The sequence below is a fragment of the Pseudoliparis swirei genome, chromosome 22 (assembly GCF_029220125.1).
Source record: "Pseudoliparis swirei isolate HS2019 ecotype Mariana Trench chromosome 22, NWPU_hadal_v1, whole genome shotgun sequence".
NCBI lineage: Eukaryota > Metazoa > Chordata > Actinopteri > Perciformes > Liparidae > Pseudoliparis > Pseudoliparis swirei.
In genome coordinates, this window is record NC_079409.1 from 279,033 (window position 1) to 351,121 (window position 72,089).

General features: G+C 47.6%; 2 protein-coding genes across 2 annotated transcripts; one reads left to right on the top strand and one right to left on the bottom strand.

The window, feature by feature from the left end:
- Positions 1 to 7,690: 7,690 nt before the first annotated feature.
- Positions 7,691 to 16,500, top strand: LOC130213084 (protein asteroid homolog 1-like). The gene is made up of 6 exons (XM_056444506.1): positions 7,691 to 7,835; positions 8,973 to 9,793; positions 13,525 to 13,824; positions 13,895 to 14,099; positions 15,440 to 15,569; positions 15,665 to 16,500. The coding sequence occupies exons 1-6, from the start codon at positions 7,709 to 7,711 to the stop codon at positions 16,053 to 16,055; spliced, it is 1,974 nt and encodes a 657-aa protein (XP_056300481.1). The 5' UTR covers positions 7,691 to 7,708; the 3' UTR covers positions 16,056 to 16,500.
- Positions 16,501 to 20,879: 4,379 nt separating this feature from the next.
- Positions 20,880 to 52,468, bottom strand: LOC130213171 (calcium-transporting ATPase type 2C member 1-like). The gene is given in 25 exon segments (XM_056444638.1): positions 20,880 to 21,877; positions 21,945 to 22,194; positions 24,826 to 24,862; positions 25,058 to 25,172; positions 26,076 to 26,097; positions 28,976 to 29,073; positions 29,515 to 29,685; positions 32,933 to 33,037; positions 33,040 to 33,088; positions 33,171 to 33,275; positions 38,105 to 38,194; positions 38,292 to 38,387; positions 38,704 to 38,801; positions 41,974 to 42,098; positions 42,228 to 42,294; positions 42,369 to 42,444; positions 45,402 to 45,470; positions 45,767 to 45,919; positions 45,993 to 46,101; positions 48,551 to 48,612; positions 48,720 to 48,755; positions 48,890 to 48,979; positions 49,071 to 49,187; positions 49,393 to 49,494; positions 52,389 to 52,468. Coding segments are annotated over 25 exon segments (2,388 nt in total). The 5' UTR covers positions 52,413 to 52,468; the 3' UTR covers positions 20,880 to 21,755.
- Between the last annotated feature and the right edge of the window lie 19,621 nt (positions 52,469 to 72,089).

Genomic DNA, 72,089 nt, shown 5'->3' on the forward strand with positions numbered 1-72,089 from the left:
AAGTAGTGTGTGTGGGGGTGTAAGTAGTGTGTGTGGGGGGTGTAAGTAGTGTGGGGGTGTTAGTAGTGTGTGGGGGTGTAAGTAGTGTGGGGGGTGTAAGTAGTGTGTGTGGGGGTGTAAGTAGTGTGGGGGTGTAAGTAGTGGTGTGTGTGGGGGTGTAAGTAGTGTGTGTGGGGGTGTAAGTAGTGTGTGTGGGGGTGTAAGTAGTGTGTGGGGGGTGTAAGTAGTGTGTGTGGGGGTGTAAGTAGTGTGGGGGGGTGTTAGTGTGTGTGGGGGGGGGTGTAAGTAGTGTGTGTGTGGGGGGGGTGTACATCTCGAGGTAATTGTTGTACATCTAGAGTTACTTGTACTACACCTAGAGGTACTTGTACTACATCTAGAGGTACTTGTACTACACCTAGAGTTACTTGTACTACATCTAGAGGTACTTGTACTACATCTAGAGGTAATTGTTGTACATCTAGAGTTACTTGTACTACACCTAGAGGTACTTGTACTACATCTAGAGGTAATTGTTGTACATCTAGAGTTACTTGTACTACACCTAGAGGTACTTGTACTACATCTAGAGTTACTTGTACTACACCTAGAGGTACTTGTACTACATATAGAGGTAATTGTTGTACATCTAGAGTTACTTGTACTACATCTAGAGGTACTTGTACTACATCTAGAGGTAATTGTTGTACATCTAGAGTTACTTGTACTACACCTAGAGGTACTTGTACTACATCTAGAGGTAATTGTTGTACATCTAGAGTTACTTGTACTACACCTAGAGGTACTTGTACTACATCTAGAGGTAATTGTTGTACATCTAGAGTTACTTGTACTACATCTAGAGGTACTTGTACTACACCTAGAGGTACTTGTACTCCATCTAGAGGTACTTGTTGTACATCTAGAGGTACTTAAGTACTGTACTACACCTAGAGGTACTTGTACTACATCTAGAGGTACTTGTTGTACATCTAGAGTTACTTGTACTACATCTAGAGGTACGTATACTACACCTAGAGGTACTTGTACATCTCGAGGTACTTGTGCATCTAGAGGTACTTGTACTACATCGAGAGGTACTTGTACTACACCTAGTGGTACTTGTACTACATCTAGAGGTAATTGTTGTACATCTAGAGTTACTTGTACTACATCTAGAGGTACTTGTACTACACCTAGAGGTACTTGTACTACATCTAGAGGTACTTGTACATCTAGAGGTACTTGTACATCTAGAGGTACTTAAGTACTGTACTACACCTAGAGGTACTTGTACTACATCTAGAGGTACTTGTACTACATCTAGAGGTAATTGTACATCTAGAGTTACTTGTACTACATCTAGAGGTACTTGTACATCTCGAGGTACGTGTACTACACAGAGAGGTACTTGTACTACACCTAGAGGTACTTGTACATCTCGAGGTACTTGTACCTCTAGAGGTACTTGTACTACATCTAGGTACTTGTACTACATCTAGAGGTACTTGTACATCTAGAGTTACTTGTACTACATCTAGAGGTACTTGTACATCTAGAGGTACGTGTACTACACCGAGAGGTACTTGTACCTTGAGAGGTACTTGTACTACATCTAGGTACTTGTACTACACCTAGAGGTACTTGTACTACACCTAGAGGTACTTGTACTACATATAGAGGTAATTGTTGTACATCTAGAGTTACTTGTACTACATCTAGAGGTACTTGTTGTACATTTAGAACAGTGGTCGCCAACCCGTCGATCGCGATCGACCGGTCGATCTCGGAGACGTTCCCTGTCGATCTCCAAAATAAAATGAAAATAAAATCAGAAACACATTGTTCCTCGTTTTCGAACATTTTCTGAAGTGTCTTCTGAAACGTTTTCTTTCTGACTGGAAGATTGACGTCAGAAAAGATCTCCGCCTGATTTTAATGAACGTCTGAAAACGGATTCTCTGACAGCCGTGTTGTCAGCTGTGCTCCCTGAAAGAGGGGAACGTACCACTACAGGTGGGGCGCAGGGGAAATGCAGAAAGACCTTTATTGATAACTTTACATATTACACAAGTTCAAAGTACAAGGACATACAACTACGTCATCAATAAATACATGTTGTAATGCCTGTACCTTAGTAAAAATGTGTACGTTACGGCATTAACAGGTTACGCCTGCGCATGCGCAACTGCCGAGCTTCTTGGCGACTTGCCAGGTACTACCTCCGTGAGTTGGACTTTTCTGCTGTTGTCCTTCAAAACAAAAGCTCAACATTAAGCTTTTGTTCTTGTCTGATGGAGCAATCTGGTTTACTTGAAAGTGATTGCAATTGCATTTATTCTATTATTTGAAAAAGCTCAGATGCAGGAGTCACAAATTATTATGAGAATGATTTAAATCTGAGGATGTCTGTAGAGCTGATGTGAACGTATTCACCAACGGGCTGACTTCAGAACCAATCCCAGATGAGAAAACGTTCATGAATACCAAATTTGCCCCGAAAAACTCGTCAGTGAAGTAAAAAAAATCACCAAATCAAAGACCAGGAGCTGGATGACTGACAGACAGCTGACAGACGGCCTCAGACTGTCTGTGCTTATGAACTAACTACAAGCTCACAGACAGAGTTCAGTCACAGCCATCACACTGACTGGAGTCACATGACTTGATGGCATTATGATGAGAGCTGAACTTACATGAGTTGCACTGACTGATCATGTTGTCAGTGTCGCGTTGTAATGTAAACAAATATAACATTTATATTGGTAGTTCATCCAGCTGCTCATTGAAATGTGTTTTTTCTTGTTCATATTGTGTGCGGTGAACAAATATCTTACTTTTTATATCGCACTTAATTTCTGTGTTCCTGGTCTCATCAATTTGAACGCTGGACCAAAGTGTTTTGATTTCATTCAATTAGAATTAGGCCAAATAAAAAGCCTCAAGTCATAAGTCCAGTCTGGACCGTCGTTTCCTCTCAACGCCTCAATCGGGAGATCTTGCCGGTCATGAAGGCGGAGGTCAGGGATCTTGGGCTCAAAAAGGTTGGTGACCACTGATCTAGAGGTACATGTAGTACACCTAGAGGTACTTGTACATCTTGAGGTACTTGTACTACACCTAGAGGTACATGTACACCTAGAGGTACTTGTACATCTTTTTTTTATTTTTTAATTTTTTATTTATTTAACCAGGAAATGCCTCATTGAGATTAAAAATCTCCTTTACCAGAGTGTCCTGGCCAAGACAGCAGCAGCAGCACGTCACACAAAGTTCCATACAATACAACATAAAACAGTGACAGACAATATATAAAACGAAAAACAAAATCACAGCATGAATAAAACCAAAACTAAGACTCAAGTCAACACAACCCAGCTCACACAGGAGCACATACCTCCGTCATATAAAACATCTACAGCTAGATGAATTTCCCTCCAATATTTTCAATCTATTTTTAAAAACACCTCAGGAGACCGGCTCCCGGAGACCCAGGTCTGTCTGCAGCACATTCCAAGCCGCAGGAGCAGCAAACTTAAAACCTCTTTTCCCCATTTCCAAACGGACGTGAGGGACGGAGAGCAAGAGGAGGCCTTGAGCAGAGGTCACAGAGCGAAGATGGTAGCTTCCAGGGTTTTCAGCTGAATTAGCGTCCAAAGATACGATGGAAGTACGTGGAGAATAGCCTTATAAATAAGGACATGCCAATGATTTTGTCTCCGGATGGACAGAGGAGTCCAACCAACCCTCGCATACAGGGAGCAATGGTGAGTCAGAGCCTTAAGATTAGTGATGAACCTCAATGCTCCATGGTAGACAGTAAGGAGTGGAGACATTGAGAAGATGCATGCATATATAAGACATCACCATAATCAATCACAGGCATAAAAGTAGCAGCAACAAGTCTCTTTTTAGCATTCAAAGAAAAGCAAGACTTAATTCGGAAATAGAAACCCAGCCTCACTTTCAACTTCTTCACAAGTTGCTGAATATGAGGTTTAAAAGAGAGAGAGTCATCAATCAAGAATCCCAGGTATTTATATGATGATACAGACTCAATCACATTGCCCTGAAATGAAATCATAGCTGGAAGGTTTAATGGCTTTGTTTTTGAGTTTGTAAACATCATCAACTTCGTTTTATCAGGATTCAACAATAATATCAACTCATTAAAAGAGTGTTGCACAGTATCGAAGGCTGTTTGTAAGTGTAAGAGAGCCTGATGCTGTGTAGGAGCAGAGCAGTAAATGACAGGATCGTCTGCATAAAAGTGAAAATTGGCATTTGGCACATTTTGACCGATACTGTTGATATAAATTGTGAATAAAAGTGGTACAAGGACTGAACCCTGTGGCACACCTTTTATTATATCAAGAGAACTCGAGGTGATGCCTTCAGCCTGTACACACTGTGATCGGTTTGATCAATAATTTTCAAACCAACAGACAGTTTGTTTTGACAGTCCAATAGTAAGAAGTCTCTGCTTCATTACTGCATGATCGACAGTGTCGAAAGCCTTGGACAAATCAATAAAAAGGGCTGCACAGTGTTGTTTATTGTCCAAAGATTCAATAAAATCATTTACTACCTTTAACGCTGCTGTGGTTGTACTATGTTTTTTTCTAAAACCTGATTGATAGACAGATAAAATATTGTTTATGATTAAAAACTCCTTAAGTTGCTCACTCACAAGGGATTCTAGTGTCTTAGCTAAAACAGACAGTTTGGAGATAGGCCTGTAATTATTTAAAAGTGTGGGGTCTTCTCCTTTTAACAGGGGGAGAACAAAGGCAGACTTCCATATCAGGGGAATTTCGTTTATAAGTAAGGAAAGATTAAAAATATATGTTGAAGGGGGTGCAATAAAATCAGCAGCTAACTTAAAAAAATATGGTTCTAGGTTATCCGGACCTGCCGGTTTTCTTGTGTCTAAAAGTTTAAGGGCTTTGTGCACTTCAGTAACAGTAACCGGCTTAAAACTGAAAGACTCACCAACAGTTTCCTGGCGACCCAAACAAGCAGAGGATTTCTCATGTGGATGGTTTAGAGTGTCAAACAGGGAACCAGAGGCAATGAAGTGCTCATTAAAACAGTCCAGCATGATGGCTTTGTCAGAGATGTCATTAGAGTCCTTGACAATGCAAGCGGGAAGCTCAATACCATTTCTACTTCCAGATAAAGATTTTATTGTCCTCCAAAACAGTCTTGGATTGTTGAGGTTGTTTGACGTTCACTTAAAAATGCTCAGCTTTAGCTTTTTAATTGCAACTGTACAAGCATTGCGCAGTTGCCTAAAAGCAGCCAATCTGACTCCAGACCAGAACCCCTTGCCTTGGCCCAAGCCACATTCCGCTCATGTAGCATCTTGGATAAATCTGAACTGAACCATGGAGTATCATGGCCTTTTATCCTGCACTTTTTGAAAGGAGCATGCTTGTCAATAATTCCAATAAAACCATCATAAAAGAATTTCCATGCACTTTCAACATCACCAATGAGGTTAATTCGTTCCCAGTCAGAGAAAAAGAGATCATGAAGAAACCCTTGTTCCACAAAATGATTCATATTTCGCTTTATGATGATACGTGGCTTAGTTTGGGGAATTGTTGTACATCTAACTGTGGCAATAACACAATGATCGCTAATGTCATTTGCGAAAATACTGGCAGGAGAATATTTATGGGGGACATTAGTTATAATAAGATCGATCAAAGAAGATTTTTCAGGACATTTAAGATTCGGTCTAGTGGGCATGTCAACAATCTGGAAAAGATTTAGTGAATCACATCACCCCAGTCCTGTCTTCCCTCCATTGGCTTCCTGTCCACTTTAGAGTTCATTTTAAGATTTTATTGTTTGTTTTTAAAGCGCTTAATGGGCTGGCCCCTCAGTACATCTCTGACCTCATACAGGTGTACACCCCCTCAAGGGGTCTGAGATCGGCTGACCAGCTCCTCCTAGTAGTCCCTAAAACTAAGAAAATTACCAGAGGAGACCGGGCCTTCTCAGCAGTAGCCCCCAGGCTCTGGAACGACCTGCCCCCCCAGGTCAAATTGTCGCCCACCCTCCAAACCTTTAAGTCCCGTCTGAAGACCCACCTCTTTTCCCTCGCTTTCGAGTCAGTTTGAGCTATGTTTTGTATTGATTTCTCTCTATTTTGTTTGTATGCCTTTTATCTACTACTGTAATATTATATTTTATTATTATGCTATGCTTACTGTGAAGCACTTCGTTAAACCCTCTGTTTTTAATATGTGCTATATAAATAAATTGGATTGGATTGGATTGAATCACATTGTACCCTAAAATGATCAGACACTGGTTTTAACCAGTTCCAATTGACGTCACCAATCAAAATGATTTCATTAAAATGTAATCCTGATATGAGTTGCATTAAAGAGGGAAGAGCTTCACTGACTGCTGATGGTGTCCTATAGCAACCAACAACAGTAATATGAAGCCTTTTAGATACCTCCAGATCAAGAGCCAACATTTCAAATTGTTTGCTCACTGATTTAGAGAGTAGCACCTTTACATAAAACTTACTTTTTATAAAAATAGCAATTCCACCTCCCCTATTAGGTCGATCAGTTCTATAAACAGTATACCCATCAATATTGACATCCTTGTCCATAACAGATTTACTCAACCAAGATTCAGATATAACAATAACATCTGCATCAGTTGAGCTTGCCCAAATGCGGATAATATCAAGTTTGGCAATTAAGCTGCGTACATTCAAATGAATAAAACCTAGACCAGCCCTTGCTTTAAAATCAGCAGGAGTGTTAAAACACGAAGCTTCCTTGCTATTACATTGTGTAATATCAACATCTAGAGGTACTTGTACTACACCTAGAGGTACTTGTACTACATCAAGAGGTACTTGTACTACACCTAGAGGTACTTGTACTACACCTAGAGGTACTTGTACATCTAGAGGTACTTGTACTACACCTAGAGGTACTTGTACATCTCGAGGTACTTGTACTACACCTAGAGGTACTTGTACTACATCAAGAGGTACTTGTACTACACCTAGAGGTACTTGTACTACACCTAGAGGTACTTGTACATCTAGAGGTACTTGTACTACATCAAGAGGTACTTGTACTACACCTCGAGGTACTTGTACTACACCTCGAGGTACTTGTACATCTAGAGGTACTTGTACTACACCTAGAGGTACTTGTACTACACCTAGAGGTACTTGTACATCTAGAGGTACTTGTACTACATCAAGAGGTACTTGTACTACACCTAGAGGTACTTGTACTACACCTAGAGGTACTTGTACATCTAGAGGTACTTGTACTACACCTAGAGGTACTTGTACATCTCGAGGTACTTGTACTACACCTAGAGGTACTTGTACTACACCTAGAGGTACTTGTACATCTAGAGGTACTTGTACTACACCTAGAGGTACTTGTACTACACCTCGAGGTACTTGTACTACATCAAGAGGTACTTGTACTACACCTCGAGGTACTTGTACTACACCTCGAGGTACTTGTACTACACCTAGAGGTACTTGTACTACACCTCGAGGTACTTGTACATCTAGAGGTACTTGTACTACATCAAGAGGTACTTGTACTACACCTAGAGGTACTGGTTCTCCAACATTCGTTTCCTCGTGTTGGTGACGTCAGGAAAGTGAAAGTTAAGAACCAGACCGGCGGCTCTATAAGAGCCGCGCGGCCGCCGCTCGGCGCCGTTTGACGGGATGGGGGTTCAAGGTATGACCGCTCTGGTGGCGGCTCACCGGAGGATCTACCGGGACGTCCGGTTCAGGGACCGCCGGCTGGTGGTCGACGGCTGCAACCTACTGTACATGCTGTACTTTGACTCCGGTAGGACCACAGCAAGTACTGCAGTACTACAGAGTACTCCGTGTTTTGATTGACTGCTGATCAGTCATCAATATTTATATATCAACATTGAATTTTAACACGTTAAAGTCACTTAATCAGGGACGTGATGATGAAGAAGTCTGATTTATCTGTTTTACAGAAGTTTAAATAGTTTAAAAAATCTTTTTTTTCATTTTGATCATATTGTAACGGAGTGAGGGAAATGTTATGTTATAAATGTTATGTTCAGGATGTAAGTGAACGCCTCATGAGCTGGTAGCTGGGAGGCGTGTCTGTGATTGGAGGGCGAGTGGTGTTGTGTTACGCCCCGTTGGGAGCAGAGCTATGACCGGAGCAGACGTGAAGCTGGTTGGAGGCTTTCACGGCGTTTTGCTGTCGTTTTGCCGCAGGCTGCGGCCAACAGGAGCCTGTTCTATGTCCCCTGAATAAACACCCTATCAACCATCTACGCCTCGTAGCGTTCCTGACCCAGGGTCGCTACAATATAATATTATCATGATCATTAGATTATTATTGAACATAATCCTTTAAGAGTTTGAGACTTTAGGCCTTAAGCAACTGAATTGTCTGAATGTTAATCCTGTGACTCATGGTGAATAGTTTATAGTCTTCAACCAGGAAACATGAAAGGATGATAATCAAAAGATATTTAACGGATCCCCGTATATCAATCGGCGTGAGACTTTACTGCTGGTGAACTTCTTTATTTCCTTTCTTCCGTTGCATGAACCAAAACTTTTTAATTAAAACCTCCTTGTCACCACCGTAAGAGCGTTAGCCTCATACGGGTCCATTAAACTATGCGCATCCGTCCGTCACATTTAGCCGTCCCGTCAAGTTTGTATATTAACATAAAATAAAGGTGTGCTTCCTTTTACCATTTCAAAATAAAAGTCAAATTTAGCTAAAAGCGGAAGTAGATTAAAACATATACAAAATCATTAAAACAATACAATATAAAAAGGCATACATCAAAACCAATAAAGCAGAGACAAAATAAGGCAATCAACACAAAACAATAAACCTTTTAAGGGGTTATTTACAGATATATTATCCCCCACGCAGGATATCTGTGACAGCCGGGGGGGTTCAATGTGTTCCTTGTCCATCCGTCAGGTCTGGACCAGAACCACGGCGGGGACTACGCTACCTTTGAGGTCCTAATTGAGAAGTTCATCAAAGCCCTCAGAGGATGCCGGATCTCGCCGTACGTGGTTCTTGATGGAGGCTCGGACTACACCGACAAGAAGCTCCCGACGCTGACGCGAAGAGCCCAGGACCGGATCCTGAAGGCCCACCGAGCGGCGGAGGGCAACCGGCCGGAGGGTGTCCTGCCACAGCTGGTCCAGCTGGTCTTCAAACAGACGCTGGACCGGCTGGAGGTCCCGCTGGCTCAGTGCTACGGAGAGGCGGACCGCGAGATCGCCGCCCTGGCCAGGGAGTGGCGCTGCCCGGTGCTGTCCGGAGACAGCGACTTCTACATCTTCGACCTCCCGGCGGGGCTGCTGCCCCTCTCGGACTTCAAGTGGGATGCGCTGGAGCAGAGCGGCTCGCGGAGCTACGTCCCCTGCAAGAATTACACCAGCTCCAGCTTCTGCGTCTTCTTTAATGTCCGGCAGCAGCTGCTGCCCACCTTCGCCGCCTTGGCTGGGAACGACTACGTGAGGCTGCCGCACGGCTCCTTCGACTGGGCTCGGTTCGCCCCGGAGGGCCGCGGGGCGACGAGGCGCCTGGAGGGGCTGCTCCGCTGGCTGAAGGGGTTCCACCAGCCTCAGGAGGCCTTGGAGGCGGCGCTGGAGCTGATGGGAGACATGAGCAGCGAGAGGAAAGCAGAGCTGCTGAAGGCCTTGTGTCTGGGGGTGGAGGAGTACCAGCTGCCCCCCTGCTTCCTCCAGAGGTTCTTCATCCATGGGACGGCTCCTCCTTTCCCAGCAGAAGTAAGTAGTAGGTCCTCGTGTAGTAGGTCCTCGTGTAGTAGGTCCTCGTGTAGTAGGTCCTCGTGTAGTAGGTCTTCAGGTAGTAGGTCCTCATGTAGTAGGTCTTCAGGTAGTAGGTCCTCGTGTAGTAGGTCCTCATGTAGTAGGTCTTCGTGTAGTAGGTCTTCAGGTAGTAGGTCCTCAGGTAGTAGGTCCTCATGTAGTAGGTCTTCAGATAGTAGGTCTTCAGATAGTAGGTCCTCGTGTAGTAGGTCCTCATGTAGTAGGTCTTCAGGTAGTAGGTCCTCGTGTAGTAGGTCCTCGTGTAGTAGGTCCTCGTGTAGTAGGTCTTCAGGTAGTAGGTCCTCAGATAGTAGGTCTTCAGATAGTAGGTCCTCGTGTAGTAGGTCCTCATGTAGTAGGTCTTCAGGTAGTAGGTCTTTAGGTAGTAGGTCCTCATGTAGTAGGTCTTCAGGTAGTAGGTCCTCGTGTAGTAGGTCTTCAGGTAGTAGGTCCTCGTGTAGTAGGTCCTCGTGTAGTAGGTCCTCGTGTAGTAGGTCCTCGTGTAGTAGGTCCTCATGTAGTAGGTCTTCAGGTAGTAGGTCTTCGTGTAGTAGGTCCTCGTGTAGTAGGTCCTCATGTAGTAGGTCTTCAGGTAGTAGGTCCTCGTGTAGTAGGTCCTCGTGTAGTAGGTCCTCGTGTAGTAGGTCCTCGTGTAGTAGGTCTTCAGGTAGTAGGTCTTCAGGTAGTAGGTCCTCGTGTAGTAGGTCCTCGTGTAGTAGGTCCTCGTGTAGTAGGTCCTCGTGTAGTAGGTCCTCATGTAGTAGGTCCTCAGGTAGTAGGTCCTCGTGTAGTAGGTCCTCGTGTAGTAGGTCCTCGTGTAGTAGGTAGTAGGTCCTCAGGTAGTAGGTCCTCAGGTAGTAGGTCCTCAGGTAGTATTATAAAGGTAGTGGTATAAAGGTGGTGGTATCATAAAGGTTGTGGTATAAAGGTGGTGGTATCATAAAGGTTGTGGTATAAAGGTGGTATCATAAAGGTAGTGGTATAAAGGTGGTATCATAAAGGTAGTATCATAAAGGTAGTGGTATCATAAAGGTCGTGGTATAAAGGTGGTATTATAAAGGTGGTATCATAAAGGTAGTGGTATAAAGGTGGTATTATAAAGGTCGTGGGATAAAGGTGGTATCATAAAGGTCGTGGTATAAAGGTGGTATCATAAAGGTCGTGGTATAAAGGTGGTATCATAAAGGTCGTGGTATCATAAAGGTAGTGGTATAAAGGTGGTATCATAAAGGTCGTGGTATCATAAAGGTGGTGGTATCATAAAGGTAGTGGTATAAAGGTGGTATCATAAAGGTCGTGGTATAAAGGTGGTATTATAAAGGTCGTGGTATAAAGGTAGTGGTATAAAGGTGGTATCATAAAGGTCGTGGTATAAAGGTGGTATTATAAAGGTCGTGGTATAAAGGTAGTGGTATAAAGGTGGTATCATAAAGGTAGTGGTATAAAGGTGCTATCATAAAGGTCGTGGTATAAAGGTGGTATTATAAAGGTCGTGGTATAAAGGTGGTATAGATAGATAGATAGATATATACTTTATTAATCCCCAAGGGGAAATTTGTCGAGTCAGTAGCAGCAACACACAAGAATAAAAAAACAAAACACAAAATATAAGAAGGGTTAGGGTGATCTGGCAAGAGGTGAACTGTTGTAGAGCCTCATAGCCGTCGGCAGGAATGTTCTCCTGTATCTCTCCTTGTGGCAGCGGAGCGTGAGGAGACGTCTGGAGAAAGTACTCCTCTGTCCCTGTAGGAGGTGGTGGAGAGGGTGGTCCGGGTTGTCCAATATGGACACCAGTTTCTTCAACGACCTCCTCTCCACCACCTGTTCCAGGTGCTCCAGCTGGCAGCCGATGATGGAGCCAGCCTTCCTAACCAGTTTGTTAAGACGGCTGGTGTCACGGCCCGATGCTGCTCCCCAGCAGACAATGGCAAAGTGCAGCACACTGGCGACAACCGACTGGTAGAATAACTCCAGCATCTTGCTGCACACGTTGAAGGATCAAGCTTTCTCAGGAAAAAGACGACTCATCCCTTCTTGTACACAGCGTTGATGTTGGCCTTCCAGTTCAGTCGGCTGTCGATGGAGACGCCCAGGTACTTGTACTCCTCCACCATGTCCACGTCCACTCCCAGGACACTCAGAGGTGTAGGAGCTGTCGCCTTCCTCCTGAAGTCCACCACCATCTCTCTGGTCTTGGCCACGTTCAGCCGCAGGTGGTTCTCATCGCCCACTTTACAAAGTCACTCACCACTGCCCTGTACTCCTCCTCCCGTCCATCCCTAATACACCCGACCACTGCAGAATCATCAGAGTACTTCTGCAGATGGCATGACTCCGTGTTGTACTGGAAGTCACTGGTGTACAGGGTGAAGAGGAAGGGAGACAGAACAGTTCCCTGTGGGGCTCCAACATCACTGACCACCGTTCCAGACAGCACACGGCCCATTCTGACAAACTGTGGTCTGCCTGTGAGGTAGTCAGTGATCCAGGAGATGGTGGACGCGTCACACGGCCACCGCAGCTTCTCACTCAGCAGCAGTGGCTGGATGGTGTTAAATGCACTGGAGAAGTCAAAGAAAGTGACTCTCACAGAGACACCGGTTCCATCCAGGTGCGACTGAGCTCGTTGCAGCAGGTAGATGATGGCGTCGTCCACTCCCACATGAGGCTGGTAAGCAAATTGCAGAGGGTCCAACGATGATTTCACCTGCGGCCGGAGGTGGGCCAAGACCAGCCTCTCCAGCACCTTCATCACATGGGAGGTGAGGCGACCGGTCGGTAGTCGTTGAGGCCAGATGGTGCTGACTTCTTTGGGACAGGGACCAGGCACGACATCTTCCACAGCACGGGACTTCCCCAGCCTCAGGCTGAGGTTGAAGAGGCGCTGCAGGACACCAGACAGCTGGGTGGCGCAGGTCTTTAGGACCCTGGGGCTGATGCCATCAGGACCTTCAGCTCTGCGCTGGTGTAGTTTCTCCAGCTGTCTTCTCACCTGGTCAGTCGTCACAGAGAGAGGGGAGGTGGAGAGCCCATTGTTATTGAGGGCTCGGTGGATGTGCAGCTCAGCAGGGGGACAGAGGGAGGAGGTGTTTGGGAGGTGTGATGTGTGGAGGAGACGGGGGAGGGCTGTGAACTGAACCTATTGAAAAAACAGTTCAGCTCGTTGGCCCTCTCCAGGGAGCCCCCTGGCTGTCTCCCTCCCACCTTGAAGCCAGTTATCTGCTTCATGCCAGACCACACCTCCCTTGTGTTGTTCAGCTGGAGTTTGGCCTCCAGCTTCCTCCTGTAGGAGTCCTTGCCCTCCCTGAGCTTCACCTTTAGGTTGCGCTGGGCTTTCCTCAGCTCATCCCTGTCTCCAGACCTGAAAGCAGCTTTCTTCATGTTAAGAAGCGCCTTCAGGTCCCTGGTGATCCAGGGCTTGTTGTTGGGGAAGCAGCGCACAGTCCGTGATGGGATGGGATGGTGGTATCATAAAGGTAGTGGTATAATAAAGGTCGTGGTATAAAGGTAGTATTATAAAGGTAGTGGGATAAAGGTGGTATTATAAAGGTTGTGGTATAAAGGTGGTATTATAAAGGTCGTGGTATAAAGGTGGTATCATAAAGGTAGTGGTATAAAGGTGGTATTTTAAAGGTCGTGGTATAAAGGTAGTATTTTAAAGGTAGTAAATGTCCTCTGTCCTCCTGGAGGTGGCGGATCTGGTTCCAGACTGGACCTGGCTGCCCCTGACTCAGGCCCGGCTGAATCCAGGGATCCTGGACCTGCTGCTGCTGCAGAGGATGCAGCTCACCTTCCCCGTAGGCCCCGCCCACCTGCCCAGTGCTCACCTGGTGTCCAGGCCGCTCCGACAGGTGATGTACGGGCTGCTGCTGGGAGGCGGGAGGCAGGTGGTGGAGAGAGACAGACACGGCCTCCAGCTCGCCTTCATCCCCGTCCAGCCCACCTTCACAGGGGGCTCGGGGCAGCTGCTGCTCCCCTCCCTGGACCAGGTGAGGCTGGTACACCACAACAACAACACAACAAACAGAACAACGACATGATACTACCTCTACCCCCCAGGTGCAGCTCTCTCAGTGCCTGCAGGTGTTGCTGGAGGCTCTGCAGGTGACGGAGGCCTCTCTGAGCCGGCTGCCCACTCAGCTGCGCCTCCCGGTGGCCGTCACCTGCTACTGGCTGCAGAGAGCCGAGCCTCCCCCAGAGGAGGATCTGCTGGAGGCGCTGCTGCTGGGCCTGAGCACTGGACCTCCCCCGAGGCCCCCAGCAGGTAAAGCCCCGCCTCCATTCGGCCAATCATAAACAGGGACAGGTCTGCTCCCCGTAATGAATCCATTTGTAATGGAATTAAATTAGTGCTGTGAAAAATAACGCGTTAACTCAGTTAATTAAATTACAGGTTTAACTAGTTTTGTTTTTTTACCGCATTTAACGCATGCGCAGAATGAGCTTCAATCCGTCTGTTGTTGGTCGTCTCTCCAGCAGCGTGTCATTCTGTCTCTAGTGTTGCGTTAACACGACTCAGATCTCCGTCTCGCGCGCCGCAGAGCTCGGATGCCGGCGTGTGCGCGCACATCGGGACGAAAAAAAGTCACTAACCCCCACCCCCCCCGCCCCCCCGTCAACAACTCTTCTCTCGGCTCGCGCAGCAGAGCTTCGATGCCGCCGCGCGCACATCGCTCTGTCGCGCGAGCCGAGAATTGTTGACGGGGGGCGGGGGGGTAGACGAAAATTACAGCGTGACGGGTGGAGATTTCCCCTGTTATAATAGGAGGGGAAACACTGGAGTTGATAAGCGTGTCTTCTTGTCTGATCAATACGCAACTGAGCGGCCAGCTGCTTATCACTCACTCAATGAACAGACGGTGCACGCAGCGCTCCAAAAATTTTTTGGGAGCACCGAAGACCCATTTTGACCCAAGAAAAACCCTGAATGTATATACAGGACTGTCTCAGAAAATTAGAATATTGTGATGAAGTTCTTTATTTTCTGTAATGCAATTAAAAAAACAAAAATGTCATGCATTCTGGATTCATTACAAATCAACTGAAATATTGCAAGCCTTTTATTCTTTTAATATTGCTGATTATGGCTTACAGCTTAAGAAAACTCTAAAATCCTATCTCATAAAATTTTAATATTTCCTCAGACCAAGTAAAAAAAAAGATTTATAACAGCTGAGTGTTTGTCAAGGCTCAGGAAACCCTTGCAGGTGTTTGAGTTAATTAGACAATTCAAGTGATTTGTTTAATACCCTACTAGTATACTTTTTCATGATATTCTAATATTTAGAGATAGGATATTTGAGTTTTCTTAAGCTGTAAGCCATAATCAGCAATAAATCAGAATAAAAGGCTTGCAATATTTCAGTTGATTTGTAATGAATCCAGAATGCATGACATTATTGTTTTTTTAATTGCATTGCAGAAAATAAAGAACTTCATCACAATATTCTAATTTTCTGAGACAGTCCTGTATGTGATTAATCAGGATTAATCCACAGAAACCTGTGATTAACCTGATAAAAAATTTTAATCGTTTCACAGCCCTAAATTAAATGTAATGAAAAGGTGTGTGTGTGTGTGTCTGTGTGTGTCTGTGCGTTGCAGCTCCTGAGTCCAGACGCCAGCTGGATGTGGGCGTGGCTCACTCCTTTAACCAATGGCAGAGCTGCCTGAAGTTCGGCATCAAGCTGAACCAGCTGCTGGGTTTCCCCTTACCTGAGCCCCAGATCTCCAGGTGAGCCTCCACAGGCCACACCCACACCCCTCGGTCTCAGGAGAAGCACCACAGCAGTGTGTCCCCACACTCCTGTGGTCCCTCTTGTGGTCCAGGCTGTACGAGGGGACGGCGCTCCACCAGCTGGTCCACCGGATGCGGTCTGAAGAACGGCCGCTCGGGAGGAACCGTGGCCCGAGTCTGGACCTCCTTCAGAGCCTCCGGGCCGTGGTCCAACAGTTCCAGAAGACGGCGTCCTCAGAGACCCAGAAGACGGCTCCGCAGCCTCGGGACGACCTGGCCCCCGGCCTGCAGCGCCTGATCCTCCTGAACGAGGACCAGGAGGCCGCGACTGAAGCCGGCTGCTCGGTCGGGGTTCAGGAGGATCTGGGACTCGCTGACCTGGTCTCGGTGAGAACTCGGTACCGAACCAAACAGAGAAACAACCGGTGCAGGAACCCAGAACTGTCCCGCAAAGAGGAGTGCCGGGGCTTCCTCTGGTCCTGAGACTGGACCCCCCATCCTGGTCCTGATTCTAATCCTGTTGAGTCCAACTTGTTCGAGGCGGATCAGCAGAAATGTGACCAATCAGAAACCAGCGCAATGCATTCTGGGTAAACCTGTGGGACGGAGGACTATAGAGTCTTTAAAGACTTGAGACTAGAAACTTAAAAAACTTCAGACTTCTTACTGGCAGAATTTTAGAGTGAAGTATTTCACTTTGGATTGTTTTAGATTTTACCGATTTAGATTTTTCATACAAAAAAAAGATAATTTTAGAAAATGTTTGAAGAAGAATCTACCGAACAGTGCGGAGTGTTTATGACTAGTAACAATATGTTATTCATTTTGAAACATTAAGTACTAATAGTACTTCATCAGGTGGTATTGCAGTATTTGTACATCGTTGTATTACATATAATTATATGTATAAATACATGAATAAAACCAACGTGAGCTTTTTTTCAACATCTATGGTCACAACATGAGAGCTTTACAATCTGGACAGACATCCCTGACCTTTGACCTCACGTCAGGAACAACTCCAGAGACTGGCTGCCGGGGCAAGGACACAGGACCAGCTTCAGACAGCCGAGAGGAGAGGAGCTCAGTGTATCCTAGAGGAGCTCAGTGTGTCCTAGAGGAGCTCAGTGTCTCCTAGAGGAGCTCAGTGTATCTTAGAGGAGCTCAGTGTGTCCTAGAGGAGCTCAGTGTGTCCTAGAGGAGCTCAGTGTCTCCTAGAGGAGCTCAGTGTATCCTAGAGGAGCTCAGTGTGTCCTAGAGGAGCTCAGTGTCTCCTAGAGGAGCTCAGTGTATCTTAGAGGAGCTCAGTGTCTCCTAGAGGAGCTCAGTGTATCTTAGAGGAGCTCAGTGTGTCCTAGAGGAGCTCAGTGTCTCCTAGAGGAGCTCAGTGTATCCTAGAGGAGCTCAGTGTGTCCTAGAGGAGCTCAGTGTCTCCTAGAGGAGCTCAGTGTCTCCTAGAGGAGCTCAGTGTGTCCTAGAGGAGCTCAGTGTCTCCTAGAGGAGCTCAGTGTATCCTAGAGGAGCTCAGTGTCTCCTAGAGGAGCTCAGTGTGTCCTAGAGGAGCTCAGTGTCTCCTAGAGGAGCTCCGTGTCTCCTAGAGGAGCTCAGTGTCTCTTAGAGGAGCTCAGTGTCTCCTAGAGGAGCTCAGTGTATCTTAGAGGAGCTCAGTGTCTCCTAGAGGAGCTCAGTGTGTCCTAGAGGAGCTCTGTATCTTAGAGGAGCTCAGTGTCTCCTAGAGGAGCTCAGTGTGTCCTAGAGGAGCTCAGTGTGTCCTAGAGGAGCTCAGTGTCCTAGAGAGGAGCTCAGTGTCTCCTAGAGGAGCTCAGTGTATCCTAGAGGAGCTCAGTGTCTTCTAGAGGAGCTCAGCGTATCCTAGAGGAGAGGAGCTCAGTGTATCCTAGAGGAGCTCAGTGTAGCCTAGAGGAGAGGAGCTCAGTGTCTCCTAGAGGAGCTCAGTGTATCCTAGAGGAGAGGAGCTCAGTGTCTCCTAGAGGAGCTCAGTGTATCCTAGAGAGGCGCTCAGTGTCTCCTAGAGGAGCTCAGTGTCCTAGAGAGGAGCTCAGTGTCTCCTAGAGGAGCTCAGTGTATCCTAGAGAGGAGCTCAGTGTCTCCTAGAGGAGCTCAATGTCTCCTAGAGGAGCTCAGTGTATACTAGAGAGGAGCTCAGTGTCTCCTAGAGGAGCTCAGTGTATCCTAAACGTCCCCCAGCAGCCTATCAGCCTATAGCAGCATCTCTAGGTCTGGACCAGGTGAACCTGATTCATACCTGAAGGCTCTGGCTCCTCCTACTTGAGACTCTAGGGACCACAAGTAGCCCCGCATTTAGTGAGGCAGCTCTCTAGTGGGTAATATGGTCCTACAAGCTCTCTAGTGGGGTAATATGGTACTACAAGCTCTCTAGTGGGGTAACATGGTACTACAAGCTCTCTAGTGGGGTAATATGGTACTACAAGCTCTCTAGTGGGGCAACATGGTACTACAAGCTCTCTAGTGGGGTAACATGGTACTACAAGCTCTCTAGAGGGGTAACATGGTACTACAAGCTCTCTAGTGGGGCAACATGGTACTACAAGCTCTCTAGTGGGGCAACATGGTACTACAAGCTCTCTAGTGGGGTAACATGGTACTACAAGCTCTCTAGAGGGGTAACATGGTACTACAAGCTCTCTAGTGGGGTAACATGGTATTACAAGCTCTCTAGTGGGGTAACATGGTATTACAAGCTCTCTAGTGGGGTAATATGGTACTACAAGCTCTCTAGTGGGGTAATATGGTACTACAAGCCCTCTAGTGGGGTAACATGGTACTACAAGCTCTCTAGTGGGGTAATATGGTACTACAAGCTCTCTAGTGGGGTAACATGGTACTACAAGCTCTCTAGTGGGGTAACATGGTACTACAAGCTCTCTAGAGGGGTAACATGGTACTACAAGCTCTCTAGTGGGGCAACATGGTACTACAAGCCCTCTAGTGGGGTAACATGGTACTACAGGCTCTCTAGTGGGGTAACATGGTACTACAAGCTCTCTAGTGGGGTAACATGGTACTACAAGCTCTCTAGTGGGGTAACATGGTACTACAAGCTCTCTAGTGGGGTAACATGGTACTACAGGCTCTCTAGTGGGGTAACATGGTACTACAAGCTCTCTAGTGGGGTAACATGGTACTACAAGCTCTCTAGTGGGGTAACATGGTACTACAAGCCCTCTAGTGGGGTAACATGGTACTACAAGCCCTCTAGTGGGGTAACATGGTACTACGAGCTCTCTAGTGGGGTAACATGGTACTACAAGCTCTCCAGTGGGGTAACATGGTACTACAAGCTCTCTAGTGGGGTAACATGGTACTACAGGCTCTCTAGTGGGGTAACATGGTACTACAGGCTCTCTAGTGGGGTAACATGGTACTACAAGCTCTCTAGTGGGGTAACATGGTACTACAGGCTCTCTAGTGGGGTAACATGGTACTACAGGCTCTCTAGTGGGGTAACATGGTACTACAGGCTCTCTAGTGGGGTAACATGGTACTACAAGCTCTCTAGTGGGGTAACATGGTACTACAGGCTCTCTAGTGGGGTAACATGGTACTACAGGCTCTCTAGTGGGGTAACATGGTACAACAAGCTCTCTAGTGGGGTAATATGGTACTACAAGCTCTCTAGTGGGGTAGCATGGTACTACAAGCTCTCTAGTGGGGTAACATGGTACTACAAGCTCTCTAGTGGGGTAATATGGTACTACAAGCTCTCTAGTGGGGTAATATGGTACTACAAGCTCTCTAGTGGGGTAATATGGTACTACAAGCTCTCTAGAAGGGTAACATGGTACTACAAGCTCTCTAGTGGGGTAACATGGTACTACAAGCTCTCTAGTGGGGTAACATGGTACTACAAGCTCTCTAGTGGGGTAATATGGTACTACAAGCTCTCTAGTGGGGTAATATGGTACTACAAGCTCTCTAGAAGGGTAACATGGTACTACAAGCTCTCTAGTGGGGTAACATGGTACTACAAGCTCTCTAGTGGGGTAATATGGTACTACAAGCTCTCTAGTGGGGTAATATGGTACTACAAGCTCTCTAGTGGGGTAATATGGTACAACAAGCTCTCTAGTGGGTAATATGGTACAACAAGTGGTAATATGGTACAACAAGCTCTCTAGTGGGTAATATGGTACAACAAGCTCTCTGGGGGAGCAGCATCGGAGCCGGTGACACCAGCCGTCTTAACAAACTGGTTAGGAAGGCTGGCTCCATCATCGGCTGCCAGCTGGAGCACCTGGAACAGGTGGTGGAGAGGAGGTCGTTGAAGAAACTGGTGTCCATATTGGACAACCCGGACCACCCTCTCCACCACCTCCTACAGGGACAGAGGAGTACTTTCTCCAGACGTCTCCTCACGCTCCGCTGCCACAAGGAGAGATACAGGAGAACATTCCTGCCGACGGCTATGAGGCTCTACAACAGTTCACCTCTTGCCAGATCACCCTAACCCTTCTTATATTTTGTGTTTTGTTTTTTATTCTTGTGTGTTGCTGCTACTGACTCGACAAATTTCCCCTTGGGGATTAATAAAGTATATATCTATCTATCTATCTATCTATATGGTACTACAAGCTCTCTAGTGGGGTAACATGGTACTACAAGCTCTCTAGTGGGGTAATATGGTACTACAAGCTCTCTAGTGGGGTAACATGGTACTACAAGCTCTCTAGTGGGGTAATATGGTACTACAAGCTCTCTAGAAGGGTAACATGGTACTACAAGCTCTCTAGTGGGGTAACATGGTACTACAAGCTCTCTAGTGGGGTAATATGGTACTACAAGCTCTCTAGTGGTGTAACATGGTACTACAAGCTCTCTAGTGGGGTAACATGGTACTACAAGCTCTCTAGTGGGGTAATATGGTACTACAAGCTCTCTAGTGGGGTAATATGGTACTACAAGCTCTCTAGTGGGGTAACATGGTACTACAAGCTCTCTAGTGGGGTAATATGGTACTACAAGCGCTCTAGTGGAGTAACATGGTACTACAAGCTCTCTAGTGGGGTAATATGGTACTACAAGCTCTCTAGTGGGGTAACATGGTACTACAAGCTCTCTAGTGGGGTAATATGGTACTACAAGCTCTCTAGTGGGGTAACATGGTACTACAAGCCCTCTAGTGGGGTAACATGGTACTACAAGCTCTCTAGTGGGGTAACATGGTACTACAAGCTCTCTAGTGGGGTAACATGGTACTACAAGCCCTCTAGTGGGGCAGCATATGGGCCACTTAACTGTTGCTATGAGGACATGATGAGAAGCTGGTCACTAAAGAGTTTGTTTATTAAAGCAGGAACAGGTACAGAACACCTCGGCAGTTCATTTGGTCCAAAGTAAACTAAAAAGGATCTGCTGACGTTCTCCATTTGACTTGTGATTTAAATAATTTAACAACAACAATCATCATGATATCAAACAAACAGACTTGTGAGCTAATTAATGCTAATCAGGTTAGCCAGCTTGTGTCACAAACATTAGCATCTTTGATTAGCAAACGAAAACAAAAAGCAAGCTCCATGTTTCACGTGAACTCCAGGAGACGATCAATCAATCAATCAAGGACAGAATGAGAACATCAAACAAGCCTGAAGGAACGAAAGTGAAAGTATAATTAATGCCAGAATGACATTGCAGTCTACTCTTAAACAAGGCTGGTGTAGTAATAATATTGATTATAGTCAAAACAATCACAATAAAGTGTAAAACAGACTTCACATGGTCAGATAGTCCATTTGTGATTGTAGCTCGTTGTAAATCCGTTTGTCTGCAACGCTCCACATAGAACTCAAGGTTCTGGATTAATAGTCCTTCAGGAGTCCTGAAGCACCTCCATCACACTAAACCATAACCAAGAGGAGCCAAAGCAGGCTTTAGTGGTCGACACCTCATCACCACGGGAATAAAAAAGAACAATTGCACACGACTCTCCACAGGGTTCCTCCAGAGAGCCGGTCCTGAAGACCGGGAGATGAGGGGGTTTCTCCAGAGAGTCGATATCTACACCCAGCGGCAGCCGGGGACCCCGATGCTGGCTCAGATCCACCAGGTGAAGCCGGGAGCTTCCACTGGTCCCAGACCAGAGTCTCAATGAACCACAGCACTCATCCTCCTCAGAGTCCTTCAGAGAGGGTGTGTGGGAGGTCATACCTCGTGGAAGCAGTCGGAGGGTGGACTCCTCTCGACTCCCCTCCACCTCTCCATCAGCTTTATGGCCTCAGAAACCAGACACACCGAGGAGGTCAGGGTCACGAGGAACAGCAGGTCTGAGGAGGACCAGGACACGTCAAGACCTGCAGATCTCTAGGACAAGTTCCTCTCGACTGGACTCACCAAAGACGCTGAGGCTCTCCGTCTGGAACACGTTCTGCAGTGGAGGAAAGTAGATGACGAGCAGCTGCCCCATGATGGAGGCCAGCACGGCATAGCAGAAGGTCCTGTTGCTGCACAGACCCAGTTCATGGACCATACGGGTCTGAGGAGGACCAGAACCAGAGATCAGGACCGATATTGAGCAGCTGATCCAATGTCCAACATGTCCGCCTGTTATTGGATTAAAGTTCAATTCATGTCCAAACAACAACGACCGAAGGAGTTAAGAAACATGCCACCAGCTACCCGAAGGTCACAAGGTCACCGGCTACGTGAAGGTCACAAGGTCACCGGCTACCCGAAGGCCACCGGCTACCTGAAGGCCACAAGGTCACCGGCTACCCGAAGGTCACCGGCTACCTGAAGGCCACAAGGTCACCGGCTACCCGAAGGTCACCGGCTACCCGAAGGTCACCGGCTACGTGAAGGTCACAAGGTCACCGGCTACCCGAAGGCCACCGGCTACCTGAAGGCCACAAGGTCACCGGCTACCCGAAGGTCACCGGCTACGTGAAGGTCACAAGGTCACCGGCTACCCGAAGGTCACCGGCTACCTGAAGGTCACAAGGTCACCGGCTACCCGAAGGCCACCGGCTACCTGAAGGCCACAAGGTCACCGGCTACCCGAAGGTCACCGGCTACGTGAAGGTCACAAGGTCACCGGCTACCCGAAGGTCACCGGCTACCTGAAGGTCACAAGGTCACGGCTACCTGAAGGCCACAAGGTCACCGGCTACCCGAAGGTCACCGGCTACGTGAAGGTCACAAGGTCACCGGCTACCCGAAGGCCACCGGCTACCTGAAGGCCACAAGGTCACCGGCTACCCGAAGGTCACCGGCTACGTGAAGGTCACAAGGTCACCGGCTACCCGAAGGTCACCGGCTACCTGAAGGTCACAAGGTCACCGGCTACCCGAAGGCCACCGGCTACCTGAAGGCCACAAGGTCACCGGCTACCCGAAGGTCACGGCTACCTGAAGGTCACAAGGTCACCGGCTACCTGAAGGTCACAGGCTGCCTGAAGGTCACTGGCTACCTGAAGGCCACAAGGTCACCGGCTGCCTGAAGGCCACAAGGTCACCGGCTACCTGAAGGTCACAAGGTCACCGGCTACCTGAAGGTCACAAGGTCACCGGCTACCTGAAGGTCACAAGGCCACCGGCTACCTGAAGGCCACCGGCTACCTGAAGGTCACAAGGCCACCGGCTACCTGAAGGTCACAAGGCCACCGGCTACCTGAAGGTCACAAGGTCACCGGCTACCTGAAGGTCACCGGCTGCCTGAAGGCCACAAGGTCACCGGCTACCTGAAGGTCACAAGGTCACCGGCTGCCTGAAGGCCACCGGCTACCTGAAGGTCACAAGGTCACCGGCTACCTGAAGGCCACCGGCTACCTGAAGGTCACAAGGCCACCGGCTACCTGAAGGTCACCGGCTGCCTGAAGGCCACAAGGTCACCGGCTACCTGAAGGTCACAGGCTGCCTGAAGGCCACAAGGTCACCGGCTGCCTGAAGGTCACCGGCTGCCTGAAGGTCACAAGGTCACCGGCTGCCTGAAGGTCACAAGGTCACCGGCTGCCTGAAGGCCACAAGGTCACCGGCTGCCTGAAGGCCACAAGGTCACCGGCTACCTGAAGGTCACAAGGTCACCGGCTGCCTGAAGGCCACAAGGTCACCGGCTACCTGAAGGTCACAAGGTCACCGGCTGCCTGAAGGTCACAAGGTCACCGGCTGCCTGAAGGTCACAAGGTCACCGGCTGCCTGAAGGTCACAAGGTCACCGGCTACCTGAAGGTCACCGGCTACCTGAAGGTGACAAGGCCACCGGCTACCTGAAGGTCACAAGGTCACCGGCTGCCTGAAGGCCACAAGGTCACCGGCTACCTGAAGGTCACAAGGTCACCGGCTGCCTGAAGGTCACAAGGTCACCGGCTGCCTGAAGGTCACAAGGTCACCGGCTACCTGAAGGTCACAAGGTCACCGGCTGCCTGAAGGTCACAAGGTCACCGGCTACCTGAAGGCCACAAGGTCACCGGCTGCCTGAAGGTCACAAGGTCACCGGCTACCTGAAGGTCACCGGCTACCTGAAGGTGACAAGGCCACCGGCTACCTGAAGGTCACCGGCTGCCTGAAGGCCACAAGGTCACCGGCTACCTGAAGGTCACAAGGTCACCGGCTGCCTGAAGGCCACCGGCTACCTGAAGGTCACAAGGTCACCGGCTACCTGAAGGCCACCGGCTACCTGAAGGTCACAAGGCCACCGGCTACCTGAAGGTCACCGGCTGCCTGAAGGCCAAGGTCACCGCTACCTGAAGGTCACAGGCTGCCTGAAGGCCACAAGGTCACCGGCTGCCTGAAGGTCACCGGCTGCCTGAAGGTCACAAGGTCACCGGCTGCCTGAAGGCCACAAGGTCACCGCCGCTGAAGGCCACAAGGTCACCGCTGCCTGAAGGCCACAAGGTCACCGACTACCTGAAGGTAAGGTCACCGCTGCCTGAAGGCCACAAGGTCACCGGCTGCCTGAAGGTCACAAGGTCACCGGCTGCCTGAAGGTCACAAGGTCACCGGCTGCCTGAAGGTCACAAGGTCACCGGCTGCCTGAAGGTCACAAGGTCACCGGCTACCTGAAGGTCACCGGCTACCTGAAGGTGACAAGGCCACCGGCTACCTGAAGGTCACAAGGTCACCGGCTGCCTGAAGGCCACAAGGTCACCGGCTACCTGAAGGTCACAAGGTCACCGTCTGCCTGAAGGTCACAAGGTCACGGCTGCCTGAAGGTCACAAGGTCGGCTACCTGAAGGTCACAAGGTCACCGCCGCCTGAAGGTCACAAGGTCACCGCTACCTGAAGGCCAAAGGTGGCCAGCTCCCCGCCACGAAGGCTACCCAGAGCGCGAAAGGAGAGCGCGGAACATGTCGAAGAGGCACATCGGCGCAGGTGAAGGTCATGGTGGTGTCTCGGGCGTGATCACGTTGTCCTGCAGCTGGACCAACAAGCACAACAGTCACTGTTACTGCGTCGTAACATTCCTCATGTCCTCTCTGGAAACAGGAAGTGACCAGGAAGTGACGCGCACCTCCCTCCAGAAGGCAGAAACAGCAGCGTCCCACAGGCGATGACCGTGGCAACACTCAGCACCTTGCCCAGCAGGCCCGCGGGTGATGATGCTGTCCTACGCGTCGACCTCTGACCTGATGGACCCTCGTCAGGGTCCCACCGCCTATGGGGCCAGACCTCTGGGCCTCCTCAGGTACCCGGAGATGACCCCACCAGGGGACCCATGGCTCCCCAGGTCAGGAATGACCTCCCAGTTGGACATGGACCTGATTGGATCCTAGGTACAGGAGTGACCTCCTAGTGGGCCCCATGGGGACCTCTCTGTAAAGGGTTTTGGTATGTGGACCTTTTAGGTCAGGACATGATCACGTCTACCCGGACTCAATGACGACTTCCTTTGTGACGCAGCTGGCCGATGAACCCTTGCAGTGAGTGAACTTTCCCATGTGCCCCGTACGTGTGTGACGTTGGGTCCGTGAGACAGTGATGCAGTGAGGTGAGAGACAGGTGTTGCATGAGGTGTAGCGGTGTTGACAGTGAGTGTGAGAGGTGTGACACAGGAGGTGTGAGACAGGTGTTGACCAGTGAGGGGTGAGACAGGTGTTGACAGTGAGTGTGAGACAGGTGTTGAACAGTGAGGTGTGAGACAGGTGTTGACCAGTGAGGTGTAGACAGGTGTTGACACGTGAGTGTGAGACAGGTTTGAATGTGTGAGACAGGTGTTGACCAGTGAGGTGTGAGACAGGTGTTGCACAGTGAGGTGAGACAGGTGTTGACACTGAGGTGTGAGACAGGTGTTGACAGTGAGGTGAGACAGGTGTTGACAGTGAGTGTGAGACAGGTGTTGACAGTGAGGGTGAGACAGGTGTTGACAGTGAGTGTGAGACAGGTGTTGACAGTGAGTGTGAGACAGGTGTTGACAGTGGTGTGAGACAGGTGTACATGAGGTTGGAAGGGGTTACAGGATTTTGGCCGGTTTGCAGGGGTGTGAGGCCCCTTTTTCCCCGGATGTGGGCGGTTTCAGGAGGCGGGGTTACCGTGGTTGGACCCCGGTGTTGCCTGGGGGGACGGGGGACAGGATTCAGGTTTGGCCTGAGGTGTTAAAACCCGGGGACATGATTTGAACCCTTTGACTTAACGGTGTTGAATATGGGGACCTTCAGGTCCCGGGTTTACATAGGGGGGACCCCTGGACCTCATGGGACCCCCGGGGGACCCATGTGGGACCCCTGGACCCATGGGTTAGGCAGGGTGACCCAGGGGGCCCATGGACCATGGGTTAAAAGGGTGACCCCCCCTAGTGGGCCCCTGGGACCCCTTAGGACAGGGTGACCCCCCCCTAGTGGGACCCCTGGGACCCCTTAGGTACAGGGGACCCACCCCCCCGTGGGACCCCGGGGGGGAAGACAGGTGTTGACACAGTGAGGTGAGAGACAGGTGTTGACAGTGAGGTGTGAGACAGGTGTTGACAGTGAGGTGTGAGACAGGTGTTGACAGTGAGGTGTGAGACAGGTGTTGACAGTGAGGTGTGTGACAGGTGTTGACAGTGAGGTGTGAGACAGGTGTTGACACAGTGAGGTGAGACAGGTGTTGACAGTGAGGTGTGAGACAGGTGTTGACACAGTGAGGTGTGAGACAGGTGTTGACAGTGAGGTGTGAGACAGGTGTTGACACAGTGAGGTGTGAGACAGGTGTTGACACAGTGAGGTGTGAGACAGGTGTTGACACAGTGAGGTGTGAGACAGGTGTTGACAGTGAGGTGTGAGACAGGTGTTGACACAGTGAGGTGTGAGACAGGTGTTGACAGTGAGGTGTGAGACAGGTGTTGACACAGTGAGGTGTGAGACAGGTGTTGACAGTGAGGTGTGAGACAGGTGTTGACAGTGAGGTGTGAGACAGGTGTTGACAGTGAGGTGTGAGACAGGTGTTGACAGTGAGGTGTGAGACAGGTGTTGACAGTGAGGTGTGAGACAGGTGTTGACAGTGAGGTGTGAGACAGGTGTTGACAGTGAGGTGTGAGACAGGTGTTGACACAGTGAGGTGTGAGACAGGTGTTGACAGTGAGGTGTGAGACAGGTGTTGACACAGTGAGGTGTGAGACAGGTGTTGACAGTGAGGTGTGAGACAGGTGTTGACAGTGAGGTGTGAGACAGGTGTTGACAGTGAGGTGTGAGACAGGTGTTGACAGTGAGGTGTGAGACAGGTGTTGACAGTGAGGTGTGAGACAGGTGTTGACACAGTGAGGTGTGAGACAGGTGTTGACAGTGAGGTGTGAGACAGGTGTTGACAGTGAGGTGAGACGGGTGTTGACACAGTGAGGTGAGAGACAGGTGTTGACAGTGAGGTGTGAGACAGGTGTTGACACAGTGAGGTGAGAGACAGGTGTTGACACAGTGAGGTGAGAGACAGGTGTTGACACAGTGAGGTGTGAGACAGGTGTTGACACAGTGAGGTGAGAGACAGGTGTTGACAGTGAGGTGAGAGACAGGTGTTGACAGTGAGGTGAGAGACAGGTGTTGACACAGTGAGGTGAGAGACAGGTGTTGACAGTGAGGTGTGAGACAGGTGTTGACACAGTGAGGTGTGAGACAGGTGTTGACACAGTGAGGTGTGAGACAGGTGTTGACAGTGAGGTGTGAGACAGGTGTTGACACAGTGAGGTGTGAGACAGGTGTTGACAGTGAGGTGTGAGACAGGTGTTGACACAGTGAGGTGTGAGACAGGTGTTGACACAGTGAGGTGTGAGACAGGTGTTGACACAGTGAGGTGTGAGACAGGTGTTGACACAGTGAGGTGTGAGACAGGTGTTGACAGTGAGGTGTGAGACAGGTGTTGACACAGTGAGGTGTGAGACAGGTGTTGACACAGTGAGGTGTGAGACAGGTGTTGACACAGTGGTAGGAGAGACAGGTGTTGACACAGTGAGGTGTGAGACAGGTGTTGACACAGTGAGGTGTGAGACAGGTGTTGACAGTGAGGTGTGAGACAGGTGTTGACACAGTGAGGTGTGAGACAGGTGTTGACACAGTGAGGTGTGAGACAGGTGTTGACACAGTGAGGTGTGAGACAGGTGTTGACACAGTGAGGTGTGAGACAGGTGTTGACAGTGAGGTGAGACAGGTGTTGACACAGTGAGGTGAGACAGGTGTTGACAGTGAGGTGTGAGACAGGTGTTGACAGTGAGGTGTGAGACAGGTGTTGACAGTGAGGTGAGACAGGTGTTGACAGTGAGGTGTGAGACAGGTGTTGACAGTGAGGTGTGAGACAGGTGTTGACAGTGAGGTGTGAGACAGGTGTTGACAGTGAGGTGTGAGACAGGTGTTGACAGTGAGGTGTGAGACAGGTGTTGACAGTGAGGTGTGAGACAGGTGTTGACAGTGAGGTGAGAGACAGGTGTTGACAGTGAGGTGAGACAGGTGTGAGACAGGTGTTGACAGTGAGGTGTGAGACAGGTGTTGACAGTGAGGTGTGAGACAGGTGTTGACAGTGAGGTGTGAGACAGGTGTTGACACAGTGAGGTGTGAGACAGGTGTTGACACAGTGAGGTGTGAGACAGGTGTTGACAGTGAGGTGAGAGACAGGTGTTGACACAGTGAGGTGAGAGACAGGTGTTGACACAGTGAGGTGTGAGACAGGTGTTGCCACAATGAGGTGTGAGACAGGTGTTGACACAGTGAGGTGAGAGACAGGTGTTGACACAGTGAGGTGTGAGACAGGTGTTGCCACAATGAGGTGTGAGACAGGTGTTGACACAGTGAGGTGAGAGACAGGTGTTGCCACAGTGAGGTGTGAGACAGGTGTTGACAGTGAGGTGAGAGACAGGTGTTGACACAGTGAGGTGTGAGACAGGTGTTGACAGTGAGGTGAGACAGGTGTTGCCACAGTGAGGTGTGAGACAGGTGTTGACAGTGAGGTGTGAGACAGGTGTAGGTCTCACTCTGGGGACGATGTGAGACAGGTGCTGCAGGTCCAGCTGGTCGACCTCGTCTCCAGACAACGACTGAGAGCCTTTAGAGAACAGACCCAGACGACTGGCTGAGGACAGAGACACGTATTGAACAGAGACACGTATTGATCAGTGATCAGAGACACGTATTGAACAGAGACACGTAGTGATCAGATGACTTATTGATCAGTGATCAGACGACTTATTGATCAGTGATCAGAGACACGTATTGATCAGTGATCAGACGACTTATTGATCAGTGATCAGAGACACGTATTGATCAGACACGTATTTATCAGTGATCAGAGACAGGTATTGATCAGACGACTTATTGATCAGTGATCAGACACGTATTGATCAGTGATCAGACGACTTATTGATCAGAGACACTTATCGATCAGAGATACTTATTGATCAGAGATCAGACGACTTATTGATCACCGATCAGTGATGATTTATTGAACTGTAATCATAAAGAATATAATAATAAATATCTGGTTGTTGCCTTTAAACTCTGTGCTGCTCCTTACCGATGGACACGGCCGTCTCCTTGGAGTCTCCCGTGATCATCTTGATGGCCACTCCAGAGCCGATGAGCATCCCCACGGCCTCCTTGACCCCCGACCTGGGGGGGTCCATGATGCCCACCAGACCCACGAAGACCAGGTCCCCCATCACAGACCCGGAGGCAAAGGCCAGAACTACAGGTGGACATGGACGGGTGAGTGTGTGTATGTGTACACACACTGTGTCTATACACATATAGGGCTGCAACAACGAATCGATAAAAATCGATTATTAAAATAGTTGGCAATGAATTTCATTATCGATTCGTTGTGATTATTACGGTGCTCAATAAGTCACGGAGTATAAACAAAGTTGAGTTGAGCGCGGCGCTGGGGAAACAGAGCGGAGGGAGAGACGGAACGCTGCGTTGTGAGCCAATCAGCTGAGCTGCTCCTCTGTTGATGAATCTAATTGGCTGCTGCTGCTCACGTGGCGCTGGATGCGGAAGTCCTTCACGTCGTCGGAGACATTCACGGAGCTGAGTGCGCCTCCGGGTGACGTTATGAACCCAGACACCAGGGCGCTACATGTCACCACGTGTGTGGCATTTCCACAAGAGGATAACGTAGAAAACGTGGTTATTTATTCCGTGGCGGATAGCGGAAAATATTTTTCCACGGAGAAAGGCAACAGAGATAAGCCACGCCCCCACTCGCTGTGTGCGCTGTGAACAGGTTCATCCACATGACCAATGAACAGGTTCATCCTCATGACCAGTGAACAGGTTCATCCTCATGACCAGTGAACAGGTTCATCCTCATGACCAGTGAACAGGTTCATCCACATGACCAATGAACAGGTTCATCCTCATGACCAGTGAACAGGTTCATCCTCATGACCAATGAACAGGTTCATCCTCATGACCAATGAACAGGTTCATCCTCATGACCAATGAACAGGTTCATCCTCATGACCAGTGAACAGGTTCATCCTCATGACCAATGAACAGGTTCATCCTCATGACCAGTGAACAGGTTCATCCTCATGACCAATGAACAGGTTCATCCTCATGACCAATGAACAGGTTCATCCTCATGACCAATGAACAGGTTCATCCTCATGACCAATGAACAGGTTCATCACCATGACCAGTGAACAGGTTCATCCTCATGACCAATGAACAGGTTCATCCACATGACCAATGAACAGGTTCATCCTCATGACCAATGAACAGGTTCATCCTCATGACCAATGAACAGGTTCATCCTCATGACCAATGAACAGGTTCATCCTCATGACCAGTGAACAGGTTCATCACCATGGTGACCAATGAACAGGTTCATCCTCATGACCAATGAACAGGTTCATCCTCATGACCAATGAACAGGTTCATCCTCAGGACCAGGTTCATCTTCATGACCAATGAACAGGTTCATCCTCTTGACCAATGAACAGGTTCATCCTCTTGACCAATGAACAGGTTCATCCTCTTGACCAATGAACAGGTTCATCCTCATGACCAATGAACAGGTTCATCCTCATGACCAATGAACATTTTTTTTGGGAGCACCGAAGACCCATTTTGACCCAGGAAAAACCCTGATATATACCGTGTAAATTAACATTTGAATAAAACAAATTTTCATTACTTTTCCAAATATTTTGGGATTTTATTTTTTTAAATTACTTTTCTAGGCCTGCTAATAGCCATTAAAAAATTCCATGACTTTTCCAGGTTTTCCATGACCGTACGGACCCTGTTTTGAATAAAGGGTTGACTGTGGGTCAGTGGGTAGCTGGTCCGTCTTTCAATCAGGGGGTTTGAGGTTCAATCCCCTCCCTAGTCGATGTGTCCTTGAGCAAGACACTTAACCCTGAATTGCTCCCTGTAGCTGCGTCTACGGTGAATGAATGTAACAGGATTGTAAGTTGTAAGTCGCTTTGGATAAAAGAGTCAGCTAAATGACATGTAATGTAATAATTAGGGCTGTGAAACGATTAAAAATTTTAATCGGATTAATCACATATTACCGATATTCTCGGTATATTTTGTGAGAACAGAGATTTATGACAAAAGACGGATATATACATTTATACATTCTTCTATACAATGGTGCTGCAACTCAGCAGTTATTTAGCAGTTTTCTTCCATATGGAACATTAATACATCTTCATCCTAAACAGAATGTTTAACCCTCCTGTTACCTTTCGGGTCAATTTGACCCCATTCAATGTTTAATGTCGGTGTTCTTTGGGGTCAATTTGACCCCAGGCTGTTTTTCACTGTGTCAAACATATCAGAAATATCAACTTTTTTATTTATTTAAAGGGCTATTTAGGTAGTCAACAAACAAACATAAAGTACCTCACACTTAAACTTGGGAAGCAATATTAATTCTAATAATTTTCTGGAGGTTTTAATTGCTGGGGTCAAATTGACCCGAGGGTAAAATATGTTAGTAAATGTAAAGGTAACAGGAGGTTAAACAGAACATGTTTCTCTTGTTTGTCAACCATTAACTCCACCATGACACAATCTAAAGGCCTCTAGTCTTCCTCTAGCAGCTGCTGAGGCAAACTGACTGTGTGGGTTTTCTTCATGAACTGGGCCGTGATGAAAGGGACGGCGGGGACACCGCTGCAAAGCTGAAACCTCACCGGCCCGGACAGGTGGACAGATTGACAAGTGACTTTTGTTTTGCTCGGTCCCGATGCGCGCGCACGGAGCTCTGTGGCGCGCCAGACGGAGATCGATAAGTGTTAACGCAACGCGAAGAGACAGAAATGACATGCTGCTGGTTAGAGACGATCAACAACAGACGTTTAATAAAAGAACAAAGACGTGCTCTAGAGAACATGTCAGGGGGCGGGCCAATCTCTTTAATGTCATTGATCTACCGACACTCGCGCGATCGACTGGCAGGTCGCGATCGACGTGTTGAGACCCTGATCTACAGGAAGTAAAAGTCGTAACAAGGTTTCCGGAGGTGAACCTGCGGAAGGATCATTACCGATGAACAGACCGTCTGCATGAGAGCGGACAGAGTTCAGATTGAAGTGGTGGATTGGAAGCTCATTTTGCAAGTGACTTTTTTTTCGTCCCGACGACCAACAACAGACGGATTGAAGCTCATTCTGCGCATGCGTTAAAAAACAAAAACTAGTTAATCCTGTAATTTAATTAACGCGTTATTTTTCACAGCACTAGTAATAATGTAAAAAATTTAAATCCGATTAATACACACACACACACACACACACACACACACACACACACACACACACACACACACACACACACACACACACACACACACACACACACACACACACACACACACACACACACACACACACACACACACACACACACACACACACACACACACACACACACACACACACACACACACACACACACACACACACACACACACACACCTCTGAGCCCCGCAGAGCCCATGTAGCTGGTCTGCTGCTGGTACAGCTCCCTCTGCTGGTGGCTCAGAGACAGCGCGCTCCCTCTGCTGTTGTAGGAGCTGCAGAGGGCATCACCTGCTCGTACGCTCCCTTCATGAACAACACTCCGGGTTTATCCTGCAGGGGGAGGAGTCACAGGTCATCAATCATCCACCGATGGCTCGGCGGGTTCACGGCAACAGGGACGGCGTTATGTGACCTGCAGCGTGCGGTGGACGCAGCGCACAGACATCCACTTCTGCTCCGAGGTGAAGGGACACTCCTCCAGACGGACGTACTCCTGCTGCAGGCTCTCCAGACCCATCTACACAGCAGGGACACAGTGTGTATACACACATATAGGGCTGCAACAACGAATCGATAAAATCGATTATTAAAATAGTTGGCAATGAATTTCATTATCGATTCGTTGTGATGATTACAGCGCTCAATAAGTCACGGAGTATAAACAAAGTTTAGTTGAGCGCGGCGCTGGGGAAACAGAGCGGAGGGAGAGACGGAACGCTGCGTTGTGAGAGCCAATCAGCGCTGAGCTGCTCCTCTGTTGATGAATCTAATTGGCTGCTGCTGCTCACGTGGCGCTGGATGCGGAAGTCCTTCACGTAGTCGGAGACATTCACGGAGCTGAGTGCGCCTCCGGGTGACGTTATGAACCCAGACACCAGGGCGCTACATGTCACCACGTGTGTGGCATTTCCACAAGAGGATAACGTAGAAAACGTGGTTATTTATTCCGTGGCGGATAGCGGAAAATATTTTTCCACGGAGAAAGGCAACAGAGATAAGCCACGCCCCCACTCGCTGTGAGCGCTGTGCTGCACGTGCAGACAACATTTAACGGAGCAGCGCGTGCGCTCTGATCGCTCTTTTAATGAAGTATCGATTCTAAAAATATGCTAAATCACATCGTGTTTAACGTAAGGGTACTTTGTTAGCATCGCTACACCGTGCAGCGTGACAGCAGCAGATGTAGCGGACTAACATTCAAGCTAACCTAACTTCCCAAACGCTGTGGACATCTGAACGCTGATTGGCCGAGACGCCGTCCCATCAAAAGAGCACCACTCCACATTTTTTCCGCGTCTCACTGCAATCTCAACGGCAGCGGGCCAGGTGAACAAAATAATACATCGTAACGCGTCTGATATTGTTCAGGGGGCGGGGCCACATGGGGACCACTGCTCAGGAGAGGAGAGCTGTCAGTCTGTTTGTGACGGTTCATCACCATGGTGACCAGTGAACAGGTTCATCCACATGACCAATGAACAGGTTCATCCTCATGACCAATGAACAGGTTCATCCTCATGACCAATGAACAGGTTCATCCTCATGACCAGTGAACAGGTTCATCCACATGACCAATGAACAGGTTCATCCTCATGACCAATGAACAGGTTCATCCTCATGACCAGTGAACAGGTTCATCCACATGACCAGTGAACAGGTTCATCCTCATGACCAATGAACAGGTTCATCCACATGACCAATGAACAGGTTCATCCACATGACCAATGAACAGGTTCATCCTCATGACCAGTGAACAGGTTCATCCTCATGACCAGTGAACAGGTTCATCCTCATGACCAATGAACAGGTTCATCCACATGACCAATGAACAGGTTCATCCTCATGACCAGTGAACAGGTTCATCCTCATGACCAATGAACAGGTTCATCCTCATGACCAATGAACAGGTTCATCCTCATGACCAATGAACAGGTTCATCCACATGACCAATGAACAGGTTCATCCTCATGACCAATGAACAGGTTCATCCACATGACCAATGAACAGGTTCATCCTCATGACCAGTGAACAGGTTCATCCCATGACCAATGAACAGGTTCATCCTCATGACCAGTGAACAGGTTCATCCTCATGACCAGTGAACAGGTTCATCCTCATGACCAGTGAACAGGTTCATCCCATGACCAATGAACAGGTTCATCCTCATGACCAATGAACAGGTTCATCCTCATGACCAGTGAACAGGTTCATCCTCATGACCAGTGAACAGGTTCATCCTCATGACCAGTGAACAGGTTCATCCTCATGACCAGTGAACAGGTTCATCCTCATGACCAGTGAACAGGTTCATCCACATGACCAGGTTCATCCTCATGACCAGGTTCATCCACATGACCAGGTTCATCCTCATGACCAGGTTCATCCTCATGACCAATGAACAGGTTCATCCTCGTGAACAGGTTCATCACCATGGTGACCAGTGAACAGGTTCATCCTCATGACCAGTGAACAGGTTCATCCTCATGACCAGTGAACAGGTTCATCCTCATGACCAATGAACAGGTTCATCCACATGACCAGTGAACAGGTTCATCCTCATGACCAATGAACAGGTTCATCCTCATGACCAATGAACAGGTTCATCCTCATGACCAATGAACAGGTTCATCCTCATGACCAGTGAACAGGTTCATCCTCATGACCAATGAACAGGTTCATCACCATGGTGACCAGTGAACAGGTTCATCCTCATGACCAGTGAACAGGTTCATCCCATGACCAGTGAACAGGTTCATCCTCATGACCAGTGAACAGGTTCATCCTCATGACCAGTGAACAGGTTCATCCTCATGACCAGTGAACAGGTTCATCCTCATGACCAGTGAACAGGTTCATCCACATGACCAGGTTCATCCTCATGACCAATGAACAGGTTCATCCTCATGACCAATGAACAGGTTCATCCTCGTGAACAGGTTCATCACCATGGTGACCAGTGAACCGGTTCATCCTCATGACCAGTGAACAGGTTCATCCTCATGACCAATTAACAGGTTCAACCTCATGACCAGTGAACAGGTTCAACCTCATGACCAGTGAACAGGTTCATCCTCATGACCAGTGAACAGGTTCATCCTCATGACCAGTGAACAGGTTCATCCTCATGACCAATGAACAGGTTCATCCTCATGACCAGTGAACAGGTTCATCCTCATGACCAATTAACAGGTTCAACCTCATGACCAGTGAACAGGTTCAACCTCATGACCAGTGAACAGGTTCATCCTCATGACCAGTGAACAGGTTCATCCTCATGACCAGTGAACAGGTTCATCCTCATGACCAATGAACAGGTTCATCACCATGACCAATGAACAGGTTCATCCTCATGACCAGTGAACAGGTTCATCCTCATGACCAGTGAACAGGTTCATCACCATGGTGACCAGTGAACAGGTTCATCCTCATGACCAGTGAACAGGTTCATCCTCATGACCAGTGAACAGGTTCATCCTCATGACCAGTGAACAGGTTCATCACATGACCAATGAACAGGTTCATCCTCATGACCAGTGAACAGGTTCATCCTCATGACCAGTGAACAGGTTCATCCTCATGACCAGTGAACAGGTTCATCCTCATGACCAGTGAACAGGTTCATCCTCATGACCAGTGAACAGGTTCATCCACATGACCAATGAACAGGTTCATCCACATGACCAATGAACAGGTTCATCCTCATGACCAATGAACAGGTTCATCCTCATGACCAATGAACAGGTTCATCCTCATGACCAGTGAACAGGTTCATCCTCATGACCAGTGAACAGGTTCATCCACATGACCAATGAACAGGTTCATCCACATGACCAATGAACAGGTTCATCCTCATGACCAATGAACAGGTTCATCCACATGACCAATGAACAGGTTCATCACCATGGTGAACAGGTTCATCCTCATGACCAGTGAACAGGTTCATCACATGACCAGTGAACAGGTTCATCACATGACCAGTGTACAGGTTCATCACCATGGTGACCAATGAACAGGTTCATCCTCATGACCAGTGAACAGGTTCATCCTCATGACCAGTGAACAGGTTCATCCTCATGACCAGTGAACAGGTTCATCCACATGACCAGTGAACAGGTTGATCCTCATGACCAGTGAACAGGTTCATCCTCATGACCAGTGAACAGGTTCATCCACATGACCAGTGAACAGGTTGATCCTCATGACCAATGAACAGGTTCATCCTCATGACCAATGAACAGGTTCATCCTCATGACCAATGAACAGGTTCATCCTCATGACCAGTGAACAGGTTCATCCCATGACCAATGAACAGGTTCATCCCATGACCAATGAAGAGGTTCATCTACATGACCAATGAACAGATTCATCCTCATGACCAGTGAACAGGTTCATCCTCATGACCAGTGAACAGGTTCATCCTCATGACCAGTGAACAGGTTCATCCACATGACCAGTGAACAGGTTCATCCACATGACCAATGAACAGGTTCATCACCATGGTGACCAGTGAACAGGTTCATCCTCATGACCAGTGAACAGGTTCATCCTCATGACCAATGAACAGGTTAATCACATGACCAATGAACAGGTTCATCCTCATGACCAGGTTCATCTTCATGACCAATGAACAGGTTCATCCTCATGACCAATGAACAGGGTCATCCTCATGACCAGGTTCATCTTCATGACCAATGAACAGGTTCATCCTCATGACCAATGAACAGGTTAATCCTCATGACCAATGAACACGTTCATCCTCATGACCAATGAAATTTTTTTTGGGAGCACCGAAGACCCATTTTGACCCAGGAAAAACCCTGATATATACCGTGTAAATTAACATTTGAATAAAACAAATTTACATTACTTTTCCAAATATTTTGGGATTTTATTTTTTTCGATTACTTTTCTAGGCCTGCTAATAGCCATTTAAAAATTCCATGACTTTTCCAGGTTTTCCATGACCGTACGGACCCTGTTTTGAATAAAGGGTTGACTGTGGGTCAGTGGGTAGCTGGTCCGTCTTTCAATCAGGGGGTTTGAGGTTCAATCCCCTCCCTAGTCGATGTGTCCTTGAGCAAGACACTTAACCCTGAATTGCTCCCTGTAGCTGCGTCTACGGTGAATGAATGTAACAGGATTGTAAGTTGTAAGTCGCTTTGGATAAAAGAGTCAGCTAAATGACATGTAATGTAAAAAATTAAAGTTTTTTTTTATCCGATTAATCGATAAAATAATCAACCGATTAACAAAATAATAGTTAGTTGCAGCCCTACACATATACACACATGTACTGTACACACACATACTGTATATACACACACATGGACTCCAGGTGAGTCTCACCTTCATGGCGAGGGCGATGAGCGCTCCCTCTGTTGGTCGTCCCAACAAATTGTGATTCCTGATGACCGAGTCGTTGCAGACACAGCCCACCTGAGACACAGTGATGACATCATTGTCCAGCTGACTTACACACAGCCCACCTGAGACAGTGATGACATCATTGTCCAGCTGGTCCACGTTGACTCACCTCAACGACCTTGCTAATGGACGGACAGGAGAAGCCGTGGACGACGTCTCCGTCCAGGAGGACTTCCCCTGCTCCATTGTAGCCCACGCCCGACACCTGCAAGACAACCTCTGGGGTTCAACAACCCAGCACGACTCCTACTTCCTGTTGAAGCTCCAGACTTGAGGAAGTAAACTTGAGGACTCAATAGGAAGTAGAGTCTCATTTCCTAACAGGAAGTACAGTCTCATTTCCTAACAGGAAGTATAATTTCATTTCCTAACAGGAAGTAGAGTATTGAGGGACTGAAACGGACATTCTGATGGTTTAAGATATCAAAGCTTTTCCTAACTGTGTTTTTATGAAGTGGATATATTCAGATGTTGTGAGTGATGAAGACGAAGAAGACAACATGACAGAAGATGAAGGTCACCTCGGCGTGGAGTCCATCCGACGTGAACAGCTGCGTGACGGTCATCTCGTTCTTGGTCAGCGTTCCCGTCTTGTCTGAACAGATCACGTTACAGCAGCCTGTCGGAGAACAGGAAGGCACTTTGACACTCGGCTAAGACCCGCCCCCACGTTGAGTCTGAACAACGCAGCGCTGTGATTGGTCTGTTTGATGATGGTATATAAATTATGATAAACTGAAGGATGAAGTGTTTATGTGATGATGAATGTTTATGATAAACTGAAGGATGAAGTGTTTATGTGATGAATGTTTATGATAAACTGGAGGATGAAGTGTTCCTCTATGTGATGATGAATGTTTATGATAAACTGGAGGATGAAGTGTTCCTCTATGTGATGATGAATGTTTATGATCAACTGAAGGATGAAGTGTTCCTCTATGTGATGATGAATGTTTATGATAAACTGGAGGATGAAGTGTTCCTCTATGTGATGATGAATGTTTATGATAAACTGGAGGATGAAGTGTTCCTCTATGTGATGGTGAGTGTTTATGATCAACTGAAGGATGAAGTGTTCCTCTATGTGATGATGAATGTTTATGATAAACTGGAGGATGAAGTGTTCCTCTATGTGATGATGAATGTTTATGATAAACTGGAGGATGAAGTGTTCCTCTATGTGATGGTGAGTGTTTATGATAAACTGGAGGATGAAGTGTTCCTCTATGTGATGATGAGTGTTTATGATAAACTGAAGGATGAAGTGTTCCTCTATGTGATGATGAATGTTTATGATAAACTGAAGGATGAAGTGTTCCTCTATGTGATGATGAATGTTTATGATAAACTGAAGGATGAAGTGTTCCTCTATGTGATGATGAATGTTTATGATAAACTGGAGGATGAAGTGTTCCTCTATGTGATGATGAATGTTTATGATAAACTGGAGGATGAAGTGTTCCTCTATGTGATGGTGAGTGTTTATGATAAACTGGAGGATGAAGTGTTCCTCTATGTGATGAGTGTTTATGATCAACTGAAGGATGGTGTTCCTCTATGTGATGATGAATGTTTATGATAAACTGGAGGATGAAGTGTTCCTCTATGTGATGATGAATGTTTATGATAAACTGGAGGATGAAGTGTTCCTCTATGTGATGGTGAGTGTTTATGATAAACTGGAGGATGAAGTGTTCCTCTATGTGATGAGTGTTTATGATAAACTGAAGGATGAAGTGTTCCTCTATGTGACGAGTGTTTATGATAAACTGAAGGATGAAGTGTTCCTCTATGTGATGATGAATGTTTATGATAAACTGGAGGATGAAGTGTTTATGTGATGATGATTGTTAATGATAAACTGGAGGATGAAGTGTTCCTCTATGTGATGATGAGTGTTTATGATAAACTGGAGGATGAAGTGTTTATGTGATGATAGTTTATGATAAACTGGAGGATGAAGTGTTCCTCTATGTGATGAGTGTTTATGATAAACTGGAGGATGAAGTGTTTATGTGATGATGAATGTTTATGATAAACTGGATGAAGTGTTCCTCTATGTGACGATGAGTGTTTATGATAAACTGGAGGATGAAGTGTTTATGTGATGATGAATGTTTATGATAAACTGAAGGATTAAGTGGTTATGTGATGATGAGTGTTTATGATAAACTGGAGGATGAAGTGTTTATGTGATGATGAATGTTTATGATAAACTGAAGGATGAAGTAGTTATGTGATGATGAGTGTTTATGATAAACTGGAGGATGAAGTGTTTATGTGATGATGAATGTGTATGATAAACTGAAGGATGAAGTGGTTATGTTATGATGAATGTTTATGATAAACTGAAGGATGAAGTGGTTATGTTATGATGAATGTTTATGATAAACTGAAGGATGAAGTGTTCCTCTATGTGATGAGTGTTTATGATAAACTGAAGGATGAAGTGTTCCTCTATGTGATGATGAATGTTTATGATAAACTGAAGGATGAAGTGTTCCTCTATGTGATGATTGTTTATGATAAACTGGAGGATGAAGTGTTCCTCTATGTGATGATGATTGTTTATGATAAACTGGAGGATGAAGTGTTCCTCTATGTGATGATGAATGTTTATGATAAACTGGAGGATGAAGTGTTCCTCTATGTGATGATGATTGTTTATGATAAACTGGAGGATGAAGTGTTTCTCTATGTGATGATGAATGTTTATGATAAACTGGAGGATGAAGTGTTCCTCTATGTGATGATGAATGTTTATGATAAACTGGAGGATGAAGTGTTCCTCGATGTGATGATGAATGTTTATGATAAACTGGAGGATGAAGTGTTCTTCTATGTGATGATGAATGTTTATGATAAACTGGAGGATGAAGTGTTCCTCGATGTGATGATGAATGTTTATGATAAACTGGAGGATGAAGTGTTCTTCTATGTGATGAGTGTTTATGATAAACTGAAGGATGACGTGTTCCTCTATGTGATGATGAGTGTTTATGATAAACTGAAGGATGAAGTGTTCCTCTATGTGATGATGAGTGTTTATGATAAACTGGAGGATGAAGTGTTCCTCTATGTGATGATGAATGTTTATGATAAACTGAAGGATGAAGTGTTCCTCTATGTGATGGTGAGTGTTTATGATCAACTGAAGGATGAAGTGTTCCTCTATGTGATGATGAATGTTTATGATAAACTGGAGGATGAAGTGTTCCTCTATGTGATGATGAATGTTTATGATAAACTGGAGGATGAAGTGTTCCTCTATGTGATGATGAATGTTTATGATAAACTGAAGGATGAAGTGTTCCTCTATGTGATGATGAATGTTTATGATAAACTGAAGGATGAAGTGTTCCTCTATGTGATGATGAATGTTTATGATAAACTGGAGGATGAAGTGTTCCTCGATGTGATGATGAATGTTTATGATAAACTGGAGGATGAAGTGTTCCTCTATGTGATGATGAGTGTTTATGATAAACTGAAGGATGACGTGTTCCTCTATGTGATGAGTGTTTATGATAAACTGAAGGATGAAGTGTTCCTCTATGTGATGATGAGTGTTTATGATAAGCTGGAGGATGAAGTGTTTATGTGATGATTGTTTATGATAAACTGGAGGATGAAGTGTTCCTCTATGTGATGATGAATGTTTATGATAAACTGGAGGATGAAGTGTTCCTCTATGTGATGATGAATGTTTATGATAAACTGAAGGATGAAGTGTTCCTCTATGTGATGATGAGTGTTTATGATAAACTGAAGGATGAAGTGTGGTTAGCTACCCAGAGTTTCTACGATGGGAAGCTTTTTGATGATGGCTCTTTTCTTCACCATGCGCATCACACCGAGTGCCAGCGTCACCGTCACCACGATGGGTAAACCCTCCGGGATGGCAGCGACCGCCAGACTGAATGATCCATAATCAATACATCCGATAAGTGATAACAGGAGACTTCACTCTCTACAGGTTATCAGCCCAGCGAGGCACACCAGGCGACCTGAAGGCTCGCTGTGTGTTTCTATTGGTTCCAGGTACCTGACTCCGATAGTGAACATGTCCAGGATCCTCTTCCCCTGCAGCCATCCCATCAGCATGATGACCCCTGAGACACAGAAACCACTCAGCACAGAGCCATGATGAAGAGGAGGAGATGAAGAGGACTCAATACCAACACACCTATGATGCCAAAGGAGTAGAGCGACAGCTGCTTGCCCAGCAGGTCCATGCTCTTCTGTAGCGGGGTCTTAGGAGCCTGAGAACGACCCACAGAAACCATGAGAAGAAAACACTGTAGCTCTACATGGAGACCCAGCAGGTCGTCTACACTGTAGCTCTACATAGAGACCCAGCAGGTGGTCTACACTGTAGCTCTACATGGAGACCCTGCAGGTGGTCTACACTGTAGCTCTAGAGACCCAGCAGGTGGTCTACACTGTAGCTCTACATGGAGACCCTGCAGGTGGTCTACACTGTAGCTCTAGAGACCCAGCAGGTGGTCTACACTGTAGCTCTAGAGACCCAGCAGGTGGTCTACACTGTAGCTCTACATAGAGACCCAGCAGGTGGTCTACACTGTAGCTCTACATAGAGACCCAGCAGGTGGTCTACACTGTAGCTCTACATGGAGACCCTGCAGGTGGTCTACACTGTAGCTCTACATAGAGACCCAGCAGGTGGTCTACACTGTAGCTCTACATGGAGACCCTGCAGATGGTCTACACTGTAGCTCTACATAGAGACCCTGCAGGTGGTCTACACTGTAGCTCTACATAGAGACCCAGCAGCAGGTGGTCTACACTGTAGCTCTACATAGAGACCCTGCAGGTGGTCTACACTGTAGCTCTACATAGAGACCCAGCAGCAGGTGGTCTACACTGTAGCTCTACATAGAGACCCTGCAGCAGGTAGTCTACACTGTAGCTCTACATAGAGACCCTGCAGCAGGTGGTCTACACTGTAGCTCTACATATAGACCCAGCAGGTGGTCTACACTGTAGCTCTACATAGAGACCCAGCAGGTGGTCTACACTGTAGCTCTACATAGAGACCCTGCAGCAGGTGGTCTACACTGTAGCTCTACATAGAGACCCTGCAGCAGGTTGTCTACACTGTAGCTCTACATAGAGACCCTGCAGCAGGTGGTCTACACTGTAGCTCTACATAGAGACCCAGCAGGTGGTCTACACTGTAGCTCTACATGGAGACCCTGCAGGTCGTCTACACTGTAGCTCTACATAGAGACCCAGCAGGTGGTCTACACTGTAGCTCTACATATAGACCCAGCAGGTGGTCTACACTGTAGCTCTACATAGAGACCCAGCAGGTGGTCTACACTGTAGCTCTACATAGAGACCCAGCAGGTGGTCTACACTGTAGCTCTACATAGAGACCCTGCAGCAGGTTGTCTACACTGTAGCTCTACATAGAGACCCTGCAGCAGGTGGTCTACACTGTAGCTCTACATAGAGACCCAGCAGGTGGTCTACACTGTAGCTCTACATGGAGACCCTGCAGGTCGTCTACACTGTAGCTCTACATAGAGACCCAGCAGGTGGTCTACACTGTAGCTCTACATGGAGACCCAGCAGGTGGTCTACACTGTAGCTCTACATAGAGACCCAGCAGGTGGTCTACACTGTAGCTCTACATAGAGACCCTGCAGCAGGTGGTCTACACTGTAGCTCTACATAGAGACCCTGCAGCAGGTTGTCTACACTGTAGCTCTACATAGAGACCCAGCAGCAGGTGGTCTACACTGTAGCTCTACATATAGACCCAGCAGGTGGTCTACACTGTAGCTCTACATAGAGACCCAGCAGGTGGTCTACACTGTAGCTCTACATAGAGACCCAGCAGGTGGTCTACACTGTAGCTCTACATAGAGACCCTGCAGCAGGTGGTCTACACTGTAGCTCTACATAGAGACCCTGCAGCAGGTTGTCTACACTGTAGCTCTACATAGAGACCCTGCAGCAGGTGGTCTACACTGTAGCTCTACATAGAGACCCAGCAGGTGGTCTACACTGTAGCTCTACATGGAGACCCTGCAGGTCGTCTACACTGTAGCTCTACATAGAGACCCAGCAGGTGGTCTACACTGTAGCTCTACATGGAGACCCAGCAGGTGGTCTACACTGTAGCTCTACATAGAGACCCAGCAGGTGGTCTACACTGTAGCTCTACATAGAGACCCTGCAGGTTGTCTACACTGTAGCTCTACATAGAGACCCAGCAGGTGGTCTACACTGTAGCTCTACATGGAGACCCAGCAGGTGGTCTACACTGTAGCTCTACATAGAGACCCAGCAGGTGGTCTACACTGTAGCTCTACATAGAGACCCTGCAGGTTGTCTACACTGTAGCTCTACATAGAGACCCTGCAGGTCGTCTACACTGTAGCTCTACATAGAGACCCAGCAGGTGGTCTACACTGTAGCTCTACATGGAGACCCAGCAGGTGGTCTACACTGTAGCTCTACATAGAGACCCAGCAGGTGGTCTACACTGTAGCTCTACATAGAGACCCTGCAGGTTGTCTACACTGTAGCTCTACATAGAGACCCAGCAGGTGGTCTACACTGTAGCTCTACATGGAGACCCAGCAGGTGGTCTACACTGTAGCTCTACATAGAGACCCAGCAGGTGGTCTACACTGTAGCTCTACATAGAGACCCTGCAGGTTGTCTACACTGTAGCTCTACATAGAGACCCTGCAGGTGCCTTCACACCAAAAGCGAAGCAATTTTTCGCGTCGCCCAAAACGCGTGGGTTTACTCGTTCACCGTGTTCTTGCCATGAGCGTCGAGACGTTCCGCGAGGGGCGGGGCTTATCTCTGTGTCTCGTCTCCGTAGAGACCGTTATCATCTCCTTCATCCACCAGAATAACTCACCACTAGTTCTGCTTTATACTTGTTGAGGACGTCCCACACACCAACACCCTCGTGTTTGGGTTCATGACATTAATATATATCGCGTCGCCCCAAACGCGCCGCCCGGGAAAATAAGGCGTCTATCGCAGCCACAACGTTGACTTTTCATGGGATTCGGTCGTGCGAAAAAATAGTTTTGCTTCTGGTGTGAACGCACCTTTACAGTGAAACCAGGTCACAGTTCCGTGTGTGGCCTCTAGGGGTGAGGGCTCACATGGAGACAGCAGACCACTGAGGCTTACTTCATGAACAATGAGCTCCGGGTCCAGACCCACCTACCTCCTCTGCTTGCATCATCTTGAAGACCTCCCCAAACTCAGAGTGCTCTCCGGTCCCGATGACGATGCCCTGAGGAAGACCAGCAGCATCACTTAATCCTCTGTGGTCTGAACCGTCTCCTTCTGTCTGAGGGGCTCAGCTCCCAATACAGACCACCAGCAAGACCGCAATCCAACGGTCAGTACTATTACATGGCTGGTTTCAGGTCTGAAGGTCTGGAGGTCTAGAGGTCTAGAGGACTAGAGGTCTAGAGGACTAGAGGACTATAGGTCTAGAGGTCTAGAGGACTAGAGGTCTAGAGGACTAGAGGTCTAGAGGACTATAGGTCTGGAGGTCTGGAGGTCTAGCTCTGGAGGTCCTGGTACCTTGGCCCTGCCGCAGCGCACCAGGGTCCCCATGAAGGCCAGGTTGCAGCAGGTGGCGATGTCTCCGCTGGAGGACGCCTGCTGGCCAGTGGACTTGGAGCTGGGGGACGTCTCCCCGGTGAGGCTGGACTCGTCCACACACAGGTCACAGGCCTGGGGGGGGAGTGGGTCTCTGTGTGTCTGTGTGTACTCTGTGTGTGTACTCTGTGTGTGTGTGTGTGTGTACCTCCACCAGCCTCAGGTCAGCTGGGACTCTGTCCCCCACTGACAGACACACGGTGTCTCCAGGAACCAGCTCTCTGGCCAGGAGCTGCTGCAGGAGGCCGTCCCTCACACTGAGGACACACACAGAGTACACACTGAGTACACACACAGAGTACACACTGAGTACACACACACAGTACACACACACATATAGAGTACACATACAGAGTACACATACACACTGAGGACACACACACACACTGAGGACACACACACACTGAGGACACGCACACAGCCTGAGGACACACACTGAGGACACGCACACACACTGAGGACACACACAGAGTACACACACACATTGAGGACACACACAGTACACACACACACTGAGGACACACACAGAGGACACACACAGAGTACACACACACAGTACACACACTGAGGACACACACAGAGTACACACACACAGTACACACATAGTACACAGAGTACACACACTGAGGACACACACAGAGTACACACACACACACTGAGTACACACACAGAGTACACACATAGTACACAGAGTACACACACTGAGGACACACACAGAGTACACACACTAAAGACACACACTGAGGACACGCACACACACTGAGGACACACACACACTGAGGACACACACACACTGAGGACACATACACACAGAGTACACATACACACTGAGTACACATACACACTGAGTACACATACACACTGAGTACACACTGAGTACACACACACTGAGTACACATATAGAGTACACATACACACTGAGTACATATACACACACATAGTGCACATACACACAGAGTACACATACACACTGAGTACACATACAGAGTACACATACACACAGAGTACATACACACTGAGTACACATACACACTGAGTACACATACACACTGAGTACACATACACACTGAGTACACATACACACTGAGTACACATACACACTGAGTACACATACACACTGAGTACACATACACAGAGTACATACACAAAGTACACATACACACAGAGTACACATACACACTGAGTACACATACACACTGAGTAGACATACACACTGGTACACATACACACTGAGTACACATACACACTGATACACACACTGAGTACACATACACATTGAGTACATATACACAGAGTACACATACACACTGAGTACACATACACACTGAGTACACATACACACTGAGTACACATACACACTGAGTACACATACACACTGAGTACACATACACACTGAGTACACATACACATTGAGTACATATACAAAGTACACATACATACAGAGTACACATACACACTGAGTACACATACACACTGAGTACACATACACACTGAGTACACATACACACAGAGTACATATACACACACACACACACTGAGTACACATACACACTGAGTACACATACACACTGAGTACACATATAGAGTACACATACACACTGAGTACATATACACACAGAGTACACATACACACTGAGTACACATACAGAGTACACATACACACTGAGTACATATACAGAGTACACATACAGAGTACACATACACACACATACACACTGAGTACACATACACACAGAGTACACATACACACTGAGTACACATACACACTGAGTACACATACACACTGAGTACATATACACATACACACTGAGTACACATACACACAGAGTACATATACACACACACACTGAGTACACATACACACTGAGTACATATACACACACACATTGAGTACACATACACACAGAGTACACATACACACAGAGTACATATACACACACACACACACTGAGTACACATACACACTGAGTACACATACACACAGAGTACATATACACACACACACACACACACACACACAGAGTACACATACATATAGAGTACACATACACACTGAGTACATATACACACTGAGTACACATACACACTGAGTACACATACACACTGAGTACACATACACACAGAGTACACATACACACAGAGTACATATACACACTGAGTACACATACACAGAGTACACATACACACTGAGTACACATACACACTGAGTACACATACACACTGAGTACACATACACACTGAGTACATATACACACTGAGTACACATACACATTGAGTACATATACACACTGAGTACACATACAGAGTACACATACATACAGAGTACACATACACACAGAGTACACATACACACAGAGTACACATACACACTGAGTACACATACACAGTACACATACATACAGAGTACACATACATACAGAGTACACATACACACTGAGTACACATACACACTGAGTACACATACACACTGAGTACACACACACACACAGAGTACATATACACACACACAGTACATATACACACTGAGTACACATACACACTGAGTATACACACACACACACAGAGTACATATACACACACACACTGAGTACACATACACACTGAGTACACATACACACACTGAGTACACATACACACTGAGTACACATACACACAGAGTACATATACATATATCTATAAGTACGAGAAGAAGAAATAAAATCCCACCAGTGACATTCTGGAGGCACCAACTTCCCCAACTCCTCTAGAGACTTCTCTGACCGGTACTCCTACACACACACACACACACACACACACACACCCACACAAACACAGGTTAATTTCCGGCGGCCATTCAAATAAACATGACTGATTATTTTTTGTCAACAGAACTCACCTGGACAAAAGCTACAGTCACGACTATGATGATGGCCTGAGAGAGAGATAGAGGGGGGGCGAGAGGGAGGGGGGCGAGAGAGAGAAGAGATTAATCTTGACCACAGCTCGGTGTGCAGAGAACCTCGAGTTGCCCCACCTGATCACTTCTACTGTCCTGGTGGTACCTACCACAGTGATGCTGATGGCGTCATCAAACTGGCGCATGAGGACGCTGATGACGGCCGACGCCAGCAGCAGCAGGATCAGAGGGTCTTTGAACTGAGACGGCAGGGAGTCAGAACACACACACACACACACACACGCACGCCCCCACACACACGCCCCCACACACACGCCCCCCCACACACACCTGGGAGAGGTACTTCCTCCATAGCGGCTCCTCCTCACTGATGTCGAACTCGTTCCAGCCGTGGTAGCTCCGCCTCCTGCTCACCTCCTCCGGGCTCAGGCCCCGCTGCAGGTCGGCCTGTTGCAGGGTCACATGTTACTCCCAGAACCACCAGAACCACGTACTATTGAACAAGTCTGGACCAAACAGCAAGTGTTCAATAAGACGTCTCACTACAAACAGGAAGTGTTCAAGAAGACGTCTCACTACAAACAGGAAGTGTTCACAGTTCAATAAAAGAAACACAGGTGGCCGGCCGGCAGGCCGAGCCAGGTGGAGGTACCTGCAGGACACACACGACTTCGTGGACCGGGAGTTCGCTGGCTTTTCTGGAGGTTAGTACCGGGACCATGGTCTCATCTTCACCCACCTGTCTCTGGGAAAGCTGCAACACACAGGGACACACATCAGAGGACCAGGAGGACCTGGACCAGACCTGCTCCCCTGAGGGTCTAACACCAGCACAAACATCTTCATTGGGCGGCATCTCACTGGTTCCCAGTATAAACAAACGGTCTCCCCCTCAGGGGTACAGGCTCCGCCCCCTGAGCCTCAGGATGGTGGACGGTTGGTTATAAACAGTCTCCCACTGAGACTCAGAGGCCCCGCCCACTGAGACTCGGTGAGAAAAGGCGTCTCAGGTATTTCTCACATCCGTTCAACAAGTCACAGGCTGCCTGGAGGACAGAAGGGCCAGCATATACATATATATACACTACCGTTCACCCAGACAATTTCGTGTTTTCCATGAAAACTCACTTTTATTTATCAAATGAGTTGCAAAATGTATAGAAAATAGAGTCAAGACATTGACAAGGTTAGAAATAATGATTTGTATTTGAAGTATTAATTGTTTTCTTCAAACTTTGCTTTCGTCAAAGAATGCTCCTTTTGCAGCAATTCCAGCATTGCAGACCTTTGGCATTCTAGCTGTTAATTTGTTGAGGTAATCTGTTGAAATGTCACCCCACGCTTCCTGAAGCACCTCCACCAGTTGGATTGGCTTGATGGGCACTTCTTGAGGACCATACGGTCAAGCTGCTCCCACAACAGCTCAATGGTTGAGATCTGGTGACTGGCCACTCCATTACAGACAGCAAGCTGCCTGCTTCTTCCCTCAAGAGTTCTTCACAATGTGGAGGTGTGCTTTGGGTCATTGTCCTGTTGGAGGAGGACATTGGCTCCAATCAAGCGCTGCCCACAGGGTATGGCATGGCGTTGCCAAATGGAGTGATAGCCTTCCTTATTTAAAATCCCTTTGACCTGGTACCTCCCACTTTCCCAGCACCAAAGCAGCCCCAGACCATCACATGACCTCCACCATGCTTGACAGATGGTGTCAGGCACTCTTCCAGCATCTTTTCACCTGTTCTGCGTCTCACAAATGTTCTTCTGTGTGATCCAAACACCTCAAACTTGGATTCATCTGTCCAGAACACCTTTTTCCAATCTTCCTCTGTCCAATGCCTGTGTTCTTTTGCCCATACCAATCTTTTCTTTTCATTGGCCAGTCTCAGATATGGCTTTTTCTTTGCCACTCTGCCTAGAAGGCCAGCATCCCGGAGTCGCCTCTTCACTGTCGACGTTGACACTGGCTATAAAACTGGCCTTCCTTTGAGCTAGTTGATTATCTGGAGCATCACATTTGTGGGTTCGATAAGACTCTCAAAATGGCCAGAAAAAAAGAAGATTCCTGTGAAACTCGCCAGTCTATTCTTGTTCTTAGAAATGAAGGCTATTCCATGCGAGAAATTGCAAAGAAACTGAAAATGTCCTCCAGCGGTGTGTACTACTCCCTTCAGAGAACAGCACCAACGGGCTCTAACCAGAGCAGAAAGAGAAGTGGGAGGCCCCGGTGCACAACTCAGCAAGAAGACAAGTACATTAGAGTCTCTAGTTTGAGAAATAGACGCCTCACAGGTCCTCAACTGGCAGCTTCTTTAAATGGTACCCGCCAAACGCCAGTGTCAACGTCGACAGTGAAGAGGCGACTCCGGGATGCTGGCCTTCTAGGCAGAGTGGCAAAGAAAAAGCCATATCTAACCCTAACCCTAATACTTCAAATACAAATCATTATTTCTAACCTTGTCAATGTCTTGACTATATTTTCTATACATTTTGCAACTCATTTGATAAATAAAAGTGTGAGTTTTCATGGAAAACACGAAATTGTCTGGGTGATCCCAAACTTTTGAACGGTAGTGTACATGTATATACATATGTATATAATTAACACAACCCAGGTTAACATGACTCAGGTTAACATGACTCAGGTTAACATGACCCAGGTCAACATAACCCAGGTTAACATGACCCAGGTTAACATGACCCAGGTTAACATAACCCAGGCCCAGATAACCCAGGCTAACATAACCCAGGTTAACATAATCCAGGCCCAGATAACCCAGGCCAACATTACCCAGGTTAACAAAACCCAGGTTAACATAACCCAGGTTAACATAACCCAGGTTAACATAACCCAGGCCAACATGACCCAGGCTAACATAACCCAGGCCAACATAACCCAGGTTAACATAACCCAGGCCAACATAACCCAGGCCAACATGACCCAGGCTAACATAACCCAGGCTAACATAATCCAGGTTAACATAACCCAGGCCAACATGACCCAGGCCAACATGACCCAGGCTAACATAACCCAGGCCAACATGACCCAGGCTAACATAATCCAGGTTAACATAACCCAGGCCAACATGACCCAGGCCAACATGACCCAGGCCAACATGACCCAGGCCAACATGACCCAGGCCAACATGACCCAGGCTAACATAATCCAGGTTAACATAACCCAGGCCAACATAACCCAGGCCAACATAACCCAGGCCAACATGACCCAGGCCAACATGACCCAGGCCAACATAATCCAGGTTAACATAACCCAGGCCAACATGACCCAGGCTAACATAACCCAGGCCAACATGACCCAGGCCAACATAACCCAGGTTAACATAACCCAGGCCAACATGACCCAGGCTAACATAACCCAGGCCAACATGACCCAGGCTAACATAACCCAGGCCAACATAACCCAGGTTAACATAACCCAGGCCAACATGACCCAGGCTAACATAACCCAGGCCAACATAACTCAGGTGAACCCCGCTCCTCCCGCTGCTGCTCCCGGTGAACCGGAGCTCACCGGGAGCAGCAGCAGCTCACCCGGAGCTGAACTCACGGCAGTGACGCGGCTTCAGCTCCAGAACCCAACCGGGACCTCGAGACTCAGTCACCGTTTCACCGTTAAACCGCTCAACTCACCAGCAGCTCCCGGTTCTCAAGCATCTTCCGTCAAATCACAACGCGGAGCCACTTCCTATTACAAGTCGCGTCACCGTGACGCGTTTCCGCTAACCTGTCAGAATAAGAGCCGTTTGTTTAGATACAGGTGTTTCGAAATAATCGCTTTTTCTTTTCTCCTTGTTCTTCTCCTCCTCCTTCTTCATATCCTTCTTCTCTTTCTCCTATTACTTTTCCTTCTCCTTCTCCATATTCTTGTTATTGTTGTTCTTTTTCTTGTTGTTGTTCTACTTCTCCATCTGCCGGATCCAAACCGCCAGGATTTAAAGACAATGCCAACGATTTTACTTTGAAGGCCAACCAATCCGACTTCCTGTGAAGTTCCCCTCTCAGTGCCAGAAAGTTCCTTTTGCTCCAAACAAAGATGTTATTTTCTATACAGATGTCTCACTAAGTGATTGAAAAAGCTAAGTCTTTGATCACAATAGAATATAAAACGGATACAGAACGAGACAAATATTTTTTTTTTACAAAGAGTTTTACCCCCCGGATATAGACACACATGTTACTGATGCATCAAAACCTTCACTTTAACTACTTTAACTACATGTAGCTGATAATACTAATGTATTTTACTTCAGTAAAGTTTTCAGAGCAAGGCTTCGATTTTCACAGTGTATATTAGTACGTATACGATATTAAAGGATCTGATTAATTCTTCCACCTCTGGTTATATTTCATCCAAAGGATCCAATATTACTTTATTTCGAAGATAAAGCATTATTGATATTATTCGTTAAAAATCGTCATGGTTTAAAAGAAGACTTTAAAAATGACGGAGTGATCCCTCCTTCTTATGAATCTTCTTTGCAGTAACTTCAGTTGACCAGCATGAGGGAAGCCAGAACACAGGTTGTCGTCCGGCAAGACGAAAGAGGAGCGTCTTTGGAGCGGGTTGCTTGGCGAGACAACGCAGTCATCTTCCTCCTAGAGAGAGACTGTGGAGCTGATTTTGCGCGAGTTTTTGCTGGATTTGGAAGTTTCTGGTGCGGCTTAGTTGGTCAGACAGGAAGAGAGGTAACAGGTGGTCACAGTCGACCCAGAAGTTTGACTTTTACGCTTCAGTCAGGATGGCTGGAGTAGAGGAAGATAGTGATAGCATGGAGCTAAGTGGTAGAGAGGCAAGAGGCAGGAGGGAGAATGAGTGGGAAAAGACAAGGAAGAAGAAAGAGGGGAAAAGAGAATTTGGGTGAAACCGAGAGTGAAGAAGAGGAAGTTGGAGAACCAAAGGCAGAACTACTGAATGTAGTGATACGATTTGAAGGAGAAGGAGGAGTTAAGAAAATTGATCCATTAAAGCTGACTAAAGTAATTAGAGCACAATTGGGAGAAGTGAAGTATGCAAGGGTCTTGGGAGATGGCAATCTCTTAATTGGGTGCAACAGTAAGGAACAAGTTGATAAGGCAAAACACTTGCCGTGGTTGGACAGATAAAAGTGCTTAAAGTGGTGAAAGTGGGAGAACAGAGGCCAAATGACGCTAGGGGAGTGATATCTGGAGTACCCTTGAGTATGAATATGAAGGATCTGGTGGCGAGCTTAATAGTACGTTATGGAGCAGTTAAGAGTGCTAAAAGAATGACAAGAGGAATAGAGAAAAGGAAGCGGAAACAATTTTGGTAGAGTTTGATGGAAAAGACATTCCTTGATCTGTATTGTGGATTTGTGAAATACAGAGTAAGGGAGTTTACACCAAAACCAGTGAGGTGTTTCAAATGTCAGGAATTTGGGCATGTGGCAAAAGTGTGCAGAGGAAAGATACGGTGTGCCAGGTGTGGAGGAGAACATGAATATGGAAAGTGTGGAGAAGGAGTTCAGCCAAAGTGCTGCAACTGCGGTGGGAGACATAGTGTTGCGTATTGGGGATGTGAAGCAATGAAGCGAGAGGTGGAAGTCCAACAAACAAGAAGGAAAGGAAATGTAACTTATGCAGAAGCAGTTAAGTTGGTGAGGCAGGAGAAGAAGCCAGAGGAGGGTATCAATAAAGTCCAAATGGCAGTGGAAGCAGAAAGAAATGATAAAGTCAGGGTACGGGCAGAGAAGGAGAAGCTGGTGACTTTCATAGCAGGGGTGATAAATGCAACTGCTGAGGTTAAGTCAAAAACTGAAAGGATTCAAATAATTGTTAAAGCAGCAGTTCATCATCTTGATATGATAGGTTTAAAATGGGAGGAAGTGAGAGACCGTCTTAGTGTACAGGCAAGCCAGCATGCATGTATTGGGTGATAATCATGTTAATACTTCAATGGAATGCAAGAAGTTTAATTTCCAATGGGCAGGAGCTTAAGAAATGTATAGATAGCAGAAGGGAGAAACCAGATGTCCTGTGCATACAAGAATCGTGGCTAAAGCCAAGATTGGACTTTGTAATAAATGGGTATGTATCAATTCGAAGAGATAGGAAAGAAGGACAAGGAGGGGGCTGTGTTACTTTTATAAAAGAAGGGATTCCCCATAGGGTACTGGGTATAGGGCAAGAAAGGGAGTATGTGGTAGTTGAAGTTTGGAGTGATAGGAATAAATTTGTGGCAGTGAATTATTATAATCCATGTGTAAAACTAGAATTGAGAGAATTGGAAGAAATAGAAGGACAAGATCGGACAAGTATAGTATGGTGTGGGGACTTCAACGCACATAACACATTATGGGGGAGTGGAAGTACGGATGGCAATGGACAAACTATAGAAGAACTATTAGATGTTAGGAATTTAGTCTGCATAAATGATGGGAGTAAAACTAGGATTAATGTCAGCATAGGAAAGGAGTCTGTGCTGGACCTACCACTAGTGTCGAGTAACATTGCGGCAGTGTGTGATTGGAAAGCATATCATGAGGGAACTATAGGCAGTGATCACTACCCGATATTTTGTAAAATAAATATTCGTATGTCAGTAGTGGAAGAAGCCAGGGGTGAAAAATGGGTCTTTGGGAAGGCCAACTGGAAGAGATTTAAGGAAAAGAGTGATGGGCATCTGAGTAAGATTAATGGTGATATGCCTATAGAAAGCCTAAATGATATGATCGTAGAAGGCATTAGGGCAGCTGCTCTAGAGTCCATCCCAAAAAGTAAAGGAAAAGCAAGTAGAAAAGCAGTACCATGGTGGACCAATACTTGTAAAGAGGCAGTTAGAAATAGAAACAGGGCATTCAAGTTAATGAAAAGAACCCATAACTATCAGTATATGATACAGTTCAAGAAAGCTCAGGCATTAGTGAGAAAGACAATAAGGCAGGCAAAGAGGACATACTGGAGGAAGTTTTGTGAGACAGTTGGAAATACAACACCAGTAGGAGAAATATGGGGAATGATTAGAAAGATGGGAGGGGACAGAAGAGAGTGGAGTTATCCTGTACTAAAAGCTGGAGAAGAGGTAGCGGTGACTAATAAAGAGAAAGCTGTTATGTTGGCTAGTACATTTGTAAAGATAAACAGTAATAATAATCTGTCTGAGGAAGGGAAGCGAACTAGAGAGGAAACAAGATGTACACATAGGGAGGCCTTGAGGAAGAAGGAGGATACTGAAGATGAACTAAGTGTACCATTTACAATAGGGAGCTAACAAGAGCAGTTGCTAAAGCTGGAATGACTGCCCCAGGAAATGATGACATATGTTACATTATGGTAAAACAATTAAGTGGAGAGGGGCTGAATAAATTGTTAACATTGTATAATAAAGTGTGGGAGGAAGGTAGCATACCAGCAAGGTGGAAGGAGGCTGTGATTGTCCCTATAAGGAAGCCAGGGAAAGATGCCAGTAACCCATCAAATTATAGGCCAATTGCGCTAACGTCGAATATATGCAAACTTATGGAACGGATGGTAAATGAGAGATTAATGTACTATGTAGAGAAACATCGGATACTAGTAGGGTGCCAGAGTGGATTTAGGAAAGGTAGGGGAACCTTGGATTCAATCCTATGTTTAGAAGATGAGGTCAGAAAGGCACAGGTTAACAAAGAAACTGTGGCAGCAGTGTTTTTTGATGTAGAAAAGGCGTATGATATGCTATGGAGGGAAGGGCTATTGATTAAAATGCATTCCATAGGAATTGGGGAAACTGTTTAATTGGGTTAGGAATTTCTAGATAAAAGAACTATCCAGGTAAAAGTAGGGACTGAAAGATCAAGAACATTTGAGGTAGAAAATGGGACACCACAAGGAGTGTGGTAAGTCCTATTTTATTTTGCATTGCAATAAATGACATCTTTGGAAAGGTCTCACCAGATGTGGGAAGGTCACTATTTGCAGATGATGGGGCTCTATGGAAAAGGGTAGAAACTTGGAACATATTGTTAACAAATTGCAAGAAGGATAAAGCAAGTTGAACTGTGGGGAAGAAATGGGATTCAGATTTTCAGCAGAAAAACGAAAGTAATGCTCTTTACCAGACGGAGAACCAGGAAACTGTCAGCTGAAGCTGTATGGGAGCAATTTAGAAATAGTAGAGACGTTTCGTTTCTTAGAGTACACTTTGACAGCAGATTAACATGGAAGGACCACATTAAAAACGTTAGCGATAAGTGTAAAAAAGTAATTAATGTATTGAGATGTCTGGTAGGGTTGGACTGGGGAGCAGAGGTTGCATCTCTACTGCACATGTACAAAGCTTTAATTGAATCCAGATTAGATTATGGTAGTGTAGCATATGGGTCAGCTTCAGAAACCGCACTTAAGCAGCTAGATGTTATCCAGGCCAGGGCCTTGAGAATCTGTATAGGGGCAGTAAGAACATCACCTGTGTGCGCCATCCAAGTAGAGACCGGAGAAATGCCACTGGGTCTTCGCAGAAAGCAACTGCTGGGTAATTATTGGGTAAATTTGAGAGGTCATGAGGGTAGTCATCCAACTAAAAAAGTACTGCAGGCATGTTGGGAAAGGCACAAAGTGCCAAAGACGAGTTTTGGCTGGATAGGAGAAGAAGCCTAGGAGTCTCTGAGATAGAGCTTATCCCTACTGTCATTTGGCCAATAACTCCTGTGTGGTTGCTGAAGGAACCAGAGGTAGACATGGAGTTGCTGCAGATTAAGGTAAAACAAAAGAATCCTGATCTAGTGAGTGAGTTCTATGAGTACACAGCTGGAAAATACGTAGAGCATGTGCAGGTTTTCACTGATGGATCTAAAGATCCAGTTGCAGGCAGTACAGGGTCTGCTGTTTCAGTCCCGAGCAAACATTATGAAATATACAGACGCACTTCGGATTTTCTGGCTGTGTATTCAGTTGAATTGTACGCACTTGTCTTGGCATTAGAGTGGATTGAGAAACAAAGACCAGGCAAAGTCCTTGTGTGCAGTGACTCCATGTCGGCACTCGCCAGTCTGAAGTCGGGTCTGTCCAAAACGCGACAAGATCTACTGTTTAAAATATTGACAATGAGCTCAAGAGCAGTGGAGCAAGGCATTGAAGTAGTATTTTTATGGGTGCCGGCTCATGTAGGTATCAGAGGAATGAGAAAGTGGACAAGCTAGCCAAACAAGCACTAAAGGAAAACAGAGTACAAGTAGATCTTAAGTTATCAAAAGCAGAGGGAAAGGGCATCATCAAGGAAAATATCAACAGGGTGTGGCAACGTCAATGGGACCAGGAGACGAGGGGGAGACACTTGTACTCAATTCAGAGTAAAGTGAGGGGGGTAAAAGTCAGGGGAGGAAATAGGAGGGAAGAAGTCACAATGGCAAGATTGAGGATTGGGCACAGCTATTTATGCAGCACATTATTTGTGATGGGGAAACACCCAACTGGACTTTGTGAGCGCTGCCAGGCACCAGAAACTGTACAACATGTTGTCACCACATGCAATAAATACAGGTCAGAAAGGAAGGTCATGTTGGAAGAAATGGAGAGACAAGGGATGAAGGGAAGCGAGATAGGGAGTATATTGGAGTGGGGGTCGAGTGGTGTGGGAAGAGGGTGCTTCATGCAATTTTTGCGAGCAACAGGACTGATGGGGAAAGTATAGTAGCTAGGAACCGGAAGATGGCAGTAGTGCAACTTAAAGGATGCAAGCTGCCGTAAAACACCACAGAAGTTGACCAGCATGGGCGCTGATGCGTTCTGTGTTTCCGGTCTGACCCGGAAGCACAATAACAGCTGCTAACCTCCAGCTTCAGGTTGCTGCTGCTGCTTTAACGGGTAATATTCACGGTTAACGGCCCGTTTAACGTTTAGAGCACCGGGATAGCGGCACACGACATGAAGACGGCCGGAAGTGTGTCTCCGTTAGCAGATTCAGCTTCACCATCCACCGCTCGTTAGCTTGCGGAAGCATCAACAACAGCAACAGCGGCAGCGGCCCTGTCAATAGCAGCTGGTAATAACATTGAACATTGAAACAGTTCAACACGTGAACGTGTTGCTCAATAGTTTATTTACAGGAGCTAACAACGGTTAGCTAGCAGCTTGCATGCTACATTAGCACCGCTATGAGCTCGCGATGCATCACGTGACTCTGGTTACGTTTACATTACATGGTTATGGTTACATGGTTATGGTTACATGGTTATAGTTACATGGTTATAGTTACATGGTTATAGTTACATGGTTATGGTTACATGGTTATAGTTACATGGTTATGGTTACATGGTTATGGTGACATGGTTATGGTTACATGGTTATGGTTACATGGTTATGGTTACATGGTTATGGTTACATGGTTATAGTTACATGGTTATGGTTACATGGTTATGGTTACATGGTTATGGTTACATGGTTATAGTTACATGGTTATGGTTACATGGTTATGGTTACATGGTTATGGTTACATGGTTATGGTTACATGGTTATAGTTACATGGTTATGGTTACATGGTTATGGTTACATGGTTATAGTTACATGGTTATAGTTACATGGTTATGGTTACATGGTTATAGTTACATGGTTATAGTTACATGGTTATGGTTACATGGTTATGGTTACATGGTTATAGTTACATGGTTATAGTTACATGGTTATGGTTACATGGTTATAGTTACATGGTTATGGTTACATGGTTATAGTTACATGGTTATGGTTACATGGTTATAGTTACATGGTTATGGTTACATGGTTATGGTTACATGGTTATAGTTACATGGTTATAGTTACATGGTTATAGTTACATGGTTATGGTTACATGGTTATGGTTACATGGTTATGGTTACATGGTTATAGTTACATGGTTATGGTTACATGGTTATAGTTACATGGTTATGGTGACATGGTTATGGTGACATGGTTATGGTTACATGGTTATGGTTACATGGTTATAGTTACATGGTTATGGTGACATGGTTATAGTTACATGGTTATGGTGACATGGTTATGGTTACATGGTTATAGTTACATGGTTATGGTTACATGGTTATAGTTACATGGTTATGGTGACATGGTTATGGTTACATGATTATAGTTACATGGTTATAGTTACATGGTTATGGTTACATGGTTATGGTTACATGGTTATAGTTACATGGTTATGGTGACATGGTTATAGTTACATGGTTATGGTGACATGGTTATGGTGACATGGTTATGGTTACATGGTTATAGTTACATGGTTATGGTTACATGGTTATGGTTACATGGTTATGGTTACATGGTTATGGTGACATGGTTATGGTTACATGGTTATGGTTACATGGTTATAGTTACATGGTTATAGTTATATGGTTATGGTGACATGGTTATAGTTACATGGTGATGGTTACATGGTTATGGTTACATGGTTATGGTTACATGGTTATAGTTACATGATTATGGTTACATGGTTATGGTCAGAATCAGAATCAGAAACAGGTTTATTGTTACATGTTTATACAAACAAACGAGGAATTTTTTGGTGGAAGGTGCAACATTTGGACATGACAAACAACAATCAACGCAAGGAGGGAGGAGGATGGAGGGAGAGGGAGGAGGAGGAGGAGAGGGAGGAAGAAGGAGGAGAGGAGAGGAAGGTGGAAGAAGAGGTGGTAGTCCTGGGGTCGGGTCCTGTCAGTCCCGGTCACCCGACCGCCGTCGGGCCGGCTATTGGTGGAGCGCAGTGGCGTTGGAGCGGAGGACCCGCTCCCGAGGAGGAGGAAAGTTCAGGAGAAACAGGGTGGGGGAGGAGGGTGGCGACAATCTTCGCCGCTTGTGACCTGGATGGTGACATGGTTATGGTTACATGGTTATGGTTACATGGTTATAGTTATATGGTTATGGTTACATGGTTATGGTTACATGGTTAAGGTGACATGGTTATGGTGACATGGTTATGGTGACATGGTTATGGTTACATGGTTATAGTTACATGGTTATGGTTACATGGTTATGGTGACATGGTTATGGTGACATGGTTATGGTTACATGGTTATGGTGACATGGTTATGGTGACATGGTTATGGTTACATGGTTATAGTTATATGGTTATGGTGACATGGTTATGGTTATAGTTACATGGTGATGGTTACATGGTTATGGTTACATGGTTATGGTGACATGGTTATGGTGACATGGTTATGGTTACATGGTTATGGTTACATGGTTATGGTTACATGGTTATGGTTACATGGTTATGGTTACATGGTTATGGTTACATGGTTATGGTTACATGGTTATGGTTACATGGTTATGGTTACATGGTTATGGTTACATGGTTGTGGTTACATGGTTGTGGTTACATGGTTATGGTTACATGGTTATGGTTACATGGTTATGGTGACATGGTTATGGTTACATGGTTATGGTTACATGGTTATGGTTACATGGTTATGGTTACATGGTTATGGTTACATGGTTATGGTTACATGGTTATGGTTATAGTTACATGGTTATGGTTACATGGTTATGGTTACATGGTTATGGTTACATGGTTATGGTTACATGGTTATAGTTACATGGTTATGGTTACATGGTTATGGTTACATGGTTATGGTTACATGGTTATGGTTACATGGTTATGGTTACATGGTTATGGTTACATGGTTATGGTTACATGGTTACATGGTTATGGTTACATGGTTATAGTTACATGGTTATGGTTACATGGTTATGGTTACATGGTTATGGTTACATGGTTATGGTTACATGGTTATGGTTACATGGTTATGGTTACATGGTTATAGTTACATGGTTATGGTTACATGGTTATGGTTACATGGTTATGGTTACATGGTTATGGTTACATGGTTATGGTTACATGGTTATGGTTACATGGTTATGGTTACATGGTTATGGTTACATGGTTATGGTTACATGGTTATAGTTACATGGTTATAGTTACATGGTTATGGTTACATGGTTATAGTTACATGGTTATAGTTACATGGTTATGGTTACATGGTTACATGGTTATAGTTACATGGTTATGGTTACATGGTTATAGTTACATGGTTATGGTTACATGGTTATAGTTACATGGTTATAGTTACATGGTTATAGTTACATGGTTATGGTTACATGGTTATAGTTACATGGTTATGGTTACATGGTTATAGTTACATGGTTATAGTTACATGGTTATGGTTACATGGTTATAGTTACATGGTTATAGTTACATGGTTATAGTTACATGGTTATGGTTACATGGTTATGGTTATAGTTACATGGTTATAGTTACATGGTTATAGTTACATGGTTATGGTTACATGGTTATGGTTACATGGTTATAGTTACATGGTTATAGTTACATGGTTATAGTTACATGGTTATGGTTACATGGTTATAGTTACATGGTTATGGTTACATGGTTATAGTTACATGGTTATAGTTACATGGTTATAGTTACATGGTTATAGTTACATGGTTATAGTTACATGGTTATAGTTACATGGTTATAGTTACATGGTTATAGTTACATGGTTATGGTTACATGGTTATGGTTACATGGTTATAGTTACATGGTTATGGTTACATGGTTATAGTTACATGGTTATGGTTATAGTTACATGGTTATGGTTACATGGTTATGGTTACATGGTTATAGTTACATGGTTATGGTTACATGGTTATAGTTACATGGTTATGGTTACATGGTTATAGTTACATGGTTATAGTTACATGGTTACATGGTTATAGTTACATGGTTATGGTTACATGGTTATGGTTACATGGTTATGGTTACATGGTTATAGTTACATGGTTATGGTTACATGGTTATGGTTATAGTTACATGGTTATGGTTACATGGTTATGGTTACATGGTTATGGTTACATGGTTATGGTTACATGGTTTTGGTTACATGGTTACATGGTTATGGTTACATGGTTGTGGTTACATGGTTATAGTTACATGGTTATGGTGACATGGTTATGGTCACATGGCCTGAGCCCTGATTAGTCCCTCATTCCTTGCACCTGGTTACTCGCCTGTCATGCAGATCCTGTTAATGGTCCTCACCTGATTCCCTCATTTCCTTCACCTGGTCCTCACGCCCTCTCACCTGCAGCCCTCCTCATTAGTCCCTCATTCCCTTCACCTGGTCCTCACGCCTTCTCACCTGCAGCCCCTCCCTTGTTAGTCCTCATTTCCTTCACCTGGTCCTCACGCCTTCTCACCTGAGCCTCCTCCCTCATTAGTCCCTCCTTTCACCTGGTCCTCACGCCCTTCTCACCTGAAGCCCCTCCCCTCATTAGTCCCTCATTTCCTTCACCTGGTCCTCACGCCCTTCTCACCTGCAGCCCCTCCCCTTGTTAGTCCCTCATTCCCTTCACCTGGTCCTCACGCCCTCTCACCTGCAGCCCCTCCCCTTGTTAGTCCCTCATTCCCTTCACCTGGTCCTCACGCCCTCTCACCTGCAGCCCCTCCCCTCGTTAGTCCCTCATTCCCTTCACCTGGTCCTCACGCCCTTTTCACCTGCAGCCCCTCCTCTCGTTAGTCCCTCATTCCCTTCACCTGGTCCTCACGCCCTTTTCACCTGCAGCCCCTCCCCTCGTTAGTCCCTCATTCCCTTCACCTGGTCCTCACGCCCTTCTCACCTGCAGCCCCTCCCCTTGTTAGTCCCTCGTTCCCTTCACCTGGTCCTCACGCCCTTCTCACCTGCAGCCCCTCCCCTCATTAGTCCCTCACTATTTAGCTCCCTCACTTCCACTTGTCCTCTGCCAGATTGTCTTGGGTGTCACCGCCAAACCTTCAAGCGTTATTAGAGTTTCTTCCTGACCTGCCTGTTACGACCCTGTTTGCCCGTTAACCCGACTCAAGATTTTGCCTGCCCCTTTTTTGGATTCGTTGCCCTGTTGGATTGACTACCTGGTTTTGACCCTGCCTGAAACCTACAGTAAACTGCCTCCTCCTGCATTCCTGTGTTTGTCGTGCTTTTGGGTTCCAGTACCTGTAACCCTTACACTACCTGTGAATCATACTGCCCCCTACAGGCCACAGGGAGGCTCTACACCTCACTATATATTTATATTAGGACTGTCAATCGATTAAAACAAATTAACTAATTAATCGCACATTTTTAAATTCATTAATCGTGACTACAAGTTTATTTTTCTTCTTTTTTTTAAAGACCAAACTTCCCACAGAGCTGTGTCCTCAGAGAGGCTCCTACATCGAGATGGTGCGGCTGTGTCCAGACGCCGTCGAGGTAGCTCCGCGGAGATTGTGCGCTCTTTTAGTTTTTGTGTTTATTTTTAATGTTTTCTTTGCCACAAACACATCGGCACTAACAGCATACGACCGCAGCACACTTTTGGACATAAACTTTTGCGCAAAACAAGGGTTTTTGTCCACTTTTTCCATCGATCCAGCGTGGCCGGCAGAGATCGTCGGCGAACCACAACAACAACAGTGGAGCCGCTACTACGGGGGGCGAAAACATCGAGGGAAACGGAGCGAATTGAACAGACTGAGAGTTCAAGCCCACCGTCCACCTCTGCCCAGCATCCTTCTTGCTAACGCCCAGTCTCTGGAAAATAAGATGGATGATGTTAGGGCAAGGATCAGATTCCAACGGGACATGAGGGACTGTAACATCTTTTGTCTGACGGAAACATGGCTGACCCCGCTGGTGCCGGATCGAGTCATATGCCCAACCGAGTCCTTCTCTGTTTTCCGTGCAGACAGAACGGAAGAGTCTGGTAAATCTAAGGGTGGAGGGTTTGCTTCATGACTAACAACAAGTGGTGCGACCCCAAGGACATTAAGACTCTTTCGCTCCTGCTCGCGAACCTGGCACATCTGACGATCCCATGCCGTCCATTCTACCTGCCCCGGGAGTTCAGCTCGGTCATCACCACAGCCGTCTACATACCACCACAAGCGGACACCGACGTAGCACTATCGGACCTACATGATGTGTTATGTCGGCATCAGAACAAGTATCCCGACGCTGTGGTGGTGGCTGGGACTTTAATAGGGCAAACCTAAAAAAGTCATGCCGAACTTTCACCAGCACATTGCGTCTGCTACCAGAGGAAAGAACGTTGGACCACTGCTATACGCCATTCAAGAGAGGCTACAAGGCTGTCTCTCCTCCGCTCGCAAATCGGACCATGCCGCCATTTTCTTGCTTCCGGAGTACCGCAAAAGATCGCGGGAAGCGGTAGTGACGAGGAACGAAGCGGTGGTCTGACCAATCAGAGGCTGAGCTACAGGACGCTCTGCGTGTCGCCGACTGGGACATGATCCAATCCAGTTCCAGTGACGTCAGCGGTTTTGGAAGTAGCAATGAGCCTCATAGCAACGCTTAGCGGACACCATCGTCCCCACGGTAAAAGTTAGGGTCTTTCCTAACCAAAAGCCGTGGGTTGATAGATCCATCCGTGAAGCTGTGAACGCCGCATTGCTGCCTATAACTCCGGTCTTGTATCCGCAACATGGACGAGTACAAGGCAGCGGTCTATGGACTGAGGAGGGCGGTGAAGGAGGCCAAGAGGAGGTACCGAGACAGAGTGGAATCACAGATGGAGCAGCGCGACACCAGGCGCCTATGGCAGGGGCTACGGACTATCACAGACTACCAGAGCAGACCCAGCGCAATGGTGAGTGCCGGCGCATCCCTAGCGGACGACCTGAACTCATTTTATGCACGGTTTGAGGCTAGCAACAACAGCGCTAGCTCGCGCTAACAACAACACCGTTAAGCGTAGCCGAGGTGAGTTCTACCGCTGGGGATGAACACACACTCTCTGTGACCGAGCACAGTGTGAGGAGGGCTCTGTTGAGGGTGAACACCAGGAAAGCTGCAGGTCCAGATGGCATATCTGGGCGAGTACTGAAGACCTGTGCTAACCAGCTAGCTCCAGTGTTCACCACAATATTCAACCTCCCTGGCTGAGTCCGTGGTCCCCGCCTGCTTCAAGAGATCCACTATTGTCCCTGTGCCCAAGAATGCTTCTCCAGCATGTCTGAATGACTACCGACCGGTGGCCCTCACCTCGGTGGTCATGAAATGCTGAGAGGCTGATAAAGGACTACATCTGCGCCTTCCTCCCTTCCTCCATGGACCCGCTGCAGTTTGCTTATCGCCCAAACAGATCCACGGATGATGCTGTCTCCCAGGTACTGCACACCACACTCTCATCTGGACAGCCAGAGGGGGGCTATGTGAGACTGCTGTTCATTGATTATAGTTCAGCTTTCAACACCATAGTCCCTCCAGACTGGCGGCAAGCTGATTGAGCTGGGACTGAACACCCCTGTGTGCTGGGATTCTGGACTTCCTGACCGCCAGGCCACAGGTGGTCAGGGTGAGAAGACACACCTCCAAATCCCTCACCCTGAACACAGGATCCCCCAGGGTTGCGTCCTCAGCCCCTACTGTACTCCCTGTACACATGACTGTGTGGCCAGGTTCAGCTCAACACCATCATCAAGTTTGCGGATGACACAGTGGTGGTGGGCCTGATCTCCGACAACGACGACAAGGCCTACCTGGAGGAAGTTGCTGATCTGTCACTCTGGTGCCGGACAACAGCCTCATCATGAATGTCACCAAAACTAAGGAGCTGATTGTGGACTTTAGGAGGGTACAACAACAGAGGACGTACTCACCACTGGGGATTAACGGGACTACTGTGGAGAGGGTGAGCGGGTATAAATACCTGGGAGTCCACATCACCGAGGATCTGACATGGTCAACGAACACAGACACTCTGGTGAGAAAGGCAAGGCAGCGCTCTACCACCTCAGGCAGCTGAGGAAATTTAAAGTTTCCCAGAGGATCCTTCAGTCCTTCTACTCTGGAGCTGTAGAGAGCGTCCTGACAGGAAGCATCACAGCCTGGTTTGGCAACTGCTCCGCTCGGGACAGGAAGGCTCTGCAGAGAGTAGTGCGTTCGGCTGAACGCACTATTGAACTACACTCCCACCCTGCAGGACTTGTACACCAGGAGGTGCAGAACCAGAGCCGGCAGGATCATGAAGGATCCTCACCACCCCAACAACAGACTGTTTCAGCTGCTGCGGTCAGGCAGGCGCCTCCGTAGTCACGCTGCAAGAACAGAGAGACTGAGACGGAGTTTCTTTCCTCAGGCCATCAGGACTGTGAACTCCGACCTCACCAGGACCCCCACATAGACCCACACAACTGCCCCTCTTAGGCACACACACACACACACACACACACACACACTTACTGTAAATATTGTGTTGTTTTTTATTGTAAATAGTGTGTACTTGTTGCCCTTGCACATTCCTGCTGAGCATTGCCACTTTCATTTCACTGCACACCCTGTGTGTGTATGTGACAAATAAAACATCTTGAATCTTGAATCTTGAATAAAGGGCCAGCGAGGTATTTAATAACGTGGATGATGAATCGCTTCTCCAGTGAAACATCAGATTAGTAAAACAAGGTGCATTAGAGACACATTGGTCCTGTCATCTTTACCATTGGACAGCAGCAGAACCAGAACCAGAACCAGTGGCCTTGGTAACTGACTGACATTCACATATGTCCTGTTCACCCTCTGGAGGCGGGGCTCATGTCTCCATTCTACAAAAACATGTAAATTCACCTTTTAAAGGCGTTTGCATGTGACACATACCCACGTGTTCTACATCAAACATTCCAGAACAATCTCAGCTCTATAATTAGGCTCATTGTCCTGGTGCCGTGTTCTCTGCTCTCTGACTGACAGGCTGCTAATGAGCCTCACCTGTGAGGTGGGAGGTCCTTTGTGATTTACTGAGTGTTCATTGGTTGTTTTTTCCCCAAAATGTTGACAGACAATCGGATTGACCAATCACGGTGAAGGTTTCGTGTGACGAGTTCTCTCCGCGCCGCGTCACCCGACACGTGGTTTTAAAACGTAAACAGAGTCACGCGCTCTGCCGCGGCTCGACACTCAGAGAAATGAAACACGTCAACGACACCGGAAGTAAACAAAGTTGCGTTAATTGCGTTAAAATATTTTAGTGCGTTAATCGCGGCCAAATTAATCGCATAGATTAACGCGTTAACGCTGACAGCCCTAATATATATATATATATACATACACTACCGTTCAAAAGTTTGGGATCACCCAGACAATTTCGTGTCTTCCATGAAAAATCACACTTTTATTTATCAAATGAATATAAAATATAGTCAAGACATTGACAAGGTTAGAAATAATGATTAATATTTGAAATATTAATTTTGTTCTACAAACTTCAAGCTCAAAGGAAGACCAGTTGTATAGCTTATATCACCAGCATAACTGTTTTCAGCTGTGCTAACATAATTGCACAAGGGTTTTCAAGGGTTTTCTAATCATCCATTAGTCTTCTAAGGCGATAACACAATGTACCATTAGAACACTGGAGTGATGATGAAATGGGCCTCTATACACCTCTGGAGACATGTCATTAGAAACCAGACGTTTCCACCTAGAATAGTCATTTACCACATTAACAATGTAGAGAGGGTATTTATGATTGATTTAATGTTATCTTCATTGAAAAAAACAATGCTTTTCTTTGAAAAATAAGGACATTTCTAAGTGATCCCAAACTTTTGAACGGTAGTGTATATATATGTGTGTGTGTATACATATATATATATATATATGTATACACACACACACACACACATATACAGTGGGGGGGGGAAGTATTTAGTCAGCCACCAGTTGTTCAAGTTCTCCCACTTAAAGATGAGTTTCCTGTAATGTTCATCACAGGTAAACCTCGACTATGAGAGACTAAATGAGGGAATAATCCAGAAGATCACATAGTCTGATTTTTAAAGAATTTATTGGTAAATTCCTGGGTACAATAAGTATTTGGTCAATAACAAAAGTTCATGTCAACACTTTGTTGTCTCCCCTTTGTTGTCAATGACAGGTCAAACGTTTCCTGTCAGTCTTCTCAATGCTGGCCCATTGCTCCATGCAGAGCTCCTCTAGAGATGTTGGGGCTGTCGCTAGGCAACACGGGCTGTCAGCTCCTCCACAGGTTGTCTCTGGGTTGAGATCTGGAGACTGGCTCGGCCTCCAGGAGCTGCTTCTTCTGAAGCCCCTCCCCCGCTGCCCATGGTTCCTCTCCAAGGCCGAGCTGATGGGAGGAGGTTCACTCAGAGCCTCAGGACACACGGCCCATGCATCCTGTCCTCTCCGGACCACTGGTCCTGGTCCCCTGCAGAACAACCGCCCAGAGCAGGATGTCCCCCACACTGGAGCTCTGGTGCTCTTTGGATGCAGCTCGGCATCCTTTCTCCTCCACCACCACCAGTTGAGTTACCAACAAGTTCTATGATGGTTTCATCTGACCATGAGACCCTCTCCCAGTCCTCTTCTGGAGCATCCACATGCTCTCTAGCAGACTTCAGACGGGCCTGGACCCTCAGGCTCCAACAGGGGGACCCTCAGGCTCCAACAGGGGGACCCTCAGGCTCCAACAGGGGAACCCTCTGGCTCCAACAGGGGAACCCTCTGTCTCCAACAGGGGGACCCTCAGTCTCCAACAGGGGGACCCTCTGGCTCCAACAGGGGGACCCTCAGGCTCCAACAGGGGGACCCTCAGGCTCCAACAGGGGGACCCTCTGGCTCCAACAGGGGGACCCTCAGGCTCCAACAGGGGGACCCTCTGGCTCCAACAGGGGGACCCTCAGGCTCCAACAGGGGGACCCTCAGTCTCCAACAGGGGGACCCTCTGGCCCAACAGCGGGACCCTCAGGCTCCAACAGGGGGACCCTCTGGCCCAACAGGGGGACCCTCTGGCTCCAACAGGGGGACCCTCAGGCTCCAACAGGGGGACCCTCAGGCTCCAACAGGGGGACCCTCAGGCTCCAACAGGGGGACCCTCTGGCTCCAACAGGGGGACCCTCTGGCTCCAACAGGGGGACCCTCTGGCCCAACAGGGGGACCCTCTGGCTCCAACAGGGGGACCCTCAGGCTCCAACAGGGGACCCTCAGGCTCCAACAGGGGACCCTCTGGCTCCAACAGGGGACCCTCTGGCTCCAACAGGGGACCCTCAGGCTCCAACAGGGGACCCTCAGGCTCCAACAGGGGACCCTCAGGCTCCAACAGGGGACCCTCAGGCTCCAACAGGGGGACCCTCAGGCTCCAACAGGGGGACCCTCAGGCTCCAACAGGGGGACCCTCAGGCTCCAACAGGGGGACCCTCAGGCTCCAACAGGGGGACCCTCTGGCTCCAACAGGGGGACCCTCTGGCTCCAGCAAGGGGACCCTCAGGCTCAACAGGGGACCCTCTGGCTCCAACAGGGGACCCTCAGGCTCCAACAGGGGACCCTCAGGCTCCAACAGGGGACCCTCTGGCTCAACAGGGGACCCTCTGGCTCCAACAGGGGACCCTCTGGCTCCAACAGGGGACCCTCAGGCTCCAACAGGGGACCCTCAGGCTCCAACAGGGGACCCTCTGGCTCCAACAGGGGACCCTCAGGCTCCAACAGGGGGACCCTCAGGCTCCAACAGGGGGACCCTCTGGCTCCAACAGGGGGACCCTCAGGCTCCAACAGGGGGACCCTCTGGCTCCAACAGGGGGACCCTCTGGCCCAACAGGGGGACCCTCTGGCTCCAACAGGGGGACCCTCAGGCTCCAACAGGGGGACCCTCTGGCTCCAGCAAGGGGACCCTCTGGCTCCAACAGGGGGACCCTCAGGCTCCAACAGGGGGACCCTCTGGCTCCAGCAGGGGGACCCTCTGGCTCCAGCAAGGGGACCCTCTGGCTCCAACAGGGGGACCCTCAGGCTCCAGCAGGGGGACCCTCAGGCTCCAACAGGGGGACCCTCTGGCTCCAACAGGGGGACCCTCTGGCTCAAGCAGGGGGACCCTCAGGCTCCAGCAGGGGGACCCTCAGGCTCCAACAGGGGGACCCTCTGGCCCAACAGGGGGACCCTCAGGCTCCAACAGGGGGACCCTCTGGCTCCAACAGGGGGACCCTCAGGCTCCAACAGGGGGACCCTCAGGCTCCAACAGGGGGACCCTCTGGCTCCAACAGGGGGACCCTCAGGCTCCAACAGGGGGACCCTCTGGCTCCAACAGGGGGACCCTCAGGCTCCAACAGGGGGACCCTCAGTCTCCAACAGGGGGACCCTCTGGCTCCAACAGGGGGACCCTCTGGCTCCAACAGGGGGACCCTCAGGCTCCAACAGGGGGACCCTCTGGCCCAACAGGGGACCCTCTGGCTCAACAGGGGACCCTCAGGCTCCAACAGGGGACCCTCTGGCTCCAACAGGGGACCCTCAGGCTCCAACAGGGGACCCTCTGGCTCCAACAGGGGACCTCAGGCTCCAACAGGGGACCCTCAGGCTCCAACAGGGGACCCTCAGTCTCCAACAGGGGACCCTCTGGCTCCAACAGGGGACCCTCTGGCTCCAACAGGGGACCCTCTGGCTCCAACAGGGGACCCTCAGGCTCCAACAGGGGACCCTCTGGCCCAACAGGGGACCCTCAGGCTCCAACAGGGGACCCTCTGGCCCAACAGGGGACCCTCAGGCTCCAACAGGGGACCCTCAGGCTCCAACAGGGGACCCTCTGGCTCCAACAGGGGACCCTCAGGCTCCAACAGGGGACCCTCAGGCTCCAACAGGGGACCCTCTGGCTCCAACAGGGGACCCTCAGGCTCCAACAGGGGACCCTCTGGCTCCAACAGGGGACCCTCTGGCTCCAACAGGGGACCCTCTGGCTCCAACAGGGGACCCTCAGGCTCCAACAGGGGACCCTCTGGCTCCAGCAGGGGACCCTCTGGCTCCAACAGGGGACCCTCAGGCTCCAACAGGGGGACCCTCTGGCTCCAGCAGGGGGACCCTCTGGCTCCAGCAAGGGGACCCTCTGGCTCCAACAGGGGGACCCTCTGGCTCCAACAGGGGGACCCTCAGGCTCCAACAGGGGGACCCTCTGGCTCCAGCAGGGGGACCCTCAGGCTCCAACAGGGGGACCCTCTGGCTCCAGCAGGGGGACCCTCAGGCTCCAACAGGGGGACCCTCTGGCTCAAGCAGGGGGACCCTCTGGCTCCAACAGGGGGACCCTCTGGCTCCAACAGGGGGACCCTCTGGCTCCAACAGGGGGACCCTCTGGCCCTGTGGTGTGTTACTGATGGTAGCCGTGGTTACGCTGGTCCCAGCTCTCTCGGGTCATTCACTCGGTCCCCCGGGTGCTTCTGGGATGTGTGTTCAGCGTTCTTGTGGTCATGTTGACCCACGGGGGAGGTCTTGGTGGAGCACCAGATGGAGGGAGACCATCAGGTCTTGGTGGAGCACCAGATGGAGGGAGACCATCAGGTCTTGGTGGAGCACCAGATGGAGGGAGACCATCAGGTCT

Bases quoted from the DNA above. Each gene is read 5' to 3' on its own strand.
- LOC130213084 (XM_056444506.1), top strand. From the start codon at position 7,709: ATGGGGGTTCAAGGTATGACCGCTCTGGTGGCGGCTCACCGGAGGATC. The intron at 9,794-13,524 runs GTAAGTAGTAGG...GTCCTCCTGGAG, and splicing joins CTCCTCCTTTCCCAGCAGAA to GTGGCGGATCTGGTTCCAGA. The intron at 15,570-15,664 runs GTGAGCCTCCAC...CTTGTGGTCCAG, and splicing joins CCTGAGCCCCAGATCTCCAG to GCTGTACGAGGGGACGGCGC.